This window comes from Labrus mixtus, chromosome 11, assembly GCF_963584025.1.
Source record: "Labrus mixtus chromosome 11, fLabMix1.1, whole genome shotgun sequence".
In the NCBI taxonomy this organism is placed as follows: Eukaryota; Metazoa; Chordata; class Actinopteri; order Labriformes; family Labridae; genus Labrus; species Labrus mixtus.
Window position 1 is genome coordinate 13579560 of NC_083622.1, and position 52599 is coordinate 13632158.

At 39.8% G+C, this 52599-nt stretch overlaps 3 protein-coding genes across 6 annotated transcripts; 2 read left to right on the forward strand and 1 right to left on the reverse strand.

Annotated features, from left to right (window-relative positions):
- The first annotated feature begins 302 nt into the window (after positions 1–302).
- thrap3a (thyroid hormone receptor associated protein 3a) lies at positions 303–18336 on the forward strand. 3 transcript variants are annotated; one of them, XM_061050148.1, is made up of 11 exons: positions 303–578; positions 6185–6329; positions 9107–10000; positions 10596–11285; positions 11532–11704; positions 12017–12128; positions 12434–12518; positions 15179–15360; positions 15463–15643; positions 15768–15813; positions 16815–16954. In XM_061050148.1, exons 2-11 carry the CDS (start codon positions 6208–6210, stop codon positions 16817–16819), a joined length of 2490 nt encoding a protein of 829 aa, XP_060906131.1. In that variant the 5' UTR covers positions 303–578; positions 6185–6207; the 3' UTR covers positions 16820–16954. The 3 variants fall into 3 exon arrangements, with proteins under 3 accessions (XP_060906131.1, XP_060906129.1, XP_060906130.1); XM_061050146.1 differs by having other exon boundaries at positions 313–578; positions 15768–15908; positions 16815–18336; XM_061050147.1 differs by lacking the exons at positions 303–578; positions 6185–6329 and adding an exon at positions 7900–8043 and having other exon boundaries at positions 15768–15908; positions 16815–18336.
- Positions 18337–20844: 2508 nt separating this feature from the next.
- sh3d21 (SH3 domain containing 21) lies at positions 20845–33421 on the forward strand. 2 transcript variants are annotated; one of them, XM_061050155.1, is made up of 16 exons: positions 20845–21003; positions 21554–21723; positions 21850–21907; positions 22982–23091; positions 24247–24337; positions 24445–24506; positions 24589–24628; positions 25069–25163; positions 25539–25640; positions 25993–26044; positions 29462–29512; positions 29613–29730; positions 30605–30767; positions 31499–31689; positions 32729–32792; positions 32902–33421. In XM_061050155.1, the coding sequence occupies exons 1-16, from the start codon at positions 21000–21002 to the stop codon at positions 32932–32934; spliced, it is 1404 nt and encodes a 467-aa protein (XP_060906138.1). In that variant the 5' UTR covers positions 20845–20999; the 3' UTR covers positions 32935–33421. The 2 variants fall into 2 exon arrangements, with proteins under 2 accessions (XP_060906138.1, XP_060906139.1); XM_061050156.1 differs by having other exon boundaries at positions 30608–30767.
- Positions 33422–37193: 3772 nt separating this feature from the next.
- eva1ba (eva-1 homolog Ba (C. elegans)) lies at positions 37194–51901 on the reverse strand. Its single transcript, XM_061050157.1, has 4 exons — positions 51571–51901; positions 40653–40780; positions 38980–39071; positions 37194–38681 (listed from the first exon to the last, which is right to left on the reverse strand). The coding sequence occupies exons 3-4, from the start codon at positions 39044–39046 to the stop codon at positions 38254–38256; spliced, it is 495 nt and encodes a 164-aa protein (XP_060906140.1). The 5' UTR covers positions 39047–39071; positions 40653–40780; positions 51571–51901; the 3' UTR covers positions 37194–38253.
- Between the last annotated feature and the right edge of the window lie 698 nt (positions 51902–52599).

Genomic DNA, 52599 nt, shown 5'->3' on the forward strand with positions numbered 1-52599 from the left:
GAAAAATGGATTTGAGTTAAAAATGATGCTGTCACTAAAGGAAATACAATCTTTTTATTAGAAACTATTAAAAATGATTTCAAAATATTAGCCTACTACACTAAAGTTCCCCAGTATCCCATTTAAAGACACAATATCTCATTCTGGTAGCTGCTCCCTTTGGAATAGCCTGACTTAAATGATTTTTCAGAGGGAATAAGGCTCCCATGACATAATAATGTCACTTTAACTGGCTCTGTCTCCTGTTTTTCTAATACACTCCTCCACTCTCGTTCACAGCGATGTAACGAAGGTGCACTGACAGACAGCGGTGAACAGCAGCGGCGAACGCGGAAGGAAATAGGAACTACGCTACTGAGCCGCGCGGAGCGGTCACGCCCCCCACCTCTTTCTGAACACCGCAGACTCCAGCAGACACACAAACACACACATGCACATTACACACACACACGCGGTTGACATAAACGGGGCACAACAGCACAGACACCGAAGTCCGAGGAGAAATTGTAACTCATTCTTCACTGATATAGAGAGTTGCCTGGATGTGACGCGACGACATCAAAGGACAACGCCGACCGGTACGTAGTTGATTCAGACTATTTATTTTTTTCTATCAATTTTATTTAACGATTTGATACTCTGCCCGAAAGGATGCTATTTTTTAAATGAATAAAGTTTGATTGCGAGTAGTAAATAAAGAGGCGTTAGTTGCGCACTGGGGTAAACGGGGACATAAAGTCACTAAAATAACTTTAGGGGACTACTTATGTTGAAACTGGAAGAAGCACCTTTCTTCCCATCACATCCAGGACATTTCCAACTGTGGCTTTAACATGCTGCTTCAGAACGAGTTTAATATTAGGAAACTTACGGTTTTAATTAGCATACATGTAAATAAAGGTTTTCTTAAAGAAGTGTAGTGATAATGTGAAGTTGCCTGAATCAATTGTTGTTAGTTTAGCAGTCAGCAGTAAATGTTCAGTGGTATTCCTAGTGCATCCTCAGACCACCACTGGAGGGTTCAAGGAGCGTCTCAGTACAAGGACCTGTTTACTTTAACCGGTTGTGTGACTGCTGCTTTTAGTGGTTAGCACAATGACAGCGTGACTGTAGTGATTGCAGGTTTCGCCAAGCTGTCCCTCCACCTACCATAAACAGCTACAGTCTAAAACTGAGCTTATAACCGGATTCATACAGCAACAAGAAGATTCTCTAAGACATGAGTTTACTGTGGATGCCTTTCCTGGTGGTTTTGTGGTCCAATGTGAATCTATTTCTGGGGTTTAGGGATGCAAAATAAGTTATCATGCAATTTCCTGTTGGGCTGCCGGATCCAGGTCGAAGTCAATCCTCCTTAGCAAATACCAGCTGCACAAAAGTACACACACAATAAAAAGGTGTGTCCCATGGTTAAGTAGGTGTTCATGTATTCAGTAGCACTGTAACAATAATGTAACCAATTGTTTCAACTTTTGTGTGTGCCACTCTATTTTCTGATCGCAATTTTATCGTTATCGCGATGTGAGCCTTTAAAGATGTTGCTAACATTGCCAAAAGATAGTCCACACACATTGGTGCTACTTTTATATTAAATATATTATCTTTATTTAGAATGCAGATTTCACCTCTTAATAAACATACCCAACTGTTATTACAAGTGAAGGTAGTTTGGTTAAACAAACATGTCACTCTCAATTACCAGCATAAACACCATCCAGCTTTGTGGGGACTTTAAGGTGCAGAAAAACATAATTTTGGAAATACACCTCATTGTTCCCCCGGCTGTTTCCAGCTGACCTAAATAGGGAGGACCTGCAGCTGATGAGTTCCCTCTTTCAAGCAGAACAGTTAAACAGCCGCTGTGTTGACAGACAGCAGAGAAGCATGTCGGTGTAAGGATGCCTCAGCGACACTCTGCTGTGTGCCATTTTTCCAGGCAAAAGTAGTCCCAATACACACCAGGACAAATAAGGATCGAGTGATATTAAACTGCATTAGTAAGCAGAAAGTTGGCTGCAACTGGGATCTGATTATCATCGAACATGTGGCCAAGTAGAATGCTGTTCCTGTCTGTCATTGTGGATGATTAGCAAAGGACAAAGTTGCAGGAAATGTCTGCATGAGGTCATCCATTTGTCTTTTGTAATGGAATTTTTTTTTTTTTACTGTCGAGGACACATTTTACTCACAGCTCGTGTGAGAAATTCAACAATCATTTAATACGTAATATTCTTGTTTAGTCTATACTGCATGGACGAAGGTTTCTCACAAATAGCGAAATATCAAAGATACCCAGACTTGAAGTTTCCTTGACATTACTGTAGTGCGACGTGTTGAAATGTATGACCAAATGTATTTGATATTTCTGACTGACTACGCTCCTTATGAAGGTTTTTCTGTGAAGCATGTGTATATAAACCCAAGCATATTGTGATTACTTCGAGCTTTCCTTCAGTATTGACACTCTGAAGCTTTGTTCCTTCTACTTGCAAGAAGAATTAAACGAAACAAAGACCTTGATTTACTCATGATCCTTTCTTTTGCATTGTTAACAGAAATTTCCAGCACACTTTCTTGCAGCCTTAACAGTAGCTCTGTGAAGGAAAACAAAACTGAGCTAAACTTATTCAGACATACCAGAATGAATGAGGCTCTCAGAGTTTTTTTTTCTTTAAAAAAAAAAAAGTGGACGCTAAAAGGTTTATCTGGTCTTTAACAGCACTGCCAGCGGCTTTGCTATCCATTAACTGCCTCCACATGTGAAGCGTAAAGAAGGAACCCTCAGAGGGTCTGCCACATTTCAATAAGCAAAGATTGTGCCAATGACAGTTGCTGTGGCTTTTCCGAAATAGCGATGGGGGTGTCTCAGGGGCACATATAGATAGCAAATGTGATTCCAGCTGCCACTGCGGCCTCCTGGTCTTAATGATAGGGCAGTTGATTGAGTGGAGTGTTTCTTCTCCCAACGCCCTGAGCTGTGTATCAAGTTGCAGGACCATTGTTGATCAGAGCTACTTTTGCCATAACATGAAATAAACAGCTGATGAGGATTAAACAGCTGTCGTCCTCTGCCCCAAGGGGGACCCTTAATCATGTGTGCATGTACGCGTGGTTTTGAACTTGACAGCCATTATCAGTTTAATTCTGTTCCACTATTTCAATCTGACACCATCCTCTGGTTCAGTTCTTTTCGGGTCTTTCCTGCATTTGTTTTTATCCCACAATGTTGAACACCTGCCCTTCTAGTTTGACATGTTGTTTTTGTTGTGTGTAGTTCCTGTTTTGTTTTCTGAAAGGTGGAAAAGTCAAGAGCTCATATTTTTTTTGTGTCTCTTTATATTCAGTTTAATGCAGTCTTAGTTACCATGGGATTCGGCCTATCTCAAAATACTGAAACTGTTCATAGAAGGGCGAGGGAACAGAGAACCAGATCATAAACCGGACCGCCAATGTTTGATCTTAAACTGGAATATGGCTAATATGAGACAAATATATGCGTCTTCTTGCAGAAATCCATGCTTGTGATGATTTTGAAACATTGCAATCTCATGTTGTGGTCCTCTGTAAAATAAGATGAGAATGGATAATAATCTTACATATTCTTAATCATTTCATTTTATTAGATGCACAGTGTATAATTTCCGCCACCAGTGGGCTCTACATCAAAACAATAACAAAAGATGACATTGAGGCTGGCATGGAATCATTGGATCTCGTCTCTATAGGGATCTCTGCTACTCCCCTCCAACTCAATCCCCAACCCAAAGAGAATATGTTTAACAACGAGCTAATGTATCCAAGTACAGTTTACATTACGTTTCTTATCACAGCACCAGTACGGCAGCTTTCAGTAGCGGTCATGGACGTTACATTGTGGAAGCGTTGTAAAAAGAAGGACTGTGTTAAAAAAGTGGAGGAATAAAGGTTAATATGAGCAATAGTACAATAATACATATGAGTGCACTAACATGGGCTTGTCAGTAACTGTATTTCTTGCGTGCAAATCTAGTAGTGAGTGATTACAGAGCAGACTTACTGAAACGCTGAAATCTCAGTGATCGGGCTGCAGCCCACACAGTGTGTGCAGGGACAGCTGCAGCTGGTTATCAGTCGAGCTCTCGGAGCGAGGCTATTGAAACAGACCGCCACCTTTCAATTCTGCCAGCTTGTCTTTATATTGAATTTAAGTGGCAAGGACAGTGTTGTGGATCAACGTCCAGTGTGCATACACTGTATACATAGTCAAACATAGCTGGAACAGGATTATGACGTGTCAATAAAGAGGTCCTAATGACTGAGTGACTTTGATTGGGAACATTAGGTATGTGTAGCTGCTTTGTTTTCAGTTTCTGCTGACACCAAATAAAAAGTTTCACGCAAACTATTATTGGCCGTATGAAAATGTCCGAAACACAGATGGGCTGGTTTTGCACACTTTATAAAATCTACCAAAGAGAATAATCCATTAGAATAAAAGGTCTCCTCTAAAATTCCACGCAACTAATTATGTGTGGAAAGATAAATTAAGCTGGCTGTTACGATTTATTTATTATACTGTTTAGCTACCACATGCTGGAAAGGGGCACATCTGAATGCCATTCTTATAAAAGTGCACAGTAAGCTAAATCGGCGGCCCATTTAGGCCAGCCCTTCAGGAAATTATTCTCTAAAAGCCAAAAACAACAAGCTGCTAAGAATGAGGGGAGTGGGAAGTTCATGGGGAGGAGGAGGAGGCTGCGGGAGGATGGATCTACTTCAGTACTCTAATATAGAGTGGAAAGGGTGCACACTGCGACCACCATGAGTTGGCGTGGCCTGCTTTTTAAATCCCTGTCATGTGCAGGGAAGGCTACTCTGCAATTTCCTCCACCTAAAGTCCCTGAAGATGACCCTTATAATGAAAGCTCAATTATTTGATCCCTGGCATTTACTGTACTCTGGGGATCATATGTCACAGATAAAGCCGTTGGACCTTGGTGAGAGCTATATGCTTCTACTATAGAAGTGTTATAATAATACAATAACATAATAACAATAATACAAAGAGGAATTTAGAGGGGTAGCACTGTAGGAGTTGAGAATAAACAAAAAAGTCATTTAAGTTAAAATAGATGGCCCGAGAGAACTTCTCTCTGAAACCATATTCACAGCAGATCATTAACCACAAGCAAATGGGATACGGTCAGGCAGCTACAGAGAAAACAAGTTATTTTCCCATCAATCTAGTGGGGTGTCATTGAATTAATCATTTGTTTTTGAACTAGTCAGAAGGAAGTTTAATATTAACCAGGACTTTTAAACACAAATGACAAGGCACATAAATACAAAAGAGACTTGATTAGACTGGAGTGAAACATTCTTCTTAAAGTCGTACATTTAGCAACAGTTTACAGCATTGTATTCATTGAGCTAAAGCATGTCATCGTCTGCATAAAACATTAAATGGTCTTCTTAAATGATCAGCAGAATTATAACATTTGTAAGACAAATCTAATCACATCTTTACCTTTTGTTTTGACACTTTTGAACTAAATGGGAGAGATGTTTGTATGCAGATGATATAACGTTAAATTTGTGGCTCAGTTGTGAGGCTCCGAGGAGATTGTAGAGATCTATATTATGTGTATGGTTAAATCATTGAAATAAATTATGTTATCGCTTGTTAAGATGGGGAGTCAAGTATTTGTATTTGTTTGCATATTCCTGTAGTGGAGTGAATGCAACAAATCTATGGTGTATCGTGATGACGGCTGTGTTTTTTTTAAGTACTATTTCAACAGTTAAGTACTCAAATGACTGACGTAAGACGCCCTCTATGCAAATGATCAGAGACTAAATAAAACTGGTTCTGTTTGGATGCCCAACACTGCGACAGATTGCTTTCTTCCTTTTTCACAGCTGTCTTGTCCTTTCACTCGGGCTGCTTTAGAAGTGCATAGATGGCTTATCTGTGTTGGATATTGTCTTTCATGGACTTTTGACTCTTGGGACTCTTTAAGGATGTGTTTTTTTGCCATGATACTTGTTCGTTTAATCTTCAACCAGAAAGATAATATCACTTTAATGCAGCCAGTCCTTTGAAAAGGTGGCTGGATTACTAATTTCATTTTATTTGTGTTGTGTTCCGAGTGTAACGTTTCACAAAATCGTAATTTGGCTGTACAATGCTTTTTTTGTGTGACAGTTTGAGGTTGGCAGACCGCAGTGATGTCCAGATCCACAAAATCAGCCTCAAGGTCTCGGAGCCGCACGAGGTCCCGGTCAAGATCCCGGTCCACCTCTCACTCCAGGAGTCGCTCAAGATCCAGGTCCAGGAAGCGTTACTACAGGTAGACTCCAGTTTAATAATAATCTTTTTTTTCTGAATATTCTATTGGCTTTGTTGTGTTGTGTGCTGTTTTGGTGCTTTTTACTCGGTTGTTCTAGATGCCTGACCGGACTTACTTACTCATAATTTTATATTGATTCATGAGAGGTTTTATACAGCATGTATGAACTAAAAATTGCTTTGATCCAACAAGCATGAATGAGTATTGCCCAAATAATTTCAGCTGTCATGAAGAATAGAGAAACTAGCAGCAGGTGCAGATTTTAAAGCCTTGTTGAACGAATCAGTATTTGGATAATCCTTCCTTTCTTCTTGAGCTCATTTTCCGCTCAAAATCTACCTCTAACATCTAAGCTAGCATTAAGGGACTAACCATGCAATATGCTTGTAAGATTGGACTATATACTATACTATACTATACTGTTCATGTGTGATAGTGAGAATGTCCACAAGGAGTTATTTGTTCTGTTATAATCACTGTCTCTTTGTTGCTACATATCTGGTGATTTTCTATCTGCAAGACCTTGTCTTGTCCTGAACTTTATGACTATGGTCTTATATGATCTTGAAAAAGCTGGTGAAGCGTATTAATGGATTTGGATCCTCCTCAAAATTCTGAGTCGACTTCTGTATCCAGAGGAAATTGATGTTTGAGAGAGAGGTTCAGCTGCCGGTTACTGAATTTACTTGAGATAGAGTGAATGTTATTGCAGATTGTATTGCACAGGAGCTTTTCTAGGAGTTGAAGCTAGTAGTACATACAAATATTTGATCAAGCCTTTTACTGAGAGGGTTGTATTGTTTTGGTTGTACAAACTGCACAGGTAGTGGGGCTATCTGCCGGCTATGGTGTGCACTTAGGGAGGAAAAAGTAAAAGTTCCCTATGATGCTTTTACTGTTTCTGGCAGAATGACTGTGGCACAGCCATAAAATGTCAGGGCGGCTCATTTCCTGGCAGTGTCAGAGCATCTATTAAAATTTGCATGACGAAGAGACATGGAAGGAATCTAATGGTGAACCCTTCCTAAACCCACTTTGCACATTTTCAAATGACTTTGTGGCTATACAGGGGAAGTCTACAAGCATGGATGCACACATTTGCATAAGTTGACTATAAACACAAAAGCACATACAAAAACCTAAAAATGCTGAACACAAACACACAAAGTTACTCCATCATCTCCTGGGACAAATAGCCCCAAATGTATAAACTCCAAATCTGAAAGAGTTCCACTTGAGCTTTTTCTGAACGTCCTTCTGATTGTCACATCTCTTGCTTTGAACACGATCAACTCAGTAGCTGAATTGGACACAGATGTCGAATGTGTCTCAGCAGTGTAGCATGTTGAATTGTCACTCAATAAATGAAATAAATTATCTTGTATGTTGACGAAATATGACCACAGTAAGATGATGATATCTGCTGTAATTTGATGGAACTTTTCTTCTGGTAGTAAAAGACCTTAGAATTGTGATGTATTAGAGCTTTACTAAACTGTGTGAACAGCGCATGTAGCTGGCGTGCAGCAAGGCAAAGGATTCCAGTAGGTTTTTTTTTTTCCCCCTCTCATATAGTCCATGTGACTCAGTGCTTCACCAGAGCAGTCCCGATGAGATGTAGTATCTGTAGCTTGCACTGTTGAGTGTGCAGTGCTGCTCGGTGGTGCGCTGCCTTTTTTTAAACGCTCTGTATTCCAATGAAAAAACACACTAGGTGAGTGCTGTGCTTTTTTAGTTTTTCAAATGGCTGTGTATGCGTGTAGTGTGGCATTGCTTTGCAACAATTTGAAGCATGGGCTCAGCTGTGTACGCATGTAGACTTTGTATGTCCTTTGTAATGTTTTACAAACCTTTAACATAAAATGGCTTAAAATGCTCTGATTTAATATGGCTGAGTGGTTTATTTTTTATTTACTGACTGTTGTCATGAAGTTGCTAACTTTGTGGTTGTAGAAAAATGACATAACAGTACAGAAGTAGTTTAACGTCGACACCGGACATTCTTCCTTGATCTGATAGATGTCAGTAGGGGTATCTATTAGATGGATGCAGATATGTTGGCATGCAGTTAGGATTTTAAATGTTATGCGTGTATAATTGTTGATTTGAAGAAGAGAACATTCTGTAGCATGGTTATAATCTTTAGTGTGTGTTTAAAGTTCGAGGCTGGAGAGCAGCTGAAAGCTTTTTTCATCATTAGAGCAGCAGAGCCACCATGTGGACTACTTTGATGCTGCAGCCTTCCCTAGGATCACAATGGGAAGTTCTGGCTTTCTGCATGCAGTCATTCTTTTTATGCTCCTATTTACAAGCATATGTTATGTCAATTCCAATAATGGAAATGAATGAAAAGTCATTCCCATATGTAAGGTTAGATTTGTTGTGTTTCTTTTACATTACAAGTTTACAGACAAAACACTTAAAAATTCAACACAGGCAAAACTATTACAACGAGTACAGGCCAGAAAATGGAACACGTTCATGTTTGACATGTGTCCCAGGCTCATGTTTTACATGTTAAGAGAACAATATTCAAAATAAATTAAGGCCATGCATGTGTGATGGTATGATTTAGTTTTTTTTCTCATTCGGACTCCGTAAATGTTACATTTTGTCCATACTCTAACAGAGATTTTACAGTTGCTCATTGTCAAGCAGCTGTGATTAATCTTTCAGCTAGTGATGTAAGATTAAGAGACCCACTTACTATTCTTTGTTATTAATATCTTTTAAAACTCGAACTCAATTCTGCATTTCCCACTTTCCTTTGTTCACAGATCTAGGTCTCGGTCAGGTTCAAGATCTTATTCACCCCCTAATAACCGCGACAAGAAATATCCAAGGGGATACCAAAACAATCGGGAATTCCGGGGCTATAACCGCGGCTTCCGGAGGCCGTACAACTTCAGAGGTCGAGGGCGGGGCTACTTCCCACGTGGACGCTTTCAGCGTGGTGGTGGGGGTGGTGGCTATAACAATAACAACTTCCGCCAAAATTGGAAGAATTACAAGCAGCACCCTCAAAAACAGCAACACCAGCAGCAGTATCAGCAGCAGCAGCAGCAGCAACAGCAACAATACTATTCACGAGGTCGACCTCACAATGTCCAGAAACGCTCAGGAAGCCCTTCTCATGGTCACTCTCACCACTCTGACAAGTCTTCCTCACCATTATCCAGGCACTCGCATCGTTCATCCTCTTCTTCACACTCCTCTTCTCCAAAATGCAGGCCAGGCTCGTTGCTGAGTAAGCAAGAGGAGCTTTCAGCCTTCAAGGAGGTCCAAAAGGAAGGAGGGGGAGATGGGGAGCCAGAGGAGCTTGTCGGAGTGTTGGCAGGAGACGCCAATGGAGATGCAGGCAATGGGAAAACTGAGGGGAAATGGAAGAGCCTGACAGACTGCAACAGCAGTCCAAAGAGAGCGAGTCCCCTGGCAAGTTCTGCTGTAACTGTTGGTCAGAACATCAAAACTACTAAACAGTCAAGTCTCTCCCCAAAAATCACAAATAGCATCAGCAATGGCAACCCCTCCTCAAAAATAGTGTTTAATTCATCACCAACAAAAAAAGCCTCACATGAAGGTCTAAATCCCATGCTTCCCAGCTTTGACTTCTTCTCCAATGAGGAATACCTGGATGGAGATAAAACAGCCATCTCCATCGCCTTTGGAAAGTAAGACAGATTTTCCTTTTTCTTTCTAAAATCGATTCTGAGATTATTTTAAAGACATATAACCATGAAATGTTGTTCATGCCAATATACATTGCATTTCCTTGACTTAATGAGATTCAGTGTTCAAGTATGGTTCCAGAAAACAGAATTAATTTTTCCTTATTTTTGGGCAGGCTGGTGGTGCACGCACTGCTAACGTTAGCCACACTCTGCAGACCAGTTTGACATTATTTACTAGCAGACATTGTTATATCCCCATTATATCCCTCAGTTAACACAGCTCATAACATTTACTGAACAAGATATGATTCCCCTCAACTCTGTTGAAGGCATAGAGATTTGGTGTATGAAGTAGCATTCATATGAGCAGCTTTTACAATAGCTGTAAATTTCATTGTTGATGAATGTGATGAACTGCTTAAAATTGTAATAAAAAAGGCTTCACACACTATGTTTAGTCATGTTAAACTAACTTTGCTAAATGTTTACTGTTTTCTGAGTGTTTTCTTACTTTTAGACCAGTTGATGTCTGGATATAAAGTTCTCTCACGCTGCACAGCCACTTAGATGCATTTTTTCATCTGTCATTTTTTAGGTTTTTGGAGGAGCAAAATAAAAAAGCCAATGCTTGGGAAAATAATAAGAATGCAGAATCAAATGATGTGGATATGGAAAAAGGGAAAGCAAATGGCAAAGCATCATCCACTATCACTGACTCAGTGTCAAAAAAGTATGTGGAAGACAATGATGGTGAAGTGTCTTTGAGCAGCCTTTTGAAAGCTTCTCCTTTTCTGTCTGCTGATGGAGAGGAGGAGGAGGAGATGATAGTCAAGTCTCTGTCAAAGTCCCTCCACAAGGACCAGCACAACGGGGATGAATCTTCGAAGCCAATTAGCAAGGTCACGCATTCTGCCCGTGAACTGTTTGAAGAATGCTTTGACAAATGGCACAATGTGGCCTATGCACAAGTAGCAAAATGTGACCTTGGCGCCATAGCAGAAGATGTTTATCTCAGTAAAAAGCAAGATAAAGCAGCAGCTTTAGCTGCAGTGCTTGCCAAGAGGGAGTTAGAAAGAAAATTTGAGGAATTGTCCCCAGACATAGTTGGTACAACAAGTAAGATGGCAAAAAAAACCTTTATACCATGTCCTACACCACCACCCAGGAGGAACTCTGAGAGAGAGATGTTCCTGATCAGGGACGATGACTCATCTTTCATGTCCTCAAGAAATCAGGAAGCTAAATTTAATGTCAAGATGGGTTTCCTTGGAGATAGCCTTATAAAGTGAGTATGAGACACTTTCTGGACTTTTCCTCGGTGAGCCAGAAGTCATTTATGAACATGCAGCTGCAAACGTTGGCACTTTATCTGTATGCTGATGATGTACTGATTTATCTGAAAAATTGCAAATCAAACAATACATTTGTTTCCTTTTTTGATTTGTCTGATCAGAGTATATTTTTTTCTGTTTTTAGCCATTTTTTACAAGGAAGAGCAACAAACTAAGAAAATTGTTATTGTGATTTTCAGCTCCTCTGATATTTTAGCTGAGGAGCGACAGTTGTCACAGGATCTTGTGCAGTCCTCAAAAAAGGATCAGGAGTTTCGCTCCATCTTTCAACATGTTCATACAGCTCAGTTACAGAGGAGTCCCTCTGAGCTTTTTGCTCAACACATTGTCACCATCGTTCACCATGTTAAAGGTGAGTCATCCCCTCTCTTGCTGTTCTAACAGACAACATTAAAAACAGGGATTGGAACCTAATCATATTTCTTTTGTAGAGATGTCAATCATATTTCATCATTAAAGTCCATTAAAGTTATGTAACACATGACCAAATAATCTTTTAAATCTTCATAACAATCTCTTTTTTAAGGGGGACTGTAAAACAAGGCTTCAAATATTTACTTGTGTTTTTACTGTTGAACAACATTCATTCACTGCAGCATCCTTGAGAAAATGACACTATAAACACAAACAACTGTAACAGCTGTTTTCCTGTGTCCCTGTACAGCTCAGCACTTTCAATCTTCTGGAATGACTCTAAACGAACGATTCACAGTGTACCAGAGACGAGCTGCAGAGAAGGAAATGATGAAGCCAAGAAAAAGCCCAGAGATACACAGGTAGAGTCGCCTATTGAGTGACCCTCTCACCTTCAGTGTGCTGTGGCTTCACCTCCTCTTTTAACAGCTTTCAGGTATTTTTCTCACCTTTCCTACCTGAAAATCACCAGACTATCTTGGCTTTTTTTGTTCTCATGCTTGGTGGAGGTCAGTTTTGTTTTCCCACCACCTTGTCCTTTCTTTTTTCTGTTTTGTGTTGTTGTTGCACTTCACTACATAGCTCTGTGTGTGTTTGGGCTCCTGTAACTTGAATCATATATTATGTGCTTTTAACTTTGTTGTCTCAACTATGTTTTTCCTCACAGAAGAATTGATGTTTCCCCAAGAGCTTTTAAGAAACACTCTCAAGTTTTTGAGGCCATGAAAAGCTCAGAGGAGGGCACTTACAAGGTGACTGAACATTTTGAAGTATGAAGTATGTTGGAAATACAAACAACAGAAACGAGTGAGCAAGATGCCTTTAGACTGCGCTCTTCTAAAACTTGTGGCTTTTCTTGAGAGGAGATGCACAAAGTCTAAGAAATGGCAAGGCAAATGAGGCACTTTGACTTTGTTGTTTGTTATACATTGCCTTCACACATGGTGATTGGTTAGAGTGTGGGCACAAGCCTGACCGAGGCTTTTGAATCATATAAGTTCAGAAATGGAAGCCACTGTGCCAAAGCTGTTCAAGGGACTCAATTGCCTTCGTAAGTATTCTTCATAAGAATAAAGAACGGAAGTAAAAAAGCAAGCCCTTTATGCACATATGCTTATTTGAGGCCTTATTCTTTAATACACATTGACTAAAAAACCTTCAAACTCAACTATTTTTACAACTTCACATGTTTAATGTTTCCATATTTCTTTGTAATAAGGCATACATAAACTGATATTTCAAAAACAGCAAAAAAAATATAGTTTTCTTTTATCAGAAAACATAGTTTGTTAGTAATTAATGAAGTCACCTTTTGATTCCCTCGAATCAGATGTCCAAGGTAGCTTTCCACAAGTTTCTCTCAATATTTCACTGGAATGTTGTCCCATTTCTCCTGACATAGCATGTTTTACCCGGTCAGGTTTGAAGGCCTCTGACTCGGACACACCTTTTTCAGTTAAGTCTCACTTCAATTCAAATTAGGGTTTTTTGATGGCCATTCCAATACTCCTTGTTTGTTGTCTGTGAGCGATTTTGTTAAGGCTTTGAAGGATACTTGGGGTTTTTATATTTGTAGACCTAATTGGGACCTAGTTTTGACATTTCCAGCTCATTCCTTGAGATGTCGCCTTGGTATTTGTAGATAATCTTTTCCTCATGATGTCCTCTATCATTTGGCAATGCACCAGGCCTTTTTCCTGCAAAACAGCTCAACATAATGTTGCCACCCCATGCTTCACAGCTGGAATGGTTTTATTGGATGGAAAACCTCAACCCCTTTCCTTCCAACATAAAACTGATCATTTATCTCCTCTTGGGGGTGCCAAGGTGTTACCAAGCCCATTTAGCTTTAAAATTCCTCAAGCGAATTCTGAATCTACCCCTAGGTCGCTCCCAGTTGGACAAACCCCCCCCCCAAAAAGCCCAAACGACCTCAACTGTCTCTCTCAATGCTGCGTAGTGACTTTACTCTCAACCTCTACCAGCGCTCCCTTGGGCTGAAAAAACTCAAAACCTTTTGAGCTTCCTCTTCACCACAAAATTTCTGAACAAACCCTGCAATACTACTGACGCTGCACCAACCAGTCTGTCGATCTGGGCATCCATTTTACCTTCACTTGTGAATAAGAGCCTATATACTTGAACTTCCTGGCTTGAGGCAGTAACTCACTACAAAACCAGAGGGAGCTCTGTTTTTGGGCATTGAACTATAGCCTTAATCGGCTTTCATCCCAACTTTTTGATGCTCACCTGCAAATCTTTTCTAGGAAATATTAGCTCAATTAAGTTAGACCTTGGCTATTATTTCAAAGTTTACCTTTATGAAGTAAAATAAGGTACATTACAGACTTACAAAAAATGTATGGTCGCATGGAATATTTGAAATTGTGAAGAGTGAGTTTGAATGTGTAAAGCCTTTCTGTATTTAAATACATGGTCTCAACTGTACTACTAAATTCAGTTAACTAAATGTGTTATTAATTTGCATGGACATAATTGGTGAAACATTTGTAATCTTTAAGTATAAATCCTACTGAGATACAATAGACTGAGTAAACTTTAACAAGCATGAACAGTCCTTTCTTTTTGTTCTTACCCATTGTTAAAGGAGGAACCATGCGAGTGGTTTTGCTAGTTAAACAGCAGCTCTTTAAAGGTTTCTTTACTTTAGAGTAGGATACCAGCAACTATTTCCCAAAGCAATATCAAAGTTTCAAGATTGGTTTCCTCCCATCTAGGTAGAAAATGTTTTAGTTTGTGTCTGTACGACAGTAAATACATATACATATGAAATATTTCACTGTGCACATTCAGGCATTGTTTTGAAACACACTACAAATACCTGAAAATGTAATGTGGCGGAAACTTTCATGGTCAGAATTTGGGATACAGCTGCTACAAGTCTTATTCTACATGGAGCACAAACAAGCAAGAACATGAAAAATGCTTTGGCTGTTTGTTCTGGTTTATGGATGCTGGACTTAAGCATTTCAAAGAACCCCATTGGGATGTTTCCAATACACGTCCTAATGGCTGACCATCCAATACCTGACCTAATGTTGATGGTAATGAAATGCCTAACTAAAGCAAATAAAAGTATTTTCCTGTTTCCCTTAAAACTCAATTAGCTGACTGGAAGGTAGAAAATAAATCTAAAAACAAATGCTTTGGATAAGGGTTTAGATTCTTTGGATACCCTCAAAAATGCAAAACTACTGGTTTGGCACTTTAAGTACATTGGAAAGTTTATATGATTTTATTCATGTTAGCTGGTTGTTAGAAGGGGTTTCCTCCTCTTTTCAATGGATGTCACTATTTAGTCTACAAACCAGCTTGGCAGAGAGCAGACTGAGCATTTACATGCTAATCCAAAATCTGTCCACGACGTTATCTTCTGTTTTGATTTGCTCAGGACGGCGGGGAAAAAATGAAGGGTGACGCGATGGACCTTCGTTTGGATATTGAACGCCGCAAAAAATATTCCATCCATGAAAGAGATTATAATCAGGATCGTGGAAGAGATATGGGAGAGTCCCCAGATTCTAGTAAAGAAAGGTCTTTGGAAAGGTTCTCCAAATGCAACGAGAGATCAAAGTATGTGCAAAATATCTACTGTTATTGAATACTTACATTTGTCTACCATGCTTGATAGACAGTTAGGCATGAAGGTTTTGCATGTACCATTTCTCCTTTTAGGAAAAATAAGAAGAAGCGCTCTCGCTCGAGTTCATCCTCATCTTCCTCATCGTCAAAGTCCCACAAGGAAGATATACCCCATAGCAAAACTGAGCCCAAAGATAAAGGCTTTACCAAGGCCCGACTGGGTCAACAGGAGACACCAGGACCAGCTGAAAGTGGAAGGCCTCGTGGAGGATTCGTAAGTTTTTCTGATGTTGGATAGTTTTGGTCAATTGGCTATGCTAAGTTATATTATAAAAATGACTTTCACAGTCTGCTGGGTATCAATCTTGCTTTTTTTTTCTCAATATTCTTCTGTGCAGCAAGTCCGAATTCGTGGAAGGAGCTGGAACAGAGGCAATTATCAGGGTAACTGTTCGCATAGTGGAAACATGTCAAACATGGAAGTACACCCAAAAAATGAAGACCCAGAGTTCATCCCCAAAAGCAGAAAATACTACTTGGTATGGATTTGTTTCTATTGCATGTCTCCCATTTGTTTTTCAACTAGCATTACCAAAATACACCATTATGAAATAATGGGCAAAACCATAGTATCAAAAAGTAAGGTTGCAGATTGCAACCAACACACAACAGCTTCTCTCACTCTCCATTTCCAAGTGTGTAAGAGAACCAGAGGTGAGCATGATACTTGCAAAAGGCCAACTCTTGAGCCATTTTTTTTTTCTGGGCTAGTGTAGTAACATGGAAGTGCAACACAATGGACTGCATAGATGACACATTTGGCATTTATAGATATAAAGGACATGCAAAAGATAACAAAGCATAAAGATTAATTCAACATACTTATGAGTATTGAACTGCTGGAAATATATCTTCTTACAGATCCTGTATCTGACGTACTGGGCATTAAAAGGGTAGAAATGCTGTAATTGTACCCTAGTTTAGTGTTTGAATATTGCACCCTTCTAGAAAAATAAGCATTCAGGCTGTCGACAAACTGAAATAGACAGTTGTGTCAATAAAGTTATGTGTCTGTAACCAATGTTATTTATTCCTACCTGTATGTACGTGTCATTTGCACTGATTGTCAAAGTCCATAAGAAAGTCCTCTAAGATGATCAATCCTTTTGTCCATGAATCAAGCCAGACAATTTAAATGTGATAGCATCACAAATCCTTACACAAGATTTGTAGTATACAAGTATTTGAAATGAATGATAGTGTTTGGTGAGTTTTATCACATTGGTATTGGATGGGTACTCTTATGGTTGATTACCCAACCCAGGAACCCAAGATGATATCAGTTTAAAAGACAACTGGATGGTATTTTCTCAGTTAATAGAGCTCAAGTTTGTGTTTTAATAATTGTTGACACCTCCATCCTTTTTTTTCTGTTTTTCTCTCAGCATGATGACAGAGATGGTGAGTCAGAGTGGAAGTGGGTAGACAGCAGAGGGCGTGGGCGAGGAAGTTTCCCACGTGGTAGGGCTCGATTCATCATCCGAAAAGCCACCGGGGGCCCCAACACAAGTGGTCAAAAATGGGCCCATGACAAGTTCCAGGTCAACGGGGAGCAAGGTGGCAAGCAGGAGGATAAGACAACACAGGACCATAAAGGAGGAGGAATCGATGAATAGCATACTTGAGCAGGGAAATAATATGCTGAAAATCTTGATTTCCTCCTATGTTGTTAAATGATCTGACTCCATCAGGGAATTCATAAATGCAGATGAAAATATTTTGCAACTCAGCTTTTAGTAGGGAAACTTTTTTCTTGAACTTCAATGTATAAAACTAATTTTTATTTACCTACATTAAGAGTCAATCTTCAAGATCTTGTAGAAGCACTGTTTCTTGGATGAATTGCTGAAATTTGAATTTATATTTTGTTTTGCTGGATTCTTTATGAATTAGGCTACTACAAAAAACTCCTTTATGACATTTGCATTTATAAGTAAAAAAGGAAAAATGCATCATAGATCCAGTCAGATTGTGCCTTAAATGTATCAAAGTTGTAATGTGTTTTGTGAGCTGACTAATTAATAAGTAGTGCAGTTAAATGCATAGAAATGATAACAATTACCCAAAAGTTGTGTCTAGACTGGATTATATTACAGCAATATGTGCACTGTGGTTAACATCAACATACAACATCACGAAAAATTACCCTGATATGAAAACGGGACCAAACTGTACAGGGTCTGCATTTACAAAATTGTACAACATTTAAGAGGTCTACAAAATTTGCTGGCCGCAAATGTGACAGTTGTTATATGGTAACTTTTTGTACATTGAATTTGTTGTGTATAAAACATTTTGCTGTCTTTACAGTAAATCTTTGATTAACCTTGGATACCACTTAAAAATGTAGGCCTACTAAAACACCGGTAGTATATTTTACTTCAAAGGCATTGTACTTTTTGTAACTTACAAGGCGGGATTTGGACCTTTTGTCCTTTTAGTTTTTATTGCGCTAGAATTTGACGCGTTGTTCATTTGCTGTTCATATTTTTTTTCACCAGCCAGGTGATATAATCATATATGGAAATTGTGTGCAAACTGTGATAAAAGATGCCCCAATTGTTATTTTTCAAATCTGTAGTTTGTAAGGAACTGCGACACAGGGTAGTTTTGGGGGTCAAGAATTGAAGTATGTCTAGAACTACAAGTAAACAATAATTTCAGTGCATAATGATGTTCTAGATAAGACTTGGCTCATGCGTTAATGCCCATACCACTTAATCATACAACTGTTGTGCCTTACTGCAGACCTTGCGCTGGTCTTACTTTTAAAATAAAGGCCTTCAATTTGAGATTTACATGTATTTGTTAAAAGGTAACCTGCTCATTGGATATTGCTTTTTTAAAGAGTGTTGTTACTGTTTGTTTCTCCGAGGCTGTAAATTAAAGAGACACTGATCACTTTAACGTTTGCACTGATGCGTCTTTTGTTGTCATTTCTCATAGGTCTACAAGTATTTCAGGTTTTTATTTCTTCTACTTTTGAGAACCAAACTAGGTCAGCCAGACTCCCACCAGTTTGCACAGGTACAACAGAGGGACTGACAAAATACGGTGCAGTCAACAGTGTGGCTTACCAAGTGAATCATCATTCAGAGGAATTGACCAGTACCTTACATGTCATTGTTCATTTCTGTGTAAAACAGCTTTGTTTTCTTCCAGAAGTGATGCAGAAACTTAATGTGAAGACATTGGAAAGCAAGAGAGATAATTTATTTTGCTTAAAAGTCTCATTTTCAATACATTTTTGTTTTGTACATAAATGTATCTGCTGCAGCACAAGAAACATTGGCTAAGTAACCTGATAAAACTGCGTTTTAGGAGGAATAATCCATACATGAGCATACATAATCTATACATTTATGTCTATGAATCAATCTCCTCAATCCCGCAGGGGCCAGCTCTTAAAAATTAACATGACAAATGCACATAACCATATTACGGGCTTAAAGTCTGGGTAGAGCCAAGTCAAGGCAACATTTGTTTATCTAATCTCATCTGACTTTTTGTTTGTTGATCAGGGTTTGTACTCATGAAAAATTGTGTCTAGGGAAAAACTTTGATAGAACAAGAAAAGACAGTATTCTACTGTTTCCTCAACGATGTCAAAGAGCAGAGTGAGATGACTGATCTACTGATTCAGCATCATGTGAAAGTTGGTTATCAGACAATGACTTTGCATTGTGACAAAGCACAGACCTATTTAACAGGAAACCAGTTGGCCAATCCAGGCCCACTCACAACCTTAATCCGGCTCCTTTATGCATGCTGTTGATGCAGCCAAGCAGAGCTACACCAGTTCCTTCATCAGACAATTATTATGTTATGAGATTGTCATTAAATTGGAAGGCTATCTAGCCCATTGATTATTACGGCTGTTGATAAGCACAGAGTTGTATTTTCTTTTCAGGTTTTAAGCCCTGACTTCTAAGCAGAGGGGACTTGGGTAAGTCAAACTGAACATTAAAAAGGTGTTTAAGACAATATATTGTCTTCATTAAAGGGGTCATATTATGCTTTTTCTGGTTTTATATGCTCTTTAGTGTGTTTTCCAAGTGTCCTGTGCATGTTTAGGCACATCTATTTTCAAAAATTCAAAGTCTGCGGGAACGCAGCTTCTCCTACATTCTCCTGTTAGCTGTAGCATTAGCTGCATGTAACGCTCGGTTCTAGCCCCCCTTGAAAACATTTTGCCAGTGTGACGTCTTGTCAGTGTGATATCACTGATATAAGACCATTGGCTCGTTGTGGCAAGCCCAGCAGCTCATGTTGCACACCCATTAACTTCTGTAGCACGCCCACGATATGCCGTAGCCTGCGGTAGCACAGTAGTGCTAAGGTGCTAATATTTTGCTCCCTTCGGAGCCAAAGTGGCTGCATTCCCAATATGGTAAAAGGGCCGTGACATTTCCGAGAACCGTGCTGAGCGACTGACAAATTACGACAGAGCCGACAGGCCGACCAATCAGATCAGACTTGGCACACGTGGGGACTCTGAACGTGGGCACTTCAGAGCCTCAGAGAGAAAGTCAGAAGCGAGCCGGTGCATGGAGCGGCAGTTCATGAAAACAGACACTTTTTCCGAACTTTAGCTATTGTGAACATACTTTAGTAGGTACATAGATTAAATATACGAACCCCAAAAAGGGCATAATATGACCTCTTTAAATCAACAATAGAAGTATCCTCTTGAATTAAAAAGGCACACACATAACTCATTCGATTTATAGCTTCATTTAAAATGTAAATGTCCGGCCCAGTAGCACTTTATTTTTATTAGTCTCTTTGAAAAGTTAGCAAGAAGGTCTGACTACTGACAATCTTACACAGAAAGGGAAAACCCCAATAGTGACAAATTTAGCCCATGAGTGCAATGTCTAATTAAGGTATATTGTAAAATGTGGTTTGATACTTTTTCAGTGTGATGTTATGGATTGTGAAATTCACTCTTGCATAGCCTGGTTCTGCTTTCTATAAATAGACGTCCAAGTTTGCCTCAAGGGGCTAATGAACAACACAACATAACGTAGCGTAACAGACACACAACTCAAACAAACCTCTTACAAGGAACCTGATGGAAGTAATTGAAGTCTGACTTTTCTTCAGCATGCAGACATACTGTATGAATGAAATCAACAGCTCTAGATTAAAGTGTTATTGTGCTACCAATTAATGCTTTGAGGAACTCTGTTGACATGCTCCATTTTTAACCCTATCCTATAATCAGTATTGTTCTTTCACTATAAACCTGTCTTACCTGTTCTTCTATCCCATATCCTCCCTCTCTCCTCCTCCTCCTCCTCTCTCTCTCTCTCTCTCTCTCTCTCTCCCTCCCTCACCCTCTGTGACACAACCTACTCCTTGCCTTTGACTTGCCCTGACTGGCCCACAGGAAAAATTGCTCAATGTTAATGTTTGACAAGTAGGAAGAAGTGCCTTGGCTGCCACACCTCCGTGTCTCAGACAACACAGCCGCACTCTTTCGCTTGTCTTCAATACTTCTACAGGAGTTTGTAGCTTTGTGGAGGAATTACACGTTCGAATAGGAGGGAGAAAGACAGAAAGTTAAAATGGGTGAGTCAGCTTTGTCAAATTATGTTATGTACTGTTGGAATTTCTTATGTTTTCTTCTCAGCTGTCTGTTTTCTGGGAATCTATGAATTTGATAGTATTTTTAAAAAAGTGCGAGTACAGAAATTACAGAAATTAAATTGCATCATATTTATTCTATATGGACATGCACGCAGAACTAAAGCATTGATATGTGGATACCAATAACTATGCAATGTATGCATCTGTGTTTGCAGGGAAATTGCAGTTATGATGTTTTCTGTGTTTTGGTAGTAAGTGCTGAAAACCTACTAATTCTGCCTGACTTTTCTGTTATTTGTTATTTTTTCTGTCAAATAAAACACTGTTTATTTCTGTAGGATAATAAAGACAAGTGACTAAAGAAACTGTACTGTATGGTTTATCTGCAATGATCTAAATTCCTTCCAAGCCTATATCCTTGGCTAGCCTCCACTGCTAGGTCTGGGTATTTGAAATGTCAGGGCACATCACTTGTGCAGCATGTACACCAGCCTTTGTGTGCAAAGGGTCTAATTTTCTGCCCCATTTACAGCTCCCACTGTAGAGGTGCTGGTGCTGGTTGACTTCGAGGGCACCATGGGAGACGAGCTCTCAGTGAGGATGGGGGATGTGGTCAAAAACGTCACCAAGGCCAGCGAGGAGGGCTGGCTGGAGGGGGAGCTGAGAGGGAAGAGAGGGATCGTTCCTGCTAACTTTGTCAAGGTCTGTAAACGCTACACATCCCATGACATTATACTACACTGTCATGGTGCTGTGTGTTAATGTGTGGCCATTTTTACCAATGTGTTGTAAATATGCCTTTTTTAGTCGTCATTTTTTTCATTCCAGGAGGTGCCTGTCAATTTGATGGGTGACAGCAAGAGGGAACCACGAAGCATTAGAACAAGTAAAGTGCCAAGTCACTATTTCCTTCCCTTTTTTTCACAGCGATAAGCATATAGAGATGTAGCTTTATGCTTTGTCAAAAAAAAGTATGTGACATGTATCCCTTTGATGGCTACATGTTGTTTGGGGTTTTTCTTTTTCAGTTCCCTCATTGGTTTTTAATTTGTACTGAAACCTTGAGGGTCCCAAGACCTGCATCAGGAAAGTACTGTACAAAGCGAACATCTGCTTCTTATTTCAACACTTACTCACAACTTTTATTTCCTTATGTTGGGATATTACCTAGAGTTGGGATAAAAAATGTAATCGAGATTCTTATCTTCTGAGATTTTAAATAGATTCGTAACTTCCAAGAAATTCAGCCTGACTCACAGATGAATAGAGTACATCCTGAAGTATGTACTAATTAAAAATAGACTTTGAGTCATGAGAACAGAATCGTTTTGAATCGAAAATAGCTTCTCAATCGAATCATGACCCCAATAATCGAAATCCAATTGAATCGTGAGACACCCAAAGATTCCCAGCCCTAATATTAACACAATCAGTTTATGGGTATTTTTCAATGAAACTCCTCATGTTCAATGTCAATATCTATGTTCAATAGCCATTCGCCTCCAATAACATCTTCAGAATATGAAACTCTTACCACAGCTTGCAGTTATAATAACAAACAAATAAGCAAATATTTTACCATGCAATGAAAAAGTTGGTTGTTTTTGCTATTGTAACTTTGTCGGTCTTAAAAACACAAGTGTTTAAAATGGTGGCTAGCGTGACACATGCAAACAGCAAGACAGTACAGATAGCAAGCTGGCTATAAATATAGGTCTACCACATCCTCGCCACACAAATCTTAATTATAATGTATGAAAATGGAGCAGATATAATCAAACAGTGGCTTTGACGGATTAGTGCCTGCCTTTGCTATCTTAGCGCTATCCTGTTGGGATTAGTCTGCATCCTTTCAAGCTAAACACATCATTATAGAGCTTGAGATTCTTCATCTGCACCACATCATTTTAAACTCTTCATCCCCTCTGTTCAAGTGGCTGCTCATTCTTTGTGTTTCCAGTGAAGAGGATGAAACAGGTGAGGAAATGTGAGGTGGCGTATACCTACAGCCCCATGAATGAAGATGAGCTGCCGCTGGTTGTTGGGGAGACTATAGAGATCATCAGAGAGGTAGAGTCCCCTTTTTTTGATAGCCTAAATCTTGGCATTATATGTTAGGTTTGTGTAAGGTTTGCTTGGAAAATCTTCCCAGGGTAAATCAAAGCCTATTTCATGATAAAGTCACTGATTGTGTCTGGTGTTATGCTTCCTTTGTACTTGTAGCTGCAAGGTTAGCAAATGCATGTGAACTGATCTGACTGGTTCTGAGGCTTTATGTCATCAATGCAGTAACCAGAGAAAACAGTGACTTAAGTCTAAGGAATGTCCACTGGATGATATTGATTAAAGCTTCTGGAAGTATTCATGACTTTAAAAAAAACAATATATTGAGACTGAAACTTAAGTTATCATCTATTGTCAATCTACATAGTAAAAACAATTAGTCATGGAACATGTAATTCATGTAAGTAAACTTAAAGTTATAGTACATGTTGTGGTAACTCATTATTTTTTGTTCATGTCATCGCAACTAAAATAAACCTTTCCAACTTAGAGCAATGTTTCAAATTAATTGATCACAAAGAGGCATGCTTCTCGCACCATGCCCAATTGTTTACCGTGAAAAGGACTCAAAGGACAGAACAAACACCTAGCTGTGGGAGTGTCACCCACCTGGGGTAGGGGTTACTGCCCCTTGTGATGTCACAAAGGGAAAATCTCCAAATGGCCTGTTTGAGCACACATTTTCTGAAAAGTGGAGCAGCCAAAAGACAGAAAGGATGGACTTTTCTAATAATTGGGGGCTTTTTAGACAAGCTAGGGAAACATATTAGTGTTGGAAACCATTGTAAAATGTTTTATTAATGTCTGCAAAACATGTGACCTAAATTAATAATTTACAGTGTAACTTAAAAAAACGCAACTGAAGTTGATTTGAGTAAAAAGAAAATTGCCTCTCATCTTAAAGGCCTCTTCAGTTCTGACATTCCCAGAACTGAAAAAGCCTTTCTGGGCCAAGACCTGGACCAATGGGAACCTAAACTACTCATTACTCATTTCAAAGAATATTTTAATTGCTTTCTAAAAACACACCTTAATTACTGTAAGAAAGCTATAATGACTTGAGCTTCCAGCAGTTTGAGAAAAATGTTTTTGCAGCAACGTCATGCCAATTCAATGTTTTGTTACTGACTCTACCTCTTTTTTAATGATCCTCCTCAACAGATTGAAGATGGATGGTGGATGGGGATGAAAAATGGAAAAGTGGGCGCATTTCCATCTAATTTTGTCAAGGAAATATTTGTTTCGCCTAAAGGTTGGTGAATCCAACACTTCTGTTATTTCATCATGTTCCTTTTTCTGCACATGATCTAATCAAACATTGATAACAGCTCAATTCATCATTGGCAAACACTTTTACAGAGGGAAAGCACAATGAGGGCAAGGCAAGACCCAAGCTCACTGAGGCAGTGTTCAGTAAGGAGGTAAGTAAGAGTACAAAGGTAATGTTTCTGAAATACATCAGTTATTTATATTGAACTTCATGTTTTTATTGTTCTCTTAAAGATATCTCAAAGGACAAGTGTGAGGAATAAAACAAAGCAACGTAAGTCCCCATGTTTTAATTATATTACTAGTTCTGCTAGTTTCTATTTCTAAAACCACATTTCAAATGTAGCTACATGAGTGAAAGAGATAGACATGTCTATTTTGGAACACCTGTGACAACTGGTAATTCCCACACTTTACCTGCTTATGGGCTTATGGGGCGGGGTCAAATATTCACATTTACAGTATACTGAATCCTTTAATCAGTTTATAGAGCATTACGACCGAGCGGAAAATCTCTCAAGGATCAAAGTTTATACCTTTTATCTCTAAATGTCACAACTTCTTTCCGGTTATTTTCTGGGTCAAGATACAGGCTGTAAAGAATGATAAGATTAGTCTTTAATGTTTGAAGTTGTTATTCCTGTCTCACATGCCTTATAATGCGTAGGTTCTTTGGGGTTGGTAACTATGTTGTCTCTTAAACTGTGTTCTCAGAGGTGGAGTGTTGCCAAGTCATGTTTGACTACAAGGCCAAAGCAGAGGATGAGTTGGATCTGAAAAATGGAGACATGGTGGTCATACTGAGAAAGGTATGGGCAGATTGTTTGGTTGTTTTTCTGACAGTGTTTCCCCATGATGTCATGCTTTCTTTTTGACAGACTCATAAACACCACTGGGTGTTTCTTTCGATGAGGTTCCACAGTTGTATTATATTGTTCAACCAGCCAAACCAGTTGTGTCACCTTGACACACATGTTTCCATGACACATATATGGCAGCCTTCCAAATTCATTGTATCGTCAGAAAAATCTAAGGTTTCTTACACAATTTCATTTTAAACTGATAACAGGGAAGCCATGTCTTGCTTGACCGCTTGGTAACCTATTGCGCAGCAATTTCACGTCCCAGAGGACGCTGCTGTTGTGTTTGAGCTTCTAATGTGACTCTTTAATCTCCATCTGAAGGAAGCAGAAGATGAAGGCTGGTGGGAGGGAGAGTTAAACGGACGCTGTGGCTTCTTCCCGGATAACTTTGTGATGGTGATTCCACCAATGGACAGTCTGCAAGTGAGTGGACTAGTGCTCTAGGCTTTCCTTGTTGGACTGGACCAATCTTGTTGACGAGATATTCACGGTTCGACAACTTCACTGTGCTACCATGAATCCATGGACCTACTTTATTGTAATGCATATCTTACATATCCTTTACATTTTTCAAATGGCTAAAGTTATGCAAGCTCTTCACTGGCTGGTACTGGTCAGTCAGTTTGCAGTGAGTCAGGGTTGTGTTCAACATCCTCTGTTTTGGAATTACTCACTAAAAATTCCCACAGTGGAAAGAGTGTGAAATAGAGATGCTTTTAAATCACAAGGGGACGTACTTGCCAGCCTGTTGACTTTTCCGTTTCTCCTCCTCTAGTCTGGGACCACAAGCCAACCGCCTGCTCGCGACGTCAACAAGAAACTCTCAGGTAAGAGAAGCAGATGTAATGTAGGCATTGATCAAACTCAGGGACAAATGTTGTTTGACATGCTTTAAAGGTTCCTGTCTGACTCATGACTTCTGGCTGTAGAGGTGTTTAAACTGGACGTCTGGGCTGTGAAGGACTTTTGTTTTAGCAAATGGACTGTTTGGCAGCAGTTTCTGCAAGGGGATTTTCAGTGTGGTATAAAAGCAGTCAAAATGTCCCTGTGATCAATGCTGTTATTTAAATAGTGCTAAGGCAACTTAAAGCCCTGGAAGTATGTCCTCAACATTCATTTATAGCAGTTATTCTGTTCTTTTCCCTCCATGCTTTATTACTCAGTGGCAACTATACTAAGTACAACTGTAACATGTCTTCCTTATTGTACTTAAGAGATTCCAATTTGTGGTACTATAAATTTCTCCTACTCAAATTCAATTTGGAGGCAATTATACTAAACTACACCACAAGTGTTCGCCAGCTGAGATTACAAATTATTTTGCAGATTTAAATTATACATTCAAACCTATTCAATTAATAAATGATGATTTAATAAAATGAATGTAGCAGTTACACGTTCCTCTTCCCCTAGCAGCAATTTTTAACTATTCCTTCTACATAAACACACCCATAGTTAGACAAATAATGTAATGCTTTTGATTCTGAAATTTTGCTCACAAAAAAAATTATTTGGATACATTTTTATGATAGTACTTATGTACTCATTCTTAACTAGAATTATGAGGTAGTTCTTTGTTTATCAAAGACTAGTCTAGTTTTTAATATGCTGGCATTGCTTCTTTTTATCTTGGTTAGAAAAGTAGTTCCCAAGCATTACTCAGGGACAGTCATCTTAGTGTGCAGAAGACACAGTGAACTTGTCCTTTTAGAGGAAATGAGCATTAAATAGGCCTAGTTGCATAAAATGCATCACGATTTATTCATCATGCATGATGATTACATGCATCATGCATAATCTATTAATATCTATCATATGATTATCTCGTACCATCAATATCGTATCTATCAATCAATCAATCCATTTTTAATTGTATAGTGCCAATTCATAACAAAGTTTATCTCAAGAGACTTCACAAAAAGAGCAGGTCTAGACCGCACACTATGTCCAATTACAAAGAGCCAACATTAATCCAACATGAGCACAGCACTAAGCAACATTTTGCCCCAGCTGTGTTGGGGTTGAGCTAGGGGGTAGAGGGGGACTTCTGGTCATCAAGGTCTTAATGTCCTTAAGGCAAGCTTCTTGTTTACATAACTAATTGGTGTCACTCGACTTAACTCATACGTATAGCTTAGTGTCATCTGCATAACAATGACAATTTACGGGGTGTTTCCACATGATATTACCTAGAGGAAGCATATCGTGTCGAATGCAGCACTTATCATGCATTCATGATTACGTTTAACCAAATGCTGTCTTATATATTGTCTAGTTGGTATATAATTAATACAACTTCAGAAAATTGAATTCATTAATGTTGTTCATTGTCAGATTACTGTACTAAAAGAGCAAACAGACATCAACAGCCTTTTGAACACAATAAAACAGAACAAAATCTGCCAGCTATACATATAGAGCAGGATGTGGCTTTTTCTCAGGCTGCAGATGAGGAGTGTTATCTGTTGTGCAAGATGCAAATTTAGCACAATGTTAGATTTAAAAAAAAGTCAAACTTAGACTTCCTTGGTTGGAAAATCCAAACACATCAAAACCTGAGTAGTTTAAAGATCAAGTGGAAGAGCTCTGTTTAAAGTGATTGGCTTATCACCTTGAACAACCTCATTATCAGCAGAACAATGTCGTCAAGTATACAGTTGTTACAGTATTTTCATTCACAGGATGTCTGAGACTATAGAGAGAAGGGGGATGGTTAGACTGGTCATGTGACACAGTTCAGGAGTCTTGGAGGAAACAGGGGGTGGGGGAGGGGGGGGGGGGGCAGAGGAGAGCTCTGTCACAGAGATTTTTCAAAACCAGCACAAGAAGCAGCACTTGAGCTACTGCTGCTGTGTGGATGGTTTGCTTGAGAGGAAATGTTGCACAATGCTTTGAACATTCAAGGTAGGCATCCTGTTGTCTCATTCTGTATTGTGTGCAAAGTAATCTGCTCTTTATTAAGGATAAATAAGGGTAGTTTAACTTGTTAGATGCTTATATTTTCTCTGCACTTTTACCTTTTCTGTTTGGAATAGGCAATGTGAATTGCACAGCAAATTGGAACCTCTCAACCAAATGCATCTGTTCTCTTGGTCTCCAAGGCTGTATTTTTATGAGCTAGGCCAGAGTGACTGTCCCTGACGAACTCGTTGGGACCCTTGAGAACATTTTCTGCAGTGCTATTGGCTACAGCTGTGGCCCAGCCTGCTTCAATGATTGTTGACATCTCCGCCGTTCCATGCAACTGCTCATAAACTAGATTACAGTTTAATTCAAAAACCCAGAAGCGTTCTTTTTCTGCACCACATTAAACCTTAATGATTTCTGGGGTAAACAAATGCAAAATATTCTTTTTTGGCCAATAAAATCAACCCACAGCATTTACCGGCAGTGTTTTAGTCCTCCTAAGTCATGGGACTGAAAAAAAATATACAGTGAGAAAGAGTATAGTGTATCAGTGCTTTCAATTTACAGGGACGCACCTGCATGAGGTGTGAAAGCTTTTATTTATGGCAGGCAGATTTGCTGAGTATGCATGCTCATTGTAGCAACATCCTGCTCTATATTCATGTTGTAACACACAATCACACCTCTGCAGATCGAAGAGCACCATCAAAGTAGTTGCTTGTAGGGTGCCATGGCACTAGATTTAAAACTTTTAGACATTTCTAGTAAAAATCAAACTTGTTTGGATACCACAGCAACTAAAATAACAAGTTCTAGGTATCCAATTTTGGCTTATTTCTTGGTTTTAATTGCCTAAAAAAATCCAGGCCAACTCCTACACAACATGATTGCTGCATTTTGGTACTGAAACTTTGCCAACTTATTTGTGCAATTGAAACAGGGCTCTCTCGCTTATGCTCGTAGCAGCTTTTAGTAAAAAAAAAAAAAATATGACTGGAGATCTAATGGGTTTTTTCAGTTTGGTGCTTTTGATACTATCGTAAATCATAAAATAACAAATATCCTGTCATCGAAAACAGGTGGTTTTGAAAAGTATCAAAGTCTCTCAAATTTGTAACCCGGAAATATTTTGGGACATATTAGTAAGCTGACCAATTGACTTATAATCATGACAGTTGTCTGTTCTAATGTACGATGTCACTGCTTCACTTTTGCATGAACTTCTCTCATTTTTTGTTTCTTTGATAAATTACACGTCATATTTTTTGAGCTGCAACTGTTTTGTCCACTTGTCCAAAACAATTTTATGGTTAAGACCCATTTTATACTATTTTCAGTAAAGACAGAGGCCTCAGCGATGGAGAAAGGTGGTCCAACAAAAACAAAAGGTAAAGGACAGTGACTTAAAATAATAATAATTTGCGCCACATACCGTAACTTTCAAAGTTAAATAATGTTGAGGGGTAACATGATAAATTTGCTGTTCAGATGATAAACCGGACGTTAAGGACCTGAGAAGCAACCCACCAACCAAAGTCAAACTGCCGTCATTCAACAAGCCCAGCCCGCCTCCAGTAAAAGACAAACCCAACAAGGATTTACCAAGGTGAGTGAAGCCAACAGCTCGGATATTGTGCCTCACAACTAATCTCCATGCACAACCACTAAAGTCTACCAAGAGAATAATTCCTCCATGTCAGGGCCATGAATGGTAATTCAATAGCAACCTTTTTAAAGAAAAAAGGCCTTTAAGAAATGTCAGGACAAGTTTCTCCTCTTTAGTCTGGCACCGAGAGCGGCGCCTTCAGATGTTAAAGGTTTTGGTCTCCGCCATCAGTTGCCATGGTGTTCTTAAAGAAGAATGCCAGGATGCCCGACCTTTAGCGGCTTAGTGGAAACTCTAGGATGAGTCAGATCGGGCCTGAACAGACGAGAGCAGCCCATTTCCTGTTTCCTGGGCAAAACACACAGAAACAGGCACACACGCACAACTGAGAAAACAATAACAGGCCTGTCTTAAGGGGGCTGCTAATGGAGAACAAGCTTTTACTGAAATGTGTTTCCAAGTAAATATGTTTGGGATTCCTTCCAAGCCAGCTTCTCAAGAATCTTTCTAAATGTTTCAGTGCTAAAGCTGAATTTTCCAGGCCTTAACCTTCAAGTCTGATTATTTATAAACCTAAAAATATGTAAATGAGCTTTAACATGAATCCAGTGTTCATAAATGGGACAGATTGATACAGAGAGACTTTAAGACTTCTGCTGTCAAACTCTGCACCTGCACCCATCACAGTTAAGGAAACTGGAAACCACATCCTAAGTGTGCACCAATTTTCTTCCACCAGAAAAAATGTGAGAGATTTGTTGAGATATTCTGACATGTTTTTCCCCTCTTATGATTCTCCCCTTTCGTTTACTTTTATGAAAGGGTGACAGTGAAATACAACCAAATCTCAAGAAACTGTTGAACTTATTTCCAGCAGAATCAATGGTGATGTGGCCCCCGTATCTCCAAAACAACCAGAGGAGAAAGAGACCGACCAGTTCGATGGCGTGGATCTGCAGACTGAAAAGCTGAGTCATCCTACAGCAAACAGAGCCAAACCCCCACAGAGGAGACCACCATCAGGCCTGGTCGCAGCAGTCAGTGACAGACTCATATTCATTTATCACTTTTTTTCTTTATCACAACATTGGCTTGAAGTGTGAACAGTGTAGAAGTGCAGTTACATAATAACTAAGGCAGTAACCAGTGACCACAACAGTAATAATAACCAACATTTCTGCAGATGACCTTTGCAACCATAGATTATCTCTGCAACAATCAGACAACTCCTACTTTATCGTTTGCATACTTGTCAGGTATGGCATGCAGTCAACAAAAAAACACATTTGTTCTGCATTTAATATATAGTAACACTTTTCTGTACCAACAATTTGCAACTTGGTGGAAGAGGGTTTTTTAGGCTCTACACGTTATAGACTCTCTCATTTAGCAAAAAGGTTCCAGAGACCAACAATTAAAAGTGCTTTAAAATATGTGATGTAGCCACAAGATGTGTTTGAACATGGGAAAGGCCCTTAAGAGAGACACGACCCAGGTTTTCATCATCAACAAGTTGGTACCTGATCTCAAGTGATTGTTTGAAGGCATTCTGAGAAATGCAGAAATCCTTGTTCCTTACAAAATGTGGCAGCCCAGTTTTTGCTCGTTTGCAGGCCTAGTTTTCTGGTTTGCAAATTCAAAACACATATGAGTTAAGCTCTGCTCCAGTGAAGCACCATGTAATAGATATTGTGTAAATATTTTAGCACTAAGCCATTGGAGGTCAGTGGTCTGTACAGTGTCATGGAAATCTATGTATTCTTTACAGAGCACAGAAAATCTTCTGCCATCACCTGCAAAGCCTGACCCCCGACCCAAGACACCGCCTCCGACTCGACCAGTCCCACCCAAAGTTGTTGTGGATGGCAAAACTGTGACCCATGACTCAAGCTTGGAAAGCCTGCAGGCAGAAATCAAAGAGCTGAGGATGGCTCTGGAGCTGCTGCAGACACGACAGGGGTGAGTACTGCTCATTTCTTTACAGCTGATTCAGATTATCTGAGTCAGGTTAAAAAATAATCAAAGATACTGATTAATTTTTCAAAACTCTCATCTCTTGAATCACACACAGAGACTTCTTTGACTGAGAGGGCGTTAACAGACCCTCCCATCCTAAATTCATTTTGTGCTGTTTGTTGATGTTAGCACACACAGGAAGTGACAAATAACAACCTAAAAGTGGAGCAAAAATTGCGTAGTACGTATGAGTTCCCCATTCCAAACAAAGATACAGACTGAAGGAAAGTTGGCTCTTTAGCATGTCTTGTCTCTTTAGTATGCTTTTACATGAAACAGCCACACAGACTGGTTGGTAAACATGAGCCATGGTGTGTGCAGTTGCAGACATGTGAAGTTCTGCCCAAAGAACTTCCTGCACCCGAAACATTTGATTTCAACCACAGTAGCTTTAAAGATGAATCTAAAGGGAAATACATTTAAAAAGCATATTTAGCCTAGAAATGTTGTTCCATGTTACGAAAAAATTAACATTTAAAAACATCTTCTTTAGACAAAAATAAACTCATTGTCCACACAAACTGCTTTGTTCCATGATTAGACCTTTTAAGGACTATGCAGATGTGTATCCACTGGGCTTGATTGACATCTCTATTAATGTCCTGTGGACATAGCTACAACACAAACATATGACTTAGCTAAAACAGCTAAAGCTATAGACTAAACAATGGGCTGAACCTAAAACTGCATGAAAAGTGGAGCTAGAGATTTAGGCGACAGGTGCATCAACATGAATGACCCCTTTCACATTATAAAAGCTAAACTGTCATTTGATTATTGGCACATCCTTCAATCCTCAAGACACCATTACACAAATATCGGTTTCTGCGCTGCTGCTAAATTAAAGTGATTAAGCCCTTTCTTAGTTGGAAATAGCCTAACAAATTATTCATAGTTTTACTTGACAGTCAGTGAATGTTGACCTACTTAGACTCACCCATGTCTGTAACCTCCTGGTTTTCTGTCTGTCCCTTTTGATCAGGCGAGACATACAAGAAGTGAAAGAAGAACTGAAGGAGGAGAGAAACAAGCGATTGGCACTGCAGGTCAGTAAGCCGTGTTTTTTTAAAAATGTTTTGTCTGCTCTATATTGCAGAAGTTGTGTTCACAAAGATCATTTCTCTAATTGTGGGAAACGTTGTTATTTTCATTCAGGAGGAAATAAAAGCTTTGAGGATGAAGCATTAATCCCAACACAGACTGGGACTGGGCTGCCTGTCCGACACTGTGCCATGCCGATTCTTGTACTGCAAGGCTCAACTAAGACGGACATTTTTCTGACATGGTTTGGACATGGTGAAGACGAGCCTGCGCTCCAACTGCAGGCACACAATCGGGGACTATATTCTGAAGTAAAGTTAAAAAAAAAAAAGGATCAAGCTAACCCTGCACTGCACTGTAGAAGCCTGATTCTTCAAAAGACTTTCTTCAAAAGTTTTTACATATCTGAATGCTGTAAATCTCAAAGATTGGTCTTAAGTGGGTTACTCGTGGGTTGCTAAAGACTGTTTTGTGTTTTTCTGTTTCAACTGTCACCTTTCGTACCTTTATCATCGATCTTACTGTACCTTTTACATTTTAAAACCGAATGCAACATGTAATATATGCAAAATGCATAAGATGATTTATTGTGATGTCTTTTGCAAAGACCTAAAATATAATTTTAAGTCATCAATGCACTGGTATCTAAATGTTTATATATGCAAAACTACCGAAAAAACAGCTGATGTGCAGATGTTTGCTACACCAGAATGTAATGCTGCATTGAGCCACTGGGGGGCACTGTTAGACAATTCTCCACAGAGACAAGTGCTTAACTTTTTAGTGAATGCTGGATTGGTGGAATTGGACTAGAAGTGACCTCCCATTAGGAAACAAAAATCCTATTTCATTCAGAGGGGCTCATGTGTTAAGATTTATGCAAATGATAATGTTAATGGATAGTGCTTTTATGAAACAAAAAGCTGTTGAAATGCTTCAGGAGTTTTGCAGAGGTTGTGGTTGCCTGCTTTTTTTTTTTTTTAGCATTTAAGTGTAAAAGGCATCCCATGTCACTCAGAGAAAAACTGACTCACTCTGAAAACTCTGAACATTGTGACTCATCGCGATGGATGTAGAGAGCGTGGGAAGGGAGTCAATGACAAATACTTTGCACCCACAAGAGGGAGAGCTATTTAACTTCATCAAGGGGTATAGATTTGGTTTTGGCAGCGTTGGTAGTAATAGTAGTAGTGGTTGTGTGTTCCTCTCCAAGCCTACTTGAGTTGCCTGCTGCAGAGCACATCTGGATGACATCTGGAGCTCATCAGTGAACGGGTGCTTCTGAAACTACCATGGGAACGTACTATTTTTAAAATTCGGTTAAATAATAGTCTTCAAGGGAACACTCCATATTGGGGGAAGGGACAAGAGGTGAAATAAATCAAACTAAACAAACATGGGCAAAGTTGATATTGCAGGCATTGGTGATTTTTTCTAAATACATAAAAACCAAATACCCTGTCTGTAAAACCAAAGTAAAGATTGAACTATTTCCACTTCTCAAGTACTTAATGCCAGTGATGACAGATTCTGCTTACTCTGGAGGTATTCCTATGAATGATAACAAACAGCATATGGATATCTGACTCATGGAAGAAATAGAGTACTGTAGGTCTCAGACTTAAACGACAAAGCACAGTGCACTCGGTGAAGCACTGAATACTGAGTGCTGAAAAGTGAAGCAGTTTGGAGCTCAGAGGTCAAATGCAAAAAAAGATCTCCTCTGAGTTAAATTTAGAAATGGAGAAAAAGGAGCTGAACCGAAAAAAAAGAACAGTTCGCTTCTGTCGAAGGGGAGAGCTTGGCCGTCGCAGAGAAAAAATATGCATGACCTCATGGGAATTGGTAATAAATCTGCAGAATATTTCAAATGGACTGAGATGGATCATAGGGCAGATCCAGAGTTCTATTAATAACCTTAGAACTATTTTGTTTGTTATCAGTCCATGATGGAATGGGATTAACCTAACTATTAAAAACAGTGGTTGCTAAACCTGAATGTATAGATGTTATGTGCTGTCAAGTCTGGTTTCTGGGTTTGGCCAAATGACCACAAAAGACAGTCGAATCTGTACATTCTTAATGAAGCGATCTTTCACACGCTGTGTTGTGGTTCAGTTTTATGGCATTCCCTAGCTGGATCTCCCTTATGTTGATATTCACAATGTTTTATTGCTACATTGTTCCATAACTGTGCAACCAGAGGCCAAAATATGTCGCTTCTTATACATCTTAATTACATCCTCTGAAATCCAAAGAGACTATTCAAAATATTGTAAAGTGGGTCTTGTAAAACACATTTTGGATCCTATATTTGGAAGTTGACTCCATTCACTCTAGGTTTATACAAACATAATTACACAGCTACTTCAAAGCGTCCATACCATCAACGCCTCTGAATTCTAAAACCCCCTGACCACATCAGAAGCTTTTCCAAGACCCCAACAGAGGAGACTTCATTGTGGGCTCCATCTAGAAACAGAAGAGGCCCCAAAGCAATCCTGTCTCTCATCCTCCAGCGGAGTTTGGGCTTTTAGGACGACTCTATGATGGAGGTTCTTGGCTTGTCTCCATCTTAAAAACCAAGTAATGCTACACCAACCTTGAGGATGTAAGTTGGGTCTAGGTTGGCACCCAGAAAGAATTTGGGCATGTGCCATGTACTAATTAGTATTTTGCATTTTTCCTTTCTTACTGCTTTATGGCATGCCAAGAATTCATACTTTCAGATCTTGTAAATCACCAAACCACCAAAGCTTGGCATGTGTTAATGTCCAGTACAAACATTCACTCAGTGTGGGTGATTCATCAATGTTCCTTCAGTCCTTACCAGCAGCCAAACAATATGTCCAGTCTATGTGAGTCTACTCACATGGAACTGAATTTATTCGATTTGGCCATCTTTCTCTGACCTTGTCACTCCCTAGAAACATTAACCAGAGTCAGATGAGTGATATTCCTCTAAAACTACATTAGATAGAGTCGGATGATGGCTGTTAATGTAAAATGTATACGTGTGGGTCATTTCCAAATAACAGAAATATACTGTACTATCAAGTGTGTGCAGTCTCTGTGTGGCCATTCCTGCACAGAGTTCCTAGTCAAAAAGCATACAATCAAACAAACTTAGATAACTATAATTATGAAATGATAGTTGTGACCACCAGTAGGCTAGAATGAGTGTGCAAATTGTGAAAATTAAGGACAAACAATATGCAAGCAAAAGTACGGCAGACGGTCAAGTAAACAGAGATGGAAAATGTCTGTAATCTAACAAAATACAAGTGTCATGAAACGTGAAAATCACTGTCAGTCTTGTTTGTGATCAATGTCATGCTGTGTTTCTTATGAAGCCAAGATTGGAGTGAAAAATTATGTAGAGAGATTTAAGACAGTTATGCAACATGCAAGACACTGTTACAAGCCAGAAGTCCTCCCGGAAAAACTGAACAAACTTGAAGGATAGATGCCACATAAAAAATTAGGCCACTATAAAAAGCATCAAAGCATCATAATGCACATGCCACAAAACCAAGAGGGAAATTAACTCTGCCGCAATGGGGAGTTCTTAGTCATTCACAGTAACCAGTAAAAATAGTGAGCAACAGTGTAAGAGCAAAGCAAGAACATGGTAAGCATTTAGTAGAAAATAACACATATTCCACATGCAGCATTGCCTATAAGCAGATATTAGCAGGTAGAAAACTCAAAGACATGTAGCCTTAATAAGGCAGCAAAGTGGAAAGAAAATAACAAAATATAGACACATTCTGTCATTGTGTTAAATCTTAATGAATTCTAGAAAAACTGCTTCAGAGCTTTAGGGAAGCAATAATGTATGAAGGCTAAACATTAATGTAAATAGGCATTAAATAGTTGTATTTCTATTATAGGTAATTAATAGTTGTAATTTTTTAGTCTAAATACAAGTGGTGGACTGTCCCAATGTGTAGCCTGTCTGCTGGTGTGGCTAAATTATAAAAGAGCACAGAGAGGCTATCATTCACAACATGACTGTTGGTATTATTAGCACTTAGCTTGAGGGGGAGGCGCTGCGGTGCGACAGGTGAAGGGAAACTTGAAAGCTTCCAGGTGTGTGTTGGGACAGCTGATATGACGAGCGACACGCATACGAAGTTCTAAAGACAAATGACCGCCACTTATTTGGACTCGTCGTCTCTAAATTTTCTCGAGGAAATAGTCTTACTACTTTTTCCACAGGAGTAGCTATAAAATGAGCAAACGGGCCAGCAGGTGTTGACAGGTTAAGTGCGCCGCGCGTGCAGAGAGAGGGTGCGTTTGATTTGTGTTACAAACAGTACCGACATGTCTACCTGAATACCCATCAAACTCCCTTCACTTTAATGGCTTATTTACTCCTCTAAAGGAACTGTATTTCTTACAAGTGGCCATCCAATCTTCTTTATTGTCAAAACAACGTCAATGTTAGCCCATCTGACTCCACAGCCATTGGAAAACATGATGTTACACTGTTCTGGAGCCCCCCGGCCATTTTATTACATATCTGAAGGCCTATTCTAAGCTTTAAGGGGTAAATGAGAGACACTGAAGTAACACATGATAAAGAAAGGCCTTTTCATTAATCATCTCTCTCTCTTTATCTTGACGATGAATCCATGGCCCGACAACACAGAAAATAAGCTCATGCACACCGTATATTCATCCTATAGAGCATTATGAGGAGAAACAACAGTAGGCTACATTATTTCCTCTTAATACTTTAATTCTGTCATTTCCTTTGGTGGAATTATCCCTGAAACACAGACAAAGAAAGATTTAATGTAGCCCACTGGTGAATTATAGACTCAAATTTTAATTGTCTTTACATTTTACTCTAGGCTACATGTAGACTGATCCCCTAAAATTGATGTTCTTGCTTAAACTATGGAATTTCCTTATACAGAAATCCTGAGGATGTTTTTTTTTTGGGAGGAGATTCAAGGTTTTTGGGTTTGTTTTTTCACAAAAAGTCTAAGGACAATTTTCTTCAGAACAGACAGATAATCTTCATTGCAACATACAGTACATAATACATACATCACCCTTACATAATGCTTCCATTGTCACTTGCAAACTAAACAAACAGATCCGTTGTGTGCATTATTGTCTTAAAGCACCACACATTTTAAAAGGCTGAGTGTCCTTCAGCTTCAACATTCATTCTGCATCTTTTCCATTTGGGTTACTCAGTTTTTAAGACACCTTTGGTTTAATTTCATGTAGGCTAGTTAGTTTAAAAATAACATTGCTACATAGGAAGTGCAATATCATATAGCTCAATCAGAGCTAAATATAAGAATGTCTTTGTCTCTTATCACTTTGGTCCTGCTTCATGACACAAGCTCATGGGTCTCTCAGGCTTCAGGTGTATCGAGCCCAACCGAGCTAGGGTTTATGTTTGACCTCCACAGGGCTCACATTCTTTCCCATGATGCCTTGTTTGTCTTAGTAGTAATGCACTCTTCCAATAGTCCCTGTCCCCGTCCCTAGTATATCAGGCTGGCCGTTCCTCCAGATCTCACGTATGATTCGTTCCCTCTCCTCCAGTCGCTGTGCCCGCTCCAGCTCCTCAGCTGAGGTAAATACGTTCACACTCAGCGACCCGTCTATTTGGCTGGTATGATTACCGACCGGGATTTCTGTGCTGGGCAAGGTTAAAGGAACCTCGACATCGTCCCTGATGTCATCGTCGTCATCATCGTCACTCTCCTCGTCCTCCTGACTGATGTCCTTTAACTTTTTTTTCTCAGGCGTGGAAGGGGCGATGTTTGTCCGCGGCTTGCAGGAGATGCGGATGACCAGGAGGCAGAGCGTGAGCACCAGGCCAAAACACACTCCAAGCACAAAGTACAGGCCAAAGCTCTCTGGGTTAGCTAAAGACAAATGAGAAATGAACAACATTACTGTCAGTTTTTTTTAAGTTAGAGGTCAGAATGTCTACATTTAACCCTTTATAGGGCACTCATTGAAATACATGGAAATTTTAAATTTCAACCCTAGAGTGTTATTTGAGACACTTGTATTTGTTTGTTCTGTTGTTTGTTTTTCATGTCATATGTTTAATATCTGTCCAGATATTAACGTTGTTTAATGTTAAAAGTAAAATAAATAAATACATAAATAAAAGTTAGATGTCAATGTATGTATGTGTTGTGTGTGGTTGTCACTTACCTTTGATGTGTGCATATGCAGCTATGCTGTTGCTCAGGAGGTCCATTTCTTTTTTCCTCACATCCATGATTGCTCTTCACCTCTTTCTTTATCTGATAACAAAAACATGAGCCACCGTATTTTATTACATTTTGCTGTAGGAGGATGTCAGAATAAGAGGACAGGTTTTAGCCAAAACATTTCATTCTTCCTATACAAAGGGCTGTGACACCTACAAAAACAAAACACTCCCTCAAAAAAAAACTACAACTGCCTTTATTCAGTCCGAGGCCTATAAGGCTGGAGATGAGTCCTGTCATGCCTGTTCTTAAAAGTCTTTAATATTTCTCCAAAGTACACTCTCTCCAGTGTTACTATCTGTGCAGCGCTTGAATGTCAAACCCACTGACCACGGAACTTCTTCATGTGCATTGGAGTGGGTGGGATGAGGCCTCCGAGTGTCAAACAAAGCCCCCTCTGTGTCCTCCATAAGTACCGGTTTCATCTGGGATCATCATTATGCGTTTGGCACATGGCACTCTGCCTCTACCGTTCCATCTGAACCATGACAGCCCTCTATAAAGGAGGTCAAAAGTCAATTTTCCAAGGAGCCACAGAGGACTCCTTCCTGCCTGATGGGACTCCCAGATCATGTTGGTAGCACAAAGGAAAAAGAAAGGGCTGTTGACTTATTTTTTGTCAGGATATTGTGTCGCTGACATTCAAGATATCTGTCCTCTGTGTTTCCTGTCTGTCTGAGGAGCTCTATTGTGTTTTTAACTGTACGTGCATGCAGTCATGACTCCTTAAGGAAGTCTTCCTTAAGTATAACCTGTCAAAAGTCTCCTTTCCCATCTGTTTCTTATTTTCAGAAATTATCCATATCCAGTCCTCTGTTTTACCTCGCTGCTAGCTCCCCTGCTGTCTTCAGGAAAAACAAGCCTGTTTTTCATCTAAGAAATTCGTCAATTGGATTTGCCTGCTTGGAAAAGTGAACCAGGTTTGTGTAGTGCCCCTGGGTCTTTCTGTATTTCCTCCCCTCCCTCTCCACCGCTGCTGCCCTTTCCTGCTGACTCTGGCTTTTCTTCTCCACTTTGCCAGTTTGTGAACAATTTCCACCTCCCTGGCTTGGTGACATCATGTTGTTGCACCGTGTTGTGCACACAAGTGTTTGATGGCAACAGAGGCAGGACCAGGTCACACACCAAAAAAAAGGAGGAGTCTTTTAATCTTCATGTAAGCGATGTTACCTGATTACATGCGCTTTGTGTTGTGGCTGGCTGGCTGTGGAAAATCACTCTGATCACGCAAAATGATGATAAACTCTGAAGCCGTCCCGCTCTAACCTGTATGCACAGCTCTCTAAGTCAAACCACATGTCCCTGTGCCTCCACATGAATCATATGGATGTCTTCAATCTGCACAAACCACATGTTTAGGTTGGAATTCACCTCTAAATTGCACCCACTGATAACCTTAGTGCCTTTTTTTTAGCATGATTTGAAAACCTTGATGCCTTATGTAAGCATTTGCTTATTTATTGAGGTAGTTTCCAGTGAAATTCAAGCATTAAACCACGCATATGTGCACCATATGAAAATTGGCCTACTAATAAACTTGAAACACAGCAAACATCCCGTTGTGAAAGTAGAAGTAAACTGAAAGCAAAGCACATATATAGAGTCTAAACTTACCACAAAATGAAACTCAGAAGTGTGTCCTCAATCCCAGCTCATGGTGTAATCAGCTGTTGGAGATTGGATGCAAAATGATCGGGGCTCCTCTGTCTGTCTCTCCGTCGCTGTGATCTTTGGTCCACAGGCTAAACAGACAAGAGCAAACACACACAGGCACACACACACACACACAGATGTCAAGCTACATTAGATCCAAACTCAGTGAGGCGTCTGCAATGCAAACAACGACAGGCCTATTGCAGGATACACGGTCGAGCAAGAGACTACAGGCAGGCGGTTCAGTTTTCAGCGGCTCTACTGTGCTGTGTAAGTCCACACGGTTGCACAGAGACTGCAAAAACACAGGAATGTCAAGGCTATATGCAGTATGGAAAGTTATCAAATTAAAATCATACTGAAGAACCTCTATGGTGTTTAGAGTTTTTACAACTAAATTACCAGAAAGAATACTTTTTTAAACTGTAATATATGCCAGAGGTTTTAACTCACTAAGTTTGTTATATTGATTCTATGTCTGTAAGAGCAGGAACTATAGTTTGATGTTTCACTTCAATGTATGCAGCAACAAAGGCAGGTAGCTGGCAGTGGGAACAACACTGTTAGCCTTCACTTCATCTGCAGAACTATATTTGGTCAGTCATCCTTTTCAGTAAGAGGAACACACCTCTGGAACACATTACCATCTGAAATAAAATTTAAAAAACTGACAGAGTTCAAGGTTTTTAAGAGGCAAGTACAGCAAAGGCTGAAACTGAGGCAAGTAGTGAGCAATGCCTGTTTCCTCTTATTATCCTCATTTTACTGTTTGTTCCTAATAGGTCTCTTATTTGGGGTGGCAGTAGCTCTGTCTGCATAAGGACTTGGGTTGGGAACTGGAGGGTCTCCAGCTCAAGAAAGTCGGAAAATAAGGGGGAAACAAAACATCAACGTGTTCATCACATTTAATGGGACACAAAAAAAAGAGAAATCTCTCAAACTACAATTATCTTTCTAAAAATCCTAAAACAAGACCCCAAATATCACTTCCCCTTACACAATATGGTGTCTGATACATACTGTTGGTTGGTCCTTTCATGGCCATGTGGGGTATAAACTGTGAAAAATGCTGAGCTGTGAAGTTCTCTAACTTGTTGCTGTGTTTTGGGAGAAAAGCTCCCCTGCCAGCTGCAGTTGGTTTAGCAGAGCTTCCACGCTTTGTAGGGCAGATTTGGATCTTGCTGACTCTTGGCAGAGCCTATGTACACTACAAAGCGCCTGACTGAGACGGCGCTCAGGGGCCAAGTGACAGAGCGGTCACTATGGCAACGTGCTTTCCAGGCCGCCCCCTTGGTTCCCTACGAGACAGACGACGGGCCTTTTGTTTCTGCAGAGCGCCGCAGGGATGGACCTTCGCGCTGTCTTCCTGCCGAGCTTCCTTCCTCTCTTTTCAATTATGAGCAAGTTCATCTCGTCCCTCCCGCTGAGCCTAATCCTTCTCTGCTAATGGAATCTAGTCATCATTATCCAAGCAGAGTCAAGGAACACGGGCTTTCAATAAGATATTTTGTTTGTATCTCAAGGGTAATAAAGTGAGAGGCTCGAATGACTACAGCCTTTCTTCAAGCCAAGGTCAAAGGCAATGATCGGACACCTACAGTAACAGTAACAGGCCTCTTTTTATTACTGGAATGCAGCAAACCTGAGCTTCATCGGGACTCAGGCATGTGTTACGGTGGGTTAATGGCGACTGGAGACCTGTTTAAAGCTTATGTAAACACTCATTATCCTGCCCTGTTGTTTTGTTGTGTTTTTGTTTTACCTCAAGAAGGAAATTATTAACAGACCCTCTCCTCCCAAGCTAGGTCATATCCCATGACTCAACTTTCAGTCATTTTCTTCAAGTGACCCAATTTGCTTTTCTAGTGCAGATGTTGCCCTTCCCTATGCAGCCTTGGAAAGAAGACCTCCATCATACCAGAGGAGTCATGCTGAAGTTATTTGATGTATAAACCGTCCTTCAATCATGGCTCCCAGCGTAATCTAATAATCATACTTAGACTGACAGCTTCGTTTTGCAGAACAAACCACTCTCCCAACCATACTTAGTGATTTCATAATGTTGGATAGGATCAAGACAGCCATGCACTTTTGCAAAGAATCAAAACAAATAAACAAACAAACAAACAAAGCTTTACACTTCTCACACTCTACACTGCCAATTTTGGGAAGTGTTAACTGGTGAGAGCAGTCACACCAACTCCTCTCAGCCACTGAAGTGAGAGCAGCTGAAGAATCAGGACACCATATGGTGTCATTTTGTGCAAAAACCTCGGAAAAACGCAGTTTTACAAAATAATTACAAAGCTTTTCCTGCCTTTTTGTCACAATAATGTATTATGTATTGGATTTTAAATGCATAAAAGTCCAGTAAAGGGGCATCTACACTGAAGCTTGTTGCAGCATCTGTTTTTGTGTCACATCTTAGCAGCTATGACATTAATATTTAGTGCTATTTATCATCCCTGCTGTAGCTTATCACTCGCTCCGTCCTGGCCTCACATCCTGAGGTCGAACACTGAGGTATCCCCTTCCTCAGTCCTTTGCACACTGCTGACTACTTAATTATGATTTAATCCATCTTTATTTATCTTTAACTCTGTATCTGTCGAAATGTCTTTATCTCATTTCAAATCAAAACAAACTTTAATCCAGTAAGGAGATGATGAAGGTTGGAACTCTCTTTCTTCCAACAATCTGTCCATCAGCGATGACTTATTTGTGTACGCTCACTGCAGAAAATGTGCTCAGACTGATGCCACCATAAACATGTTTTGGTGTTGTGTCATAGCCTGAGCAGAGGTCAAACACTATTTCTGCCTGAGTTTTGTTTACTGTGGTTTTTGTCGAAGGGGCTGAGTTATTTTTGTTGACATCCACTTGGAGATAACCACAATGGAACTTGTTTCCCACAAGGTTTGTCCAATTTCCGCAGGGACAACATCCAGGTTGCCTTCCTTTAGCATCACATCCATTGTCTCCGAAAAGTTTTGTTGAAAACAGAATGACAGCGCTTCCTACTGTACTGTCAACTGAGTGAGTGATTTAGACCTCCGAAATGAAACCATGTCTCAGAATAGAAGCACTTTTCCCCAGATACTTAACCAGTGCTTGTTTCCTAAAACCCACCAACCACAAAACTCCTCTCCCACAATGAGGAAATCAAAGTCATAACCCTCCAGTGGACTTTATGCAGGGAGTCGAGCCTCATTTGATTGATCCACAGAGGATGAAAAGGTCTGATTACACAAGGGAGCGAGTCAATGTTATTTCCACCATCGCCAGGACGCACGCTGAACTGCAGAAGGGAGAGAAATATTTTTAATACTTTGAATTTCTGTGAGCCACAAAAAAATCCTGGCACATCGGCAGGTCTTTCTTTGCTTTGGGATGAAACTTCAGAGAATGAAAACAGCCGAATCTGAATATGATCAGATTTAATTGTTTTTTAGATTTAAGTCTATACACAGGCTGTCTCAATTGAGGGACATCAAAGAGGGTGCCATTTAGAATTGAAAACATTTTTCATAATGTCTTAGCCCTTGATTGTGTTCATTAAAACGTTCCTGCTTTGATTCTGTGGCTGTCACTGGACTTAATGGTGCACAGCATCAAATAAACCAATCTAGGTGATTTATTCACTATTCTCAGCACATTCTGAATCTTTGCGTGTTTCTCTTGAATAAATATACTGAATCAAAAACTTCGTCTTGGCTTGGATTACACACTAACTCATGGAGAAATCCTTCAGTCGCTGCAGAAAGCTTCAAACTGCCAAAGTATCTGAAACTGTATCACAAAAGTGTCCGCTGGATGTCCCTCTCTGGAAGCCATTTTTCCCTCACATGTAATCAAGCCAAAAAAATGGTCTCCAAGTAAAATATGACGGTACTTCAAGCTCTCCCCCATAGCAGAGGTGAATTAAATTGCTTTCCCATTGGTAAACAGAAACATTGTCCAAACTGAGATCTGTGTTCAACGTGTCTGTTAAAGCATTCAAGAAAGTCCTCGGGGCGTCTGTAATTTCTAATGGAAGCCACAGTGAGCTTTCTTTGCATCCAACAAGGTTGCAAAGGACATATCTGGAAAACACAAAAGTGCATTTCTTCCCATTTCCTCTGACAGATCTTTGGTATCAAGCCGTGCAACTTTCTGGTTCTGCTTCCCCCTCAGACTGAGAGGGAAACTGTTGCATTTGGAAACAGGATAGGCATGTGGTTGCCATCAAGATAGAATCATGCAACACCAGGTGAGGTTGACCCAGGTCACAGTCTATTTGCAAGTACTTCAAAAGTTGGTTTTACTCTGTTAGTGTGCTATCAATAAGGCAGAGAATCTCAGTGAGAATATGATTGGCTGAACTATTTTTTTAAACACTTGGGGGTTTTTGAAAGTACACCAGAAAAAGGTCCAATGCCCCCTCTATGCAAAACAGTCAGCACGGTAAAATGCAGTTAGAAAAAGTCAATTTATTGGTTAATCTGACTAAAACAGACATTTTGCATGCCATGCTAGTTTGACTTAAATGGTTCTAAGACTTCTTTCTCAAAGTCGTAGCATTTGTTCAGGATGTCTTGATGGATACATCAATATCCCAGTCTGATTCCTGCTGGACATCTTAGTGTTATGTCGTATTAGCTTCTGTCTCTTCAATTTCTGTCTGATTCTTAATCACTCCCTATCTTTTGAGAGACAAATTCAGAGGAAAAAAAGTTCTATAATATGAATAAGGGGTCTGAAACGTGTAACCCAGAGAAAATGTCTGGCATATATGGACTTGTGCTTGATGCACTCTAACTTGCAAAGAATTGGGCGTTAAAAACCCTGTGGGTTAAAATCCCAAAAGAAGTTTATTGCAGTTCTTCCTGACCTCAAAAGCAGCTGATGAATCAGTCTTCAACCAAGGTCCGCTCACATGTTCTGGAGCTTTCAACCAGATCACATTGTTTTCATCAGCAAGATGTCCTGTCGTTATAAAGGTCAGTATTGAACTGTTAGGCTTAAGTGTGACACATCACAAGGGCACAAAGGCCTTCAGATACTATAAATCATTACAAGCTTGATCACCGACAGTTTCATGAGGACTGAGAAACCTACAAAAGACCGGGCGATGCTGTCCAAAAGATCTAGATCAATTGTGCGACTCAACCTGATATCTTCAATGCCAAGAGAAACTTATCGTCACCTCTTGACGGTCCAAAAACTAATCTAACAATTCACAACAGCCTTTCTGATGGAAACTACACTACATATCAGTTTTGACCTTATATTGTGAAATAAGGAGCGCTGCCAGCAGCAAAAACAAACATCCTCAATGAATGCAAGGTTAGAACTCGCCCAACTTTTATTAAGTTTCCTCTTGAATGAGTCTTCACTGGAAATAAATTCAGATCTAAGCCTGTATTGTTTGTGCACTATTCGCTCTTTTCTTCCATTAGGGAGCTGTTGAGATGTTATCCGCACTTCTTGAATATGGTTGAGTGTTTGACAAAGAGCTAAAAGAAAGCTTTGTTTTTTCAGGCACTGATGTATTCAGCTTTGGGCAAGAACTTTATTTAACATAGACGAAATTAACAACAGCTTCGCTTTCAAGGACAAAAACCTTTTCATTAGTACAGGCTACTTATTGAAACCAGTTGCACATTGTTAGTGAGTTGCTGTTTTGACGCCATGCTTTTCAACAAGGCGGTGATTGTAGCCTCACTTTGGCTTTGTACGCCAATGCGACGCCAGCCTGGCTAAGAGAAACTGCCACCTCTGCCCTGATAAACCCCTATGTATCCTCATATCGTAAAACGTGAACCATAGTGCAGAGCATATTTTGTGGGCAATGGCAGGTAATAGGAGGTTAAAGGAGATATGGGACTGAGCTGGGGGTTAGGGCAAGTGGTTAATAGCACCCAGATGTGTTCCTGATGTGCGGTAAAGTCAGAATGCTTTGTGACGCAAGTCCAGAGGAGATTTCCCATGAGCCATCTATACTGACTTTATCAAGCAAATCAACTAGTGCTTATGGCAGTCGGAAGCCATCTTGAAACCACAGCTGTGTGTGTGTTTGCTGACAGCGTTTATTTGTGTGTGTACAGTGTGTGTCTCTGTGTTGACAGCTTTTCTGTGTCGACTGCTTTTCTGTGTTTGTTTCTGTATGTTGAGATTGATTTATATGAACATTCCTCCATGATTGGCTAAACTGTAGCAGGCTTTTGATCCCAAAATAGAGCCATGAGCTCACCCTTTTGCATCGATCTGGGCCACCGTCCAGCAGCACGCCAACACAACACCCTGTATCAATTACCTGGACTCTATACGGATTACACAGTGACACAAAACACGTGTTTGGCTTTTTTGTGTTTGGGTCCGTAGAATTTATTCTATACTGCTTAGGAACATGTTGCATGAAATTGAAGAGGTACCCAAATGTTGTTATGACAGAGATGTTTGTGTTGAAAAAGCAAAGGTGTAGCGCTGTTTCAGCTATTTAAAGGTCTACAGAAGCCTTCAGATAACCTACTATAGCAAGCATTTATTTCTAAGTCATCAAATGTGTTCTCATCTGTCTTCACACTCATTCTTTTTTCAAAGTAGAGACGCCCCTCAGGGTGGATAGATAAAAAGTTAACGGGGAAATTCCTTATCGCATCAAAAGATGATATATGATAGATACTGATGTAGCACAATTTTGTTCACATATATGATCAACTTTGAGGGGTGGGGAAACTTCTAAAGTTTTTTCTGATGCCAGATTTGAGAAAACATGTAATAAATTTCAGTGTTTTAAACAAAGCTTCCTCGCCGGATGGAGCAAGAATAGGGGGAGTTAGGGCATCCTCGTCCTGCGTAACAGCTACATACAGTCTGCAATTGGAAAGTTTGAATGTGGCATCTCTTAAATATTGTGGCGCAGTTACAACCAACTCTCAACGGAGAGTTATTGCTCCTTTCTAACTTTCATGGCCATTAGAGCCGGTGTCCATGAATGAGATGCTTTTGACATTGAGGGTAATTTCATAGAAAGGGGCCAATTTCTTTCACTAATGACTGCATAATGGCTCATTTAAATACGCGCAAACTGAGATACAATTTGCTCTGCAGCGCAATTAGGGGCAAATTTAGCCCGTTGCATGTGTTTTTGGGCGCAAAAGCCCCACAATCCTTTTGTAAATCAGGCTCTCAGTCATGTAATTTTCATCGCTAAGGTATGGAATGTAATGAGACAGTTATTACATGTGGTGCTGATAGATTGTAGAAACAAACAGTCTAGAAACAGATCTCTATGCTGTGTTGTTAAAAGTTTTCATCTCAAATGACAGTGATTTCCCAAAGTGTGGGATGATGCCCCATGTGGCTCATAAGGGAACTGTGCTTGAGATGTGAGAGTCTTCTCGATGTTTTAAATTCTACGATTTATGATTTGTTGAAATTGTTTATTTACATAGTTTGCTATGCATCTGCAAATTGCATTTCATATACAACTTCTTCTTAGTGCCTGGAGTTTATCAGGGTTGTGTGAAGTATGAGGTGGCTCCACAATATTTATTTGGGATATCAATGTTGGCCATGGCATTTATAGGTTGGGTAATGTCTGTTCAAGGATTGTAAATGATTCTAGAAATGTTTTTAAATATCTCCAGATTATGACTAATTTGTGTTGGCTCAACCCTATTTCTAACATGTGAACAAAACATGGGGTTTCTCATCTGTTTCACTCAAAGTATTCATGTGGAGATTAATCAAAAGGCCATCGCTTCAGTTTAAGTTGAAGTGTGTTTTATTGTGTTTCTGTATAATCCTTCTGATGTGTATGTAGCTACTTTTATGTGTGTGTATCGCAGATAGGAGTGTAAACTGAGGCAAACCTGCTGGATTAAGCATTTCAAACATCTGCTTGAGCCAGGGGATGAAACACAGGGAATGTCTTGACCAAGTGAAGCTCCTGCTAAAGAGACATAAGCCCTGAGACCTGTAAGACATCAGTGGGTGATGGGAGCTCTGCTAAACATGGTATCTGAGACACGTCATAAATCAACCTCTCTGTTCTTTATCACAAAATGACATCATGTTTACGTTATATATATTCGTTTTCGCCTTGGAAAGAACATCGTTTTTTAGTCTTATCTTCATTTTAAACATGAATGTCACCATTTATATTGAATTTGACACTTTATGTTCATGAGGGTTCAAGAAGGAATGAAATATAAAGAGCCAAGTGTTTGCTTGGACGACTCTCTTATGGGAGGGGGGCCTCAAGGAGATCAGCCGATGTTGGTGACAGTAATGGTTGCATGTCACTGCTTAAGTATTCACCGTGAAATTTATTTAAACAGTGTTTTACTGTTTTTCTCCTAGTTAGCTTGTGACTGACGATCTTTCTTTCAGCTTGATAAATCATCTCTATTGTGAACATATTGCAGTCCTTGGTCATGGGAAGAGGACGGTTACAATTATAAGCCAGTTGAGGTAAAAATGGAACTATTTATTTTCTGACTAAGACGAGGTTGCAATATGAGTCACTGCTGGGCAACATGAAAATGGTTAGGCTAAACTGGGTTAAGCTAGCCTTGTAGAGTCTGAGGCAGAATATTCCAGCATGTCCAAGTAGGTCTTGGGCATTTGAGACACAATTCACAAACAATGTCCCAAAATGACAACCAATACTAAAAATCAACATTTAAATGTCCGTATTCATTACAAATATGCAGCATTTATGACCATTATATTGATCTGTGTGGGATTTAAAGTGACAGCTTTGTACATGGAACCCATTTAAGACTCATTTTCTTTCTTTATTATGTAAAGAAATAAAGATCTGATCGCTGAACTTTACATTGAATTTGCAAACTGTGGAACTTTTGTTGCTGTATATAAGTTGAAGATGATATGACATTTTTTTCAGGTATACACTTAACGAGAAAGTACAAAAGATTAAGAATTGCTCTACAGCTAACGTCCACATGGACTATTTTTATTTATTTGTTTATTTGGATCCCCATTAGCCACAACCCATGTAGCAACTACTCTTCCTGGGGTCCACTCGTACAAACATGGACTCAAATTAAATTGTTAAAAGTCCAAGGCGGAACAGAAAAAGACAAAAAATGTGTCAAGATGACTAAGATGAACCAATTGTAAATCAAAGAGGTAAACTACAGGACTACCTTCAGTTATGAAGAATTCTGTTGAAGAAAAGACAACTCCTCTTTAAAATAAAGCTAACTTTAAGCCAGCTAAAACAACCATCTGTTGTGATGTATCTCCAGGTTTTCCAAATTATGTCATCATCACACACTTTGTTTTCTGTGATGAAGTTGAAATTTCTTGCTCTAAATCCTTGTTCTAATCTTAAGCAGCACATTTTGACCCCCTCCTGTGCAAGGGGCTGTGTTTACTTCTTGTCACTGTGTAAATATGTCAACGTGGGGTTCTGTTCTCTCGACTTATCTCAGCTCTGTGCACTCTGAAACGTTCTGTATCTCCCCTTTAAAACAGATTGGTACCCTGGGAGTTTAGACAGGCAACTCAAGGCAGAGTCTGACCTCTGACCCGCGGGTAAATATAGTGCGTTAACAACCATCGTCGGGACAAATAAGACAGGCCGAAATGATAAGTGAGTCAGTGGGGTTTGGGGAAAAGGAAAGTCTGCAGGCATGAACAGCTTGGAGAGGTCACACAGAAGTCAACTCTCCTGATCCAGCCTTGAAGGGGTTACTTAACTAAGCATTCACACTCATCCTATTGAAGGTTATCTGATTGACCGGAGGGAGGCACAGCTAAAGTGCTAGCCAGCCCACTCAGATAGTGTAAATTAAAGGGGACCCTTGAGAGCAGCCCAGCCTTATCCAACCTCCACCCATCACCTCCCCGCCTCCATCAACTCGATAAGAGGTGCTGACCCTTAACATCCAGAGAGGTTTCAGAACTGAAGCATATGGTTAACTGCTGTCCTGCATGAATGTTGAGCTCACGCATAGAGAAGGGGAACAGCTGAAATACAAAACGAGCCATATGTACCATGTGTACACTTTCCATACCGCAATTGAAACCCCTACTAAGTCTATTGCCTTGTTTCTTTTTGATTGTATGACATCTTCTCTATCTCAACAGGCAAAAAATAACAATACAAAAAAGCAACAGGATGTTTGCTTCGATTGGTGACAACTAATTAACGACCTCAAGGTTAGAGAGTAACGTGCAGCTGCACAGGAAAGCTGCGCCCTGGCTCTACTCTCAACTACAAGTGCTGCATCAGCTCCTCTTTGGCAGCACTTCATAAAATAAACACACATTGAGGGGGGTTTCACAATGATGCAAAGACATTACGTGACCTACTGTGGATAATGAGCTTAAACAAGGACAGTAACAGTGTAATATCATGGTATGGTTAAACAGCAAAAAGCAATAAAAGTCATGTGTTATGGTCAAGTGTTTAGGTAGCTGGCACCAAAACTCATTCACTTTTCTGGCCGTTTTAACCGACCCCTCAATAAAATACAAACAATCTCACAAGGAACTAATTTCATGTGACGTTAAAAACCTTTTAGAGCTGCTGTAATAGAAACCAGATTTTAAACTTTATAGCTCATGGACGTTTTCCCAAACACACTCACCTCCAAACAAGCTTGGCAGGCTAACATTTGAGCTCACATGGGCTGCAGAGTATTGTAGACAATCTTTTACAGAAAAAGTTAACTCATTGTAAAAGTACAGGGACAGGAAAGTTGTGGTTCACAGTTGTTCCATTATGACGTACACACACACACACACACACACACACACACACACACACACACATACACACACACACACACACACACACACACACACACACACACACACACACACCCACCCACACACACACACTGAAATGAACTGTCAAACTTACCGGTGTGATGAACAGAATCGTCCCCCTGAAACTCTTCAGTCCACACAGAAAGCTTCAAGCAAACTGCAGAACTTCTTCTTCTTTCCCTCCAAGTTTTCAATAAATACAACACAACAAGCAGTCCTGGCTGTTTCAGTTGATTCCCTGTTGCTGCTGCCTGCGGTCAAGTCCTGAAGAGCGTGTGTGTCTGCCTGTGTGAGTGAGTGAGTGTGTGTGTGTGTGTGTGTGTGTGTACAGAGTCTGGGGAAGAGGTGGTAACTTCCTCTCAAAGTTGGAGACGGAGTGAGTAACAGAGTTTTCTCTCTCCCGGCTCCAATCCACTAGGAGCAGGAAAAGCTGTCATACTACCCCTCTTTTCAGACGGAAAAAAAAGAGGAACAGCCTAAAAAGGGCAAGCCCAGGGAAGAGGGGAGGGAGAAGTGTGTGTGGTTCTGATCGCTCTCTCTCTCTCTCTCTCTCTCTCTCTCTGTGTGTGTGTGTGTGTGGGTGTGTGTGTGTGTGTGTGTGTGTGTGTGTGTGTGTGTGTGTGTGTGTGTGTGCTTGTGTGTGTGAGAGTGGTGTGGTGAAGAGGGGATTGCCCTATGTTCTTAAGGAGGCAAAAAGCAACTCTAGGAAAAAGGTTTTTCCATGCACGGCCCAATATGAAAAACAACAACAAAGAAATTATAATGTGTATGTCTTAATCTAAATGTGTGTATAGTTGTGTATTTGGCTTGGTCTTAAAGGTGTAACTCCTCATAAAAAAAATGCTCATTTGCTATCTTGCACAAAGTTTGATGAGAAGATCAATACTTGTCTCAATTTAGTATTCTAAACATGAAGCTAGCACCAGCAGCTAGTTAGCCTCACTTCGAGAGGTTAAGGATTATATATTATTAATATTATTAATTCTTTATTCTAAGTTAGGCTAACTTGCCACTCTTGGCAAATTAAGCATACTTTTTCAAAGTATGTCACATGTGGTTTACATTGGTATGTACTTCTCTTTTTACGTGGGCACTGTAGTGTTTTTTTTTTTTTTTTATTATT

Bases quoted from the DNA above. Each gene is read 5' to 3' on its own strand.
- thrap3a (XM_061050146.1), top strand. From the start codon at position 6,208: ATGTCCAGATCCACAAAATCAGCCTCAAGGTCTCGGAGCCGCACGAGG. The intron at 6,330-9,106 runs GTAGACTCCAGT...CTTTGTTCACAG, and splicing joins TCCAGGAAGCGTTACTACAG to ATCTAGGTCTCGGTCAGGTT. The intron at 12,519-15,178 runs GTGACTGAACAT...TGATTTGCTCAG, and splicing joins CAGAGGAGGGCACTTACAAG to GACGGCGGGGAAAAAATGAA.
- sh3d21 (XM_061050155.1), top strand. The intron at 23,092-24,246 runs GTAGAGTCCCCT...CCTCCTCAACAG, and splicing joins CTATAGAGATCATCAGAGAG to ATTGAAGATGGATGGTGGAT. The intron at 30,768-31,498 runs GTCAGTGACAGA...TATTCTTTACAG, and splicing joins CATCAGGCCTGGTCGCAGCA to AGCACAGAAAATCTTCTGCC.
- eva1ba (XM_061050157.1), bottom strand. From the start codon at position 39,046: ATGGATGTGAGGAAAAAAGAAATGGACCTCCTGAGCAACAGCATAGCT. The intron at 38,682-38,979 runs GTAAGTGACAAC...ATTTGTCTTTAG, and splicing joins TGCATATGCACACATCAAAG to CTAACCCAGAGAGCTTTGGC.